Genomic DNA, 72,089 nt, shown 5'->3' on the forward strand with positions numbered 1-72,089 from the left:
GCATAACATCGAGATTAGTAATTAAAAGCTGAGATTGAAATATATCTTGATGAATGGCTCAGATTTATTAAATGGACGGTTGAGATTTTGTTTGGACAGATAGATGCTTGGAACCCAATTTTTTTGCGTGATATTAGTAGTCCTGATATGCACTGTGTAACATAAAATATACAACTTTTCAAATATACAAATTTTCTTGTCTACTCAGCTTTACATTTCTCAAAAAATAAAACAGGTCCTGCCTTCTTTTCAAAACAAAGAGAGAGAGAGAGAGAGAGAGAACGAGGAGAGGGAGAGACAGAGAAGAGCAATGGAGAGTTCATGTCTTCTGGCTATTCTTCTAGTCTTTCTAGTGCCGGTGACAAAAGCTCAAGTGCCAGGTGCAGGATCTGAAATCTATATTGTTACATAATCTTTTTTTTTTTTTTTGGCACATCTTATATTTCCAAAAAAGAAAGTCTCAATTAAGTCTTAACTCTGCACATGTAGTTTCTAGTGCCGATTTCTTAAAAGATTATTGACAAATTAATGACAAAACTAAAATACCTTTTTATCTCATCTTTCCTTCGGTTATCCAATTCCCTTTGCTCTTATGAAGCGCCAATTAACTCATCCTTTCAAAGTTATTCTTTTAGTTTTATTCTGTGCATATAATCTTGACATTTATTTGTTGAATTTTTGCAACTAAATTAAAATGACATTTTGTAGAATTAATCATCTTTTCTTATGAATGATAAAAAGCAGTACATAAATGATAAAAGAACATACATTTGGTGCTCTCCTCTTAATAATTTGGTATTTAATCATGATGATATATAACTACTCTTGGTGTTAGAACCGGGAGGAGAATCAGGAATAACGCTATTTTACTTAATAGAATAACTCTCTCTCTATTCGATTTGGTTCAGAGAAGTCTTACCAATATAACCTTATAAGTAAAATTAATTGCATAAAGGTGAGATAAGAGACATTTCCAACAATCTCCACCTGACTCGAAATCTCACCCAAAAATTAAAGATAAACAAAACAACAACAAAACAAAACACAGAAGTCAAACTAAGAACAAACTGAAATCAACTCAGCACAATAGTTGAACTTTGTAGTAGGAATAGGCTTCGCCATTATGTCAGCAGGGTTGTGAGTTGTAGCAATCTTCTTAATCTCTACTATGCCCCATGAAGTCACCTTCCGAACAAAATGAAACTTGATATCGATGTGCTTACTTCTGTCATGATACATCTGATCCTTTGCCAAGTGAATAACACTTTGACTATCACATAAAACAGTAATAGGACCAGGTTTTGTCGAAATTTCTCCAAACAAGCTTTTAAGCCAAATTGCCTCCTTAACACCTTCGATGACTGCCATGTACTCGGCCTCTGTTGTTTACAAAGCAATAGTGGATTATTGCAAAGTAGCCTTCCAACTAATTGCACATCCATCCAAAGTGAAAACATAAGCTGTAAATGATCTCCTTTTGTCAACATCTCCCATAAAATCAGAATCAACATAACCCATCAGATTTGCATCGGATCTCCCGAACTCCAAATGAAAATTTCCAGTACCTTTCAGGTAGTGAAGAATCTACTTCACTGCCTCCCAATGCACTCTACCGAGACATGACAGGTAGCGACTTACCACATGCATGACAACATGAGCAATATCAGGTCTGATAAAGACCATTAGGTACATAATACTCCTAACAGCACTAGAGTATGGAATTAACTCCTAACATGTAGCTCATCTTCTTCTCAGTTTTTGGACTCAATTGTCTCGACAATCTGAATTTTCCAGCAAGAAGAGTAGATACTGGTTTCGCATCTTTCATCTTAAAGTGATCTAATATTTTTCTCAATAAAGCCCTTTTGTGAAAGATACAATTTCCTATTTGCTCTATCTTTGATGATCTCAATCTAGGATTGCTAATGAGTCGAACCGGCTAGCGAATCGATGAGTTGAGCGGCTCAATATTTCATAACGAATTGGATTCAAAACTGAAAAAAAATCCAAACTCGACTCAGCTCGATTTTGAAAGAAAAAGGTCGGCTCGACTTGACTCAGCTCGACTCATGTAAACATTTGACTTGACTAAGCTCGGCTCACAAGCCGGCTCAAATTTTTGGTACATATATATTTCGGCTCATGTAAACACTCTAAAAATTTGGGTCTAGTCACCAGCGTGACCACGTACGCATAGAAAGAGTTCGTATTGATATTCAACTCACCACTCCACGTACGCATAGAAATGATTAAATAAGTATAAAATTATAATAAATAAAATCCATTGAAACTTTTTTTTTGATGAATTTTTTTTTTTTTGTGTGTGTGATGAAATCTGATTACTGTTTTATGTTTGGTTCTCAAAGCTAATCTAGATACGCTCCTGAGAGTCTGAGACAGTGCATGAATTGGGTACACTGTTGTAAACAGGGGATTCCTCGTTAGCCATTCATTTCCATCCACGTGTCTCATGAGCCAAACAATCTCCACATCTTCCTTCAATCTATCAATCGAAAAAGAATTCCCAGTTCGAATTCTCATTTCATCTGAGCTGAAAAAGATAGATGACTCTAACTTGTGTTATAATTTATATCTGGGTCGACATTTCTAAATCCACAGAGAGAGAAGTTGCCTTATCGACAACTGTTGCACGAAAGTAACATAGATAAATTCACATAAAACAAAAACGACAAAATTAGACGCAGTCACGCTGGTGACTAGGTCCAAATTTTTACAGTGTTTATATGAGCCGAAATATGTATCAAAATTTGAGTCGGTTCGCGAGCTTACGAACCGGACCGAGTTGAGCCAAGTGTTTATATGAGCCGAGTCGAGTCGAGTTAAGAGCCGGATCTTTTTGGTTGTTTTATTGAGCTGAGCCGAGTTTGAGCCGTACCTTAATTATTAGTAGCGCTATCTCCATCTCAAAAATCTTCTTAGTTAGGCCTAGTGTATTTATACTCGGGCGTGTACGGGTACCCCGGGTATACCCGGGACGGGTACGGGTACGTCTCGGGTACGGGTATACTCGGGTACAAGGGTATACGGGTACGGGTATGGCGGGTATAATTTTCAAAAACCATACCCTACCCGTCCTATACCCTTACCCGTGTACCCTTGACAGGTAAGGCGGGTACGGTTATTTTTTTTTTTTTTTTTTTTGCTGTTTTTTTTTCTGGTTTTTTTTGTTTTTGTTTTTTTGTTGGTTTTTTCCTGGTTTTTTCTTGTTTTTTCTGGTTTTTTCTGGTTTTTTTCTGGTTTTTTTGGGGGAAAAAAAATACAAATTTTGAATTTTGAAATGGCATGAACAGTGGTCGGGTATACGGGTACAGATACTCGGGTAGTCGGGTACGGGTTTAGTCGGGTACGGGTATAGTCGGGTAGGATATGGTCGGGTATTGATCAAAAAAATCGGGTCCGGTCCGGTTTTTGCCCTTACCCGCGTACCCGAGTACCCGACCCATACCCGGGCTCAGGCACTGGTACTCCGGACGGCGGGCACGGGCGGGTAGGGTAGGGTATACCTGTTAAGGGTATTGTTAATACTCTAGCTGGGCCCCAACTCCTTCATTTCAAATTGAGAGTTGAATTGTTTTTTCACCTTTTTAATCTCCTCATTCAATGTTGCAATTAACATGTCATCCACATAGAGAAATAGAGGCGTTAGTGCCAGACTTTGTAATTATATCTCGTGTCAAGTGTCTCTTAACTTTACTATTTAATTAATTTTCGCACACTTGATTTATACAAGTTTTCTTGTTTTCTTCAAGAACAATTTACACATGTTAGATATATTTTAATTAAGTAAATATCAAATCATCTAGGATTAAAATCTTAAAAGCACCATGTATATTCACCCCCCAGATGTCTTTAGAGACCAACATTTATTTCGTTAAAAATTAACATGTGGATAGAGAGGAGAAAGGTGTTTTGCATGATGTATCATACATTTGTTACTTATGTATTGTTTATAAGTATAATATGTATCATGTGAACTTTATTAATTTGCATATAGAAAAAAATGTTAGAAAAATATATATATATATTTATGTTTAAAAAATATTATAAAATAAACTTGGCTTTTAATAAGATATTAAAGAAAATCATGATCAGTAAATATCTAGGATTTTTGGATTATTGAACGATTGAACAAAAATAAATGAAATTAGGAAAATTTGACTACCAAATTCAAGTTTTCAGAAAATAAAATATTTTATAGAGTTCTTTTACATTAAAGAAAATTTTGTTCCTATCTAAAATTTTGAGTTTAGATCCGGACCGTTTTTAACACCATCCGACTAAATTGTGATCAGACGATCAATTTTTTATATCAGTGTCGGGTGCGCAATATCCATTTTATTTCGCAGTCTGACTCTTCTCTTTTACACCAAGAATATCCAAGAAAATGAAAATGCTGCTCTTTCATAGGCTGTTGTTTGCTCTCTGCATCTTCCTCCCATGCCAGTGTATTGTGGACCCTGCCTCTACAACGATTGCCATAATCCAAGAGAGTAGCACTGTTTGTGGTATCACTGTTGGTTTGCAAAACAACAATATCCATTGTACAATGTTTCAAGATAATGCTTCCGTTCTTAAAGCTCCGACATTATATGTTGAGATTTATGTATGTTTATCGCATTAGTAGAACTATAGGATTATATTGGTAAGAAATGAATTATAGAGAAATTTAAAGTTACGGATGTAATTTGTAACGCCTATATAAGTTCAAGTGAACAAAGGAATCAATACAATTTTATTTTCTGATTTTCAATTTGGTATCCGAACCCTTTTTCTATTTTCTTTCTTTTTTTCCCGATTTACTGTAGAGCGCTACAGTACCGCGACTTCTAAGGTAGAGAGGAGCTCCACCCCTCCGCCTGAGCTCCGCCCCGGCACCAGGAGGGTCGCCTGGCCAGCCTGAGCTCCGCCCAGCTCTTGCTCTGCTCCGCTGGGATGATCTGACCTAGATCCGCCACTGCTGATCGGACCGTCGAATTCAACAGTAGAATTCAGACAGCCAGGTTGTATAAATTTGTTGATTAGAAATTGAAAATCAAACTATTTAACTATTTAATATTCATAAAAAATCTTTATATAAATTTCGAACCTTGGAACCATGGATCCTATGCAGTATATTTTTTTCTATTGAACTCTGAAACCGAGAGATAATAATCATTAATTAATTAAAAATCTATTAAGTTATATTATAAGTAGTTCTTAAATTCAATTAATTCTTAAGCGTGGATTTTTACTCCTTGTATTATGGCATCAATATATATATATATATATATTTTGGATAAAGCCCTTAGGCGCTTACTTTTCACAGCATTTTACAAATAGGGATTACATGAGCTCTGAATAGAAAAGTTTAAAAGTAGAGCATACCCCTATACAAATCTATTTTGCTTCTATTATTCCTAGAGCTCCCTGTTATCGAACAGTGGCAAAGTGAAACCCGTATAGGCGAAATTTCCAGTAGTACGAGCTAAATTTGCCAGTTCTCCTCTCTTGGGACATATTCACAGCTGAACCCGGGGTTACTGTTCATGATTAGCGAGATACGTACCAGTAACTGGTACGCATGCCAGTCCAATGCTTGAACGGTACGGAGCCTGTTTATTATGGCATCACTTGATGCATGATTTAATAGTTTTTTGTGTCTCTATTTGTTACAAAATTTATAATTACCAATGTATGTTCATGCGCTTTGTAGTGGGTCGGATTAGTTGTTTGAAATAAAATTATACTTGACAGCCACTGTCAAAGTTTAACAAAAAAAGACAATATTGAAACAAAATGATTACTAAAATAAATCTTGAATTTTTGTGTTAAAAATTGAGAAAATAAATAAACAAGCATTAACTAATGACATTCCCTATACAGAAAACAGGAAAACACAATCATTTTATTTCGACAACATAAAAGTAATTAGTATAAGGCTCTATTTTCTTGAACAAAAACCTACAGGAAATACGTAAATAAATTCTGGACAATATAATCAATCCAATGTTCAAGTGATGTTCGTTTCAAACGAAAGATGGTCTTTCTTCAAAAATTCATATAACGAATCATGACAGTTCAAGCAAAAATTCATCTCTAATTAATTAACAAATTCTGATTGCCAAACACTGATGACGACATTCATAAATGTACAAATGCGAAATGGATCAAAATAGCACCTTAAATATGCTTGTTGCATAATTGGCTACACAACAAATGAAGAAGAAACCCATGACAAAGCAATACTACATCTCAGCCGTACGATCATCTTAACTTACGAATCTCATTAATTTCAGACCTCCAGTAATTTGGAGGGTCCGGATCCCCTAAAGTAACCCATTTTTTTGGTTTTGGATCAAAACTGTCCGATTTGAATCCATCGCTCGAGATCGTCTGAGGATTTGGATCCATTGCTCGGGATGTGTGCGCCCCACTTTGGAATGAATTGTTGCAAATTCGAATCGAACAATCCTGATTGAAAAACAAAAAATTGTGTTACTTCAAGGGATCTAAATTCTTGTTTGGAGGGGGGCAGCCGGGCAGGAGGCCTCCGTGTGGAATTCGGATCCCCTAAAGTAACTGAAATTTTAGTTTATATCAGGAATATGCTTTGGCATAAATGTTAAAATGAATTCGTGCATTCTGCTTCCAGTCCGATGTCCGGATTCTGATCGGATGGTATGGATCTAAACTCAAAATTTTAATTACTTAGAGCATCTACATCCCTGAAACTATTAGAGTTTCTAATCTGACGTGGCAGTTTCTAATCCAGTTTCAGGGATGTCGAAGAGGTTTTTATTTAGAAACTATGTAGAAAAGTTTCTTATTAAGAAACTGTTTATAAATTCTATGTTGGCCAAATGATTAGCTCAAATTGTTTCTCATTTTTAATTTGTTGCTGACGTAGATTAATAGAAACTCTAAAATGAGTTTCAGGGATGTGAGAGTTAAAAACTTTAAAGACCATAATTTCTAAAAAGTAGTTAACAGTTATTTAGAAATCTTTTTGAGTTTTATGGATGTAGATGCTCTTAGGAATCAAGACCCCTCCGTTTGTGGGAAACTGCCATTAGGGCATCTAATTTTTGAGTTTCTATTAAGCAACATTATCAATAAATTAAAAAGAAGAAATCATTTGAGCCAATAATTTGACCAGCATAGAGTTTATAAATAATTTCTTAATAAGAAACTTTACTGCATAGTTTCAAAATAAAACACTCTTCTACGTTTTTAAAGCTGAATTAGAAACTACAATATCAAATTCAAAACTCTAATAATATCATGCTCTTATCGGAAATTCCAATAGCATCACTAAACGTACATGTTGTTTCGGAAATTCTAGTAAATGTTTAGCCATTAATACAAAATCGAACGCCAATGAATGTACATACAAAGTCATAATACAAACTCATAAGGAATCATCAAAATTGAGTTGTCGGATCATTGATTTGAATGGTTGGGATTAAATCATGTCATTCAGTTACTAACACGCGTCATTCTTATCGGCGCAATGCTTGACTACTGGTATATCGTATATGGACCATTCCATGTGCAATACTGCAATAGATAGTTTAATTTCTTTCAGTACATGCTCATATATATAGCACGTTATTTCTGAATTTTTTAACAACATAATTGAATTTCTTATCTGTTTTGTCATACCGTTTACGTTGTTGCTTGTTTCAAATAAAATCATTGTTATATTATATGATATACGACACCTTTTCGGATTATTTTGGGCTTTAATGTATTTCCTAAAATAGAAGTGAGTATATCATGTGAATAAAGTTTAGGGCTTATGTAAACATATTAGTTGATAATACTATTTTAAATTGTGGTCGCTTGGGCCGTATATACTTGTGCCGTGCAAGAATCGTATGCATAAAATATATAACATTAATATTTCAAAATTTTCAGTTTATGAAACATATAAAAAGTTCTTTACAAACGGATTTATGGTCAGCTTCTAATCATTTAACTTTGGAACAACGTATATCTTTAGAAACTCCCTTTACATTAGAAGAGATTAAACATGTAGTTTTTGAATGTAATCCCTCTAAAGCATCTGGTCCGGATGGCATGTCTTTTCAATTTTATCAATCTTTTTGGAAAATAATTAAAGATGAATTACTTAGAATATTCACTGTTTTCTATAATTATGAGTTAGATGTATCCAAATTTAATCTAGCTAGTATTTGTTTAATTCCCAAAAAAAAAATAATGCAATTACTGTATGAAATTTTAGGCCTATTAGTTTAACTAATTGTAGTTATAAGATCATTACTAAGTTACTAGCTAATAGATTAGCTTTAGTTATGGATTCTATTATTGATCCATCTCATACCGCATACATTAAAGGAAGGTTCATCCTTGATAATATAGTTAGTGCACATAAAGTTTTGCATCAAGTTAAGATTAAAAAACAGAAGAGGGTTTTGTTTAAATTAGATTTTGAGAACGCTTTTGATCATGTTAATTGGAATTTTCTTTTAGAAGTAATGCATGCTAGGGGCTTTGGACAAAGATTTATTACATGGATCCGATTAACTTTAGAAGGAAGTAGAACATGTGTTAATTTAAATAGTACTTTAGGTCAATATTTTTCTTGTAAGAGGGGGGTTCGACAAGGTGACCCACTCTCTCCTTTTCTTTTTATTCTAGTTACTGATGTACTTAACAAAATTTTACATATTAAAGCTAATAAGTTACTGATGTACTTTAGAGCTAGATTGAGAGGATATGTTGATGGGTTAGGTGATTTTCGTAATATAGGCAATATTATGAATCTATATTTTGCAGATGATACTTTACTTTTTCTTAAAGCTGATAAGGATATTTTATTGCATATTAAATGACTTCTTCTTGCCTTTGAAAATGTTTCCGACTTAAAATAAATTATGACAAAAGTGACATGTTCCCTCTCAATTTGTCTGATTTTGAATGTGAGGAATTTGCTACTGTTTTAGGATGTAAAGTAGCTTCTTTACTGCTTACCTATCTAGGGGTACCCATTAATAATAAAACATTAACTGATATAGATTGACAACTTTTAATCGATAAGATTGACAAAAGACTTCAAAGTTGGAAGGGATCTTTACTCTCTTTAGGAGGTAGAGTCACCCTCCTAAACTCCGTGTTATCTGCAATCCCTTTATATTGGATGTCCATGTATATATCACCCACTAAAATTAGGAAAAAGATAGATAAAATTAGACGCAAATTTCTTTGGCATGGTGAAAATTCTACAAGGAAAAAAATATCATTTGGTAGCTTGGAGGAAAGTTTGCAAAAGTAAAGATCAAGGTGGTTTGGGTGTATTGGATTTAAAGTTAATGAATCAGTCTCTTTTAGCTAAATGGTGGATTAGATTTCTAGATAATTCTGTTCATGGTACATGGAAATCAATTCTTTGAAGTATGGATGTAGAACCAGCCCTTCAATGTGCTCTCCATTCTGGAGATCAATTTTAAAAGACCATGTGATGATTAACTTAGGTTTAAATAAAGAAATAGGTAATGGTAAGTCTACGGCTTTCTGGTTAGATAGATGGTACAATGAACATGCTCTCCAGCATCAGTATCCAAATTTGTTTTCAATTGTTACCAATAGATTTGTGTTTGTGGCTGAGGCTTTTGCTACTTCTTATTTGCAACTTAGTTTTAGAAGACAATTATCTGGTATATATATGAATGAATGGTTAGCTTTACAAAATAGATTCTTTCACTTTACTCTATTTGACCAATTATAAGATATGATTATATGGAGATGGTCCACCGATGATAACTTCACTATTAATTCCTTTTATAAATGGTTACAATATGGGGGCATGCCTAATTCTGAATATAACACTATATGGAAATCTCATTTTCCATTAAAAATTAAAATATTTTTGTGACTTGTGTGAAAAGACAATATTTTGACTAAGATTAACTTAGTAAATAAAGGTTGGTAAGGAGATATGAAATGTATGTTTTGTGATCAAATAGAGAGTACAAAGAATCTTTTTGTTCTGTTCTTTCATTAGCTTAATCTGGAACCGGATAACAGATCATAATAACTTTAGTTATGATTGTCACACTTTGGAGGATTTATGGATGATTGATGCTTCTATTCCTTTAATAGATAGATTATTAATTGAATTATTACGAGGTGCTGTTCTATGGACTATTTGGTTAGAATGCAATAGATTATGTTTTAATGTTCCCCTTATTCTATTAAGGTTATTGGTACTAAGATTATAGTTTTGACTCAATTTTGGTGTAAATCTAGAGAAGATGATTCATTCTCTAAATTAAATCTTATATTATCTTTTGATGTTAAGAATCTTCCATATCTCCTTCTGCTGGAAGAGGACAGAAGCTCAGACACGACCCAAACTTTGGACCTCCTGGTGTAGGGTTCTGGGGATGACAACCCTCCATATCTAATGTTTGGCGTCGAGGAAGAGGATGAAGACTTATTATATTTGTAGTACTTAGTTTTATGCATGTTATGATGTTTTTGTGTTTTTCTAGGATTGTTGCCTTCTTGTGTTGTGGATATGGTAGGATGTTTTGGTTTTTTCATTTGTTTCTGCTTATGTTTTGAATGGTTGTAAAGACTTGACATATTTGATTTTGGTACCAATTTTAGGTACTAGTTCAAATATGCTATGGATCTTGATTTCAATGAAATCGATGGTAAATATCACTATTTTTCAAAAAAAAAAAATGAAACATATAATGATGATATAACATGTAGTATTTACTAAATGTAAAGTTATGCTAGCATTTTATTATATTTATTATTATTTTATTAAAATTCCAGAGGGAAGTGATGGGAGAGCTGCCCTGAGCCAATTGGCACGTGCACAGTGTATATACCATGTGTTTCATGTCGATATGTACATGCACACATGAAGTTGAGAGTTGCGGGAGAAGAGAAGGGAAAGAGATGGGGAAGGGCATAATTGACATTTTATAAATTTAAAATGAGATTTAATAGAAAAGATAATAAAATGGGTAAATTTGTGAGTTTTTGAAGTTTAGATGGGTAAATATGATATTATGAAGTTTAGAGAGATAAATACGTAATTTTAAAGTTTTTGAGGGGTATACATGAAATTCGCCCTTTTTTAATGTCTTGGGAAACCCAAGCACTAATCATCGTTCAGAGCTGATACTGTGTTGGCATTCTTTCTTCCATTTGTCACTTCATGAATTTTTTTGTATTTTTGTCGCCCAACTGCAGCTACATACAAGATCGAATGCTGCTTCCACTTTGCTTCCTTTTCCGCCACCAGTTTAAAGATTTGCTCTTTAATTTCGATCCACTTGGTTACAACGTCGTAGCCTTATGTAGGTTTAAAATCAACAAACACAAACAACCTATGCGTCCTGGATATATTGCTTATATTGCTTATAATTGTACCGGCAATTTTTTTCTTGCATATATTGCTTATATTTTTTTTAGACATGATTAACAAAAGGGATGAAATATCAACTATGCACATTCAATTTTATTACATCCAATGCAATAGGAAGGTTATATTAATAACTTCCATCTATTTAGTTCGCAAATTAATAACCAATTTACAATATCGGTTGAACTTTTATGATTGCTATTTTGTCTTGTTATCTTTTCTTCTTGTTTTATTTTGTTCTATATTTTAATGTCTTGGAAACCAAGGTGTATTCAGTGTTGTAAATAACGGTATGTAGTCTTTGGACAGACTGGGTATCGCCAAGCGATTAATCGGGAATAATCGGTCATAATTAGAAATAATAAGCCAATTTGTCTGAAAAATTCACGACGGTTTAATCACCGCAACGACTGAACAGCGATTAATAGACCTAAACGGACGATTTTTACAACACTGGTGTATTCCGTGCAGATATCACATATAGAAGACGCAACAATTGGGTTTATTTCAGAACTGACTTCTCTGTATATGGCCTGCTAGGCCCGGCCCAAACTAAGCGTATGATTTGTGTTTGCCTATGGGCCTTAAGATTATCAAACAAACAAACAAACAATAGACATGTCGCTGGTCCCTATCATTTTTAAATCACTCCAAAAGATTTTTGCCGAATTTTTTAATAATAGAAAATAAATTATTTAAATATCGAGATTCAATACCGTTTGCATTTTTTTTTTAAAACTAAGAAGAACGGAGTGACAGAACCCGTCCCTGCGGACGGACCAACTGAACCCGTCCGGTTAACAAACAATTAAACAATTAACCAAACTAACCAACTAAACTAAAACCAAACTAACCGAAAAAAAAAAAAAAAAAAACTGGACGGGGAAGTCCAACCCGTCCGAGAGAATTGAAAAACGACAAAGGCACGGTGCGCGAAAAAAGAAAAAAAAAAGAAGCTGGACGGGGAAGTCCAACCCGTCCCAGAGAATTGAAAAACGACAATTTCTTTTGCTTGTCTTGTCCACAAAACCAATTTTTTTTTACCTCAGTAACCACCACATATTAATTGCAATTTGGACCCCCAAAAGAACTGAAATCAGTTTATTTATCCTTTTCAAAGCTCAGATCTATTTAACAATAGCTTTTTTACCTACTTGGCTACCAATTGCTTCAACATCTACAGCCTGGAGGTGAGATGGCAATTCTTTAACAATATCTACATCATTCTTCAAATACTCCAAGAAATACTCTTCCTGATAAATCTCACCAAACTGGCTGGGAGGAAAAAAATAGAAATTCAAATTTTAGTGTAAAACAAAGCAACAAGAAAGTCTCTCATGCTAAGTTGTCTTAGGTTTAATTTAAGAAAGAATTTCCCCCTTTTTACACTTGACTAAAAGGTTTGCTACTTACCTCATGAAAAATGCTTTTTGCATGTATTACTGGAAATTCACAAGAAGAAAACTGACCTAGCATCTTTCCACACGCTACTATAGAGAAACTTCGGCAGAACTAGAGTTGCATTCAGAAGAGATGCAGCTGCAACCGCATTGCATACCTGTTAAGAAAAGATTTGACATTACAAATAAGGGAAAAAGATGGGAAAAAGTGAGAAAAAATAATAGATCAATTTTGTGTGAAGGACTCACAGCAACTCTTTGTTGATTCAAACCACCATTTGCACTGACCAATATGTACCCATTATGCTTCTTTCCTTGTTCTGTTACCATGACTAGCAATATTTGTTTTGTCGGCACAAGGTATCCATTCAGGTGTCTGACCAGCAGACTCTTCCAACAATAGGAACTGTCCATCTGCAGTATTATTCTGTTCATAAAGAAAGATACGCAGTTTGTACAGATATGAGGGAGAAGGGGTTTTCTCTAAGTCCATAGTGACTCTGTAAATGAAATATTGGTTTATTAATTATCAATACAATATCGAGCATGATTGGTTCTATACCAAAATCAAAGAGCGCAATTATAGGTAGAAGCCCAATGGGAATGGCCTATATCCCCACCATATGGTATGATTGGTTCATAAATGCTGATAGGAACCATCTTATGAAACAGTAATGTAACGTCGTATGTTGTCAAATTAAGGCTACCTACCTTTGTAAGAGACGATGAAGAAGCCAAAGCTGGACGGGCGGTGCGTGTTTGGCTTTTTCTAATTCTCTGGACGAGTTGGACTTCCCCGTCCAGCTTTTTTTTTTTTTTTTTTTTTCGGTTAGTTCAGTTGGTGCTTAATTGTTTGTTAATCGGACGGGTTCAATTGGTCCGTCCGCAGGGACGGGTTCTGCAACCCCGTTCTTCTTAGTTTTAAAAAAAAAATGCAAACGGTATTGAATCTCGATATTTTAATAATTTATTTTCTGTTATTAAAAAATTCGGAAGATTTTTGCTCCAAAACTTTCCAAAACTTTTGCCTCCATATCTATTATATTATATTATATAATCTTGATCAGTCTATTCTATAGTACGTAAGAGTTACATGCGGCCCTAAATAATAGGATTTTTTTTTAGAGGAGAGTTCAAATGTCTTTATTTTTTGTGCCTTTATTATGTATTTATTTTTAAAACTTAAATAACTCAAAGATTAAAACTTAAACATTAAAATAAAACCATTAGATGTGATTTATATTATTTTCTCTATGTGCTCTTAAAAATTTATCACATCTTAATTTTGCTTTTATATGAATCAATAAGTTAAAAAATCAACGTCTAGAAATTATCTACATTAGTATACATTTTTACAAGCTCAAGATAACAACCAAAACAAAGTTGAAATGCCATAATTTTTTACATGTGCATAGATAAAATGATGTAGTTCATATCCAATGGTTTTATTTTGTATTTTAAGATTTAAATTTTGAGTTATTAAAGTTTTTAAAAATGAAGGCATGAGGGAGGCACAAAAAATAGAGTCATTTGAATCACTGGTACTACCTAGCCTTAGGTAGGTTTGAAATCAACAAATACCTCAGTTGGAACAAGCTCTGCAACCTGGATATATGTGAAATTGTATCTGAAGTTTTGTTTCCTGTGAAGATTGCTTATGAATTTCTTTTTAGACATAGTTAAGAAAATGTATGACATATCAACCATGTAAAAATTAAATTTTATTTTATGTTTTATATGATTTCTTATAAGTATGACTCAGATTTCAATGCAATATGAAGGTTATTGATAACTTCTTTTTTACTCCATTCACAAATTAATAACCTATTTAAAAATACTGATATAACTTTTGTGATTGCTATTTTGTCTTGTTATAATTTCTTCTTGTTTTATTTTTGTTATTTTTTTTAATTTCTTGGGAAACCCAAGCACTAATCATCATTCAGAGCTGATACTGTGTTGGCATTCTTTCTTCCATTTGTCACTGCATGAATTTTTTTGTAATTTTGTCGCCCAACTGCAGCTACATACAAGATCGAATGCTGCTTCCATTGTTCTTCCTTTTACGCCACCAGTTTAAAGATTTGCTCTTTAATTTCGATCCACTTGGTTACAACGTCCTAGCCTTATCCCTTATGTAGGTTTAACATCAACAAACACGAACAAGCTCTGGCCTGGATATCTGTGAATTGTACCTGCAATTTTTTTTCCTGTATATATTGCTTATATTTTTTTTTAGACATAATTAAAAAAAGGGATGAAATATCAACTATGCACATTCAATTTTATTACATCCAATGCAATAGGAAGGTTATATTAATAACTTCCATCTATTTAGTTCGCAAATTAATAACCAATTTACAATATCGGTTGAACTTTTATGATTGCTATTTTGTCTTGTTATCTTTTCTTCTTGTTTTATTTTGTTCTATATTTTAATGTCTTGGGAAACCAAGGTGTATTCAGTGTTGTAAATAACGGTATGCGGTCTTCGGATAGACTGGGTATCGTCAAGCGATTAATTGGAAATAATCGGGAATAATTGATCATAATTAGACCGATTTATTTGAAAAATTCATAACGATTTAGTCACCGCAACGACTAAACAGCGCCTAAACGGACGATTTTTACAACACTGGTGTATTCCGTGCAGATATCACATATAGAAGACGCAACAATTGGGTTTATTTCAGAACTGACTTCTCTGTATATGGCCTGCTAGGCCCGGCCCAAACTAAGCGTATCATTTGTGTTTGCCTATGGGCCTTAAGATTATCAAACAAACAAACAAACAATAGACATGTCGCTGGTCCCTATCATTTTTAAATCACTCCAAAAGATTTTTGCTCCAAAACTTTTGCCTCCATATCTATTATATTATATTATATTATATGAGTAAAGCTAGCGTGTGACATGCTCACCAAAAAAGTTTGGTGAGCATAACTCCAAAAGTATATCGGATCGATGTTAAATGTCAAATCCAAACCATTGAAATCCATGTACTTCATGAGTGATGCATATACATGCAAAATTTTGAAAGTTTCAAGTTTATTTGCTACACGGTCAAGTGGTCAAAGAAATGAACATTTTATTATAAGTTATTTTATATATTCAATTTTTATTATTTCTTTGACCACTTGACCGTGTAGCAAATAAACTTGAAACTTTCAAAATTTTGCATGTATATGCATCACTCATGAAGTACATGGATTTCAACGGTTTGGATTTGGCATTTGACGTCGATCCGATATACTTTTGGAGTTATGCTCACCAAACTTTCTTGGTGAGCATGTCACACGCTAGCTTTACTCATATTATATAATCTTGATCAGTCTATTCCAGGGGTGATTAATGAGCGAGCATGAGCGAGTTAGGGTATGCTCGTGCTCGCTCATTTAATAAATGAGCGAGTTTAAGCGAGCGAATAAATGAGCGAGTCGGAAATGAGCGAGTTTTAAATGAGCGAGTTATGAGCGGCTCACGAGTTATGAGTACTAAAATTTAATAAATTGTCATAATTCAATTAAATAGAATAATAACAAAAAATCAACGGTATTACAAAAATAGAATAATAACAACATAAACTAACAATAGCATCAACAAAAACTAAAGCAGCACTAATAAAAATCCAATAGAAATCCAAAATATTAATTAACAACAGCACACTAATAAAAATCCAAAAACAGAAAATAGAATAATAACAAATAATGAATGTATAAACTATGAGGCATCTGTTTAAAAAAATAAATAAATGTATAAACTATGAATATTTGGGATTGAATGTGGCGGCGAGATTAGATGTGGCAAATCTTAAATGAGCGAGTTGGGGCATGCTCATGCTCGCTCATTTAATAAATGAGCGAGTTTAAGTGAGCATTTAGTGAGCGAGTTATGAGCGGCTCACGAGTTATGAGCAATTTACTCACCCCTAGTCTATTCTATAGTACGTAAGAGTTACATGCGGTCCTAAACAATAGGATTTTTTTAAGGAGAGTTCAAATGTCTCTATTTTTTGTGTTTTTATCACGTCTTCATTTTTAAAACTTAAATAATTCAAAGATTAAAACTTAAACGTCAAAATAAAACCATTAAATGTGATCTATGTTATTTTCTCTATGTGCTCTTAAAAATTTATCACATTTTGATTTTTTTTTTATGTGAATCAATAAGTTTAAAAATTAACGTCTATAAATTATCTACATTAGTATACATTTTTACAAGCTCAAGATGACAACCAAAATAAAGTTGAAATGCCATAATTTTTTTACACGTGCATAGATAAAATGATGTAGTTCATATCCAATGGTTTTATTTTGAATTTTAAGATTTAAATTTTGAGTTATTAAAGTTTTTAAAAATTGAGGCATGATGGAGACACAAAAAATAGAGTCATTTGAACCCTCCTCTTTTTTTTATTTTTATTTACTTTCCAGATTTTGTCATCTCAAATCTCTCTGTCTTTTTCTTTTTCAGCATTTCGTTTTCTTTGAAAAACTCCAAACTCCAGTTTCTTTTCTTTGCTCTTTTTTTTCTTCTGGAAGTCTCTTTACTCACTCTCTCTCTCACTGTTTTCAGTCTTTCTATTTTTCATTGTCTTTCTCTTCCAGACCATTGTCACTCTCTCATTCTCTCATTGTCTTCCTCTTCCAGACAATTGAAGCGGTGTCTTTTGATTTTACTGTTACCGTTGGATCAACGATTTTTAAAGTGGCTTAATAAATAGTAAAAAATTTCCGAGAAAAATAAAATTTGGTCTCCAAACACATATTAATATGGAGAACAAGATGAACGTACGGTTTGAATCAGTCATTTGGACTTTGAATCAGGTGATTTATAGTCCAATGCACAAAAATGCCTATGCATTACAATGTATGGTATTCTCTTAGTTTATTAACATGCCTTTTTTTTTTTCTAGATGTATTAGTTAAAGGTGAAAATGTATCTATACATAAAGGAATTAGGTTTACTTTACTGTACTTCACTTTTTGTATCTGGATATAAACCTTGTTTTCTTATCAATATATATGTTGCTGGCTTATGCCTTCAACCATAAAAAATAAAATAAAAAGTGAAAATGAAACATTTGAAATATTTAATATCATTTTGTCTAACAAAAATGATACTCTTTGTTTAGTAAACATGGCTTTCATAGATGGATTAGATAAAGTTGAATAATTTTTTTAAAGCAGTCAAATTAGAAAAAAAATCTATTATTTGTCCTACAAAGATATTTTGTTTAATTGAAGAAATCAATATGTACTGTACAATACAAACAAATTATTAATTTCACACTGTTTTTAATTGAAAGATAGTTTATAGAAACAAAGAGAGAGAGAGAGAGGCAATTACTCAGCAGCCCTTGGCCCTCTCCATGTTTTAGGCAAAGATAGTAATGGAGACTATTCATAAAGCATAAGGCAGGTTGTTGAATAAATGATCTTAGAAACAATTTATTATAAGTTGAGGGCTTATATGTAAAATATATAGAATAGTTTAGACAGTTACTATAGCAAAAATAGAGATGGCCTCCAACGATCATATTGACTCTGTAACACACACACATATATAGGCACTGTGTAACATAAAATATACAACTTTTCAAATATACAAATTTTCTTGTCTCCTCAGCTTTACATTTCTCAAAAAATAACACAGGTCCTGCCTTATTTTCAAAACAAAGAGAGAGAGAGAGAGAGAGAGAGAGGAGAGGGAGAGACAGAGAAGAGCAATGGAGAGTTCATGTCTTCTGGCTATTCTTCTAGTCTTTCTAGTGCCGATGACAAAAGCTCAAGTGCCAGGTGCAGGATCTGAAATCTATATTGTTACATAATTTTTTTTTTTTTTTGGCACATCTTATATTTCCAAAAAAGAAAGTCTCAAGTCTTAACTCTGCACATGTAGTTTCTAGTGCCGAATTCTTAAAAGATTATTGACAAATTAATGACAAAACTAAAATACCTTTTTATCTCATCTTTCCTTCGGTTATCCAATTCCCTTTGCTCTTATGAAGCGCCAATTAACTCATCCTTTCAAAGTTATTCTTTTAGTTTTATTCTGTGCATATAATCTTGACATTTATTTGTTGAATTTTTGCAACTAAATTAAAATGACATTTTGTAGAATTAATCATCTTTTCTTATGAATGATAAAAAGCAGTACATAAATGACAAAAGAACATACATTTGGTGCTCTCCTCTTAATAATTTGGTATTTAATCATGATGTTATATTACTACTCTTGGTGTTAGAAAATGGGAGGAGAATCAGGAATACAAAGAGACGCTATTTTACTTAATAGAATAACTCTCTCTCTATTCGATTTGGTTCAGAGAAGTCTTATAGACTAAAATATGGAAACTTACAAATATAAGCTTATAAGTAAAATTAATTGCATAAAGGTGAGATAAGAGACATTTCCAACAATCTCCACCTTCGCTCGAAATCTCACCCAAAAATTAAAGATAAACAAAATAAAACACAGAAGCCAAACTAAGAACAAACTGAAATCAACTCAGCACAATAGTTGAACTTTGCAATCGGAATAGGCTTCGTCATTATGTCAGCAGGGTTGTGAGCTGTAGCAATCTTCTTAATCTCTACTATGCCCCTTGAAGTCACCTGCCGAACAAAATGAAACTTGACATCGATGTGCTTACTTCTGTCATGAATCATGATACATCTGATCCTTTGCCAAGTGAATAGCACTTTGACTATCACATAAAACAATAATAGGACCAGGTTCTGTCGAAATTTCTCCAAACAAGCCTTTAAGCCAAATTGCCTCCTTAACACCTTCGATGACTGCCATGTACTCGGCCTCTGTTGTTTACAAAGCGATAGTGGATTATTGCAAAGTAGCCTTCCAACTAATTGCACATCCATCCAAAGTGAAAACATAAGCTGTAAATGATCTCCTTTTGTCAACATCTCCCATAAAATCAGAATCAACATAACCTATCAGATTTGCATCGGATCTCCCGAACTCCAAATGAAAATTTGCAGTACCTTTTAGGTAGTGAAGAATCTACTTCACTGCCTCCCAATGCACTCTACCGAGACATGACAGGTAGCGACTTACCACATGCATGACAGCATGAGCAATATCAGGTCTGATAAAGACCATTAGGTACATAATACTCCTAACAGCACTAGAGTATGGAATTAACTCCTAACATGTAGCTCATCTTCTTCTTAGTTTTTGGACTCAATTGTCTCGACAATCTGAATTTTCCAGCAAGAAGAGTAGATACTGGTTTCGCATCTTTGATCTTAAAGTGATCTAATATTTTCTCAATAAAGCCCTTTTGTGAAAGATACAATTTCCCATTTGCTCTATCTTTGATGATCTCAATCTAGGATTGCTAATGAGTCGAGCCGGCTAGCGAATCGATGAGTTGAGCGGCTCAATTTCATAACGAATCGGATTCAAAACTGAAAAAAAAATCCAAACTCGACTCAGCTCGATTTTAAAAGAAAAAGGTCGGCTCGGCTTGACTCGGCTCGACTCATGTAAACATTTGACTTGACTAAGCTCGGCTCACAAGCCAGCTCAAATTTTTGGTACATATATATTTCGGCTCATGTAAACACTCTCAAAATTTGGGTCTAGTCACCAGCGTGACCACGTACGCATAGAAAGAGTTCGTATTGATATTCAACTCACCACTCCACGTACGCATAGAAAGGATTAAATAAGTATAAAATTATAATAAATAAAATCCATTGAAACTTTTTTTTTTTTGATGATTTTTTTTTTTTTTTTTTTTGTGATGAAATCTGATTACTGTTTTTTGTTTGGTTCTCAAAGCTAATCTAGATACGCTCCTGAGAGTCCGAGACAGTGCATGAATTGGGTACACTGTTGTAAACAGGGGATTCCTCGTTAGCCATTCATTTCCATCCACGTGTCTCATGAGCCAAACAATCTCCACATCTTCCTTCAATCTATCAATCGAAAAAGAATTCCCAGTTCGAATTCTCACTTCATCTGAGCTGAAAAAGATAGATGACTCTAACTTGTGTTCTAATTTATATCTGGGTCGACATTTCTAAATCCACAGAGAGAGATGTTGCCTTATCGTCAACTGTTGCACGGAAGTAACATAGATAAATTCACATAAAACAAAAACCACAAATTTAGACGCAGACACGCTGGTGACTAGGTCCAAATTTTCACAGTGTTTACATGAGCCGAAATATGTATCAAAAATTTGAGTCGGCTCGTGAGCTCACGAACCTAACCGAGTCGAGTCAATTGTTTACATGAGTCGAGTTAGGAGCCGAATCTTTTTGCTTATCTTATTGAGCTGAGCTGAGCCGAGTTTGAGCCGTACCTTAATCATTAGCAACGCTATCTCCATCTCAAAAATCTTCTTAGCTGGCCCCAACTCCTTCATTTCAAATTGAGAGCTTAATTGTTTTTTCGCCTTCTTAATCTCTTCCTTATTAAATGTTGCAATTAATATGTCATCCACATAGAGGAATAGAGGCGTTAGTGCCGGACTCTGTAATATATCATATCTCGTGTTAAGTATCTCTTAACTCTACTATTTAATTACTTTTCGCGCACTTGATTTATATAAGTTTTCTTGTTTTCTTCAAGAACATATCTTGTGTCAAGTGTCTTTTAATTCCACTATTCACACATGTTAGATATATTTTAATTAAGTAAATATCAAATCATCTAGGATTAAAATCTTAAAATCACCATATATATTCACCCCCCAGGTGTCTTTAGAGAACAACATTTTTATTTCGTTAAAAATTAACATAAAAAGAAAATAAACATGTGGATAGAGAGAAGAAAGGTGTTTTGCATGATCTATCATGCATTTTTTACTTATGTATTGTTTATAAGTATGCATAATTTGTATCATGTGAACTTTATTAATTTGCATATAGAAAAAAATGTTAGAAAATAAATATATCTTTATGTTCTAAAAAATATTATAAATAAACTCGGCTCTAGTAATTGTATACATCTTTTAATCTTATAATAAGATATTAGAGAAAATCATGATCATTAAATATCTATTAGGATTTTTGGATTAGTAAACGAGTGAACAAAAATTAATGAAATTAGGAAAATTTGACTACCAAATTCAAGTTTTCATAAAATAAAATATTTTATAAAGTTTTTCTACATTAAAGAAAATTTTGTTCTTATCTAAAATTTTGAGTTTAGATCCGGACCGTCTTTAACACCATCCGACTAAATTGTGATCAGACGGTCAATTTTTTATATTAGTGTCGGAGGGTGCAATATCCATTTTATTTCGCACTCTGACTCTTCTCTTTTACACCAAGAATATCCAAGAAAATGAAAATGCTGCTATTTCATAGGCTGTTATATTTGCTCTCTACATCTTCCTCCCATGCCAGTGCATTGTGGACCCTGCCTCTACAACGATTGCCATAATCCAAGAGAGCAGCACTGTTTGTGATATCATCGCCGGTTCGCAAAACCATAATATCCATTGTACAATGTTTCAAGATAATGCTTCCGTTCTGAAAGCTTCGACATTATCATCTGACTCCATTGCTGGTGGGCAAAACTCCATTTGTAGTATCAGGTCAGGAGACTCCTCCTCCTTCTGTTGGGAAGGCATCCAACAATGAATCAAGCGGGTCTACAGTGGCCCAATGCTGCTGAGACAGATTTCAGTGGGAGCACGACATGCCGCGGCAATCAACGGAGATGGCATGATGATCCTATGGTGTCGATATGGATGCAATCGGCATTCTCGCAGTTGCTTCAAATTTCCGAGAACGGTTTATGGTGAGTACCATTCCCTCACATCAGGAGACCGTTTTATATGTGCTATATGTTATTTTTTTCTTAACTTTAAAATATAATAAAAGATATCGGATAATTTTCAGAAAATAAATTATAATTAAAATTGAGTTACCCGGATTGTGCAAAACACTGTCCTTAAGCAAATTCCGTCTCTACCGTGCAAGATTTGGAATCACAATCAAGATAATCCGGGATAGTCAACTTTCTTGGGACACGACCGTGGAAGTGACTGATGACAACTCCTTGATATATACCTAGCAATTTACCGAATAATATTATTGTAGTAGTGAATTGGAAATCTAAAGGAATAATATAAATAGGTTAAGATGATACGGAAAGACTCCTGTGAAGATTGCTTATGAATTTCTTTTTAGACATAGTTAAAAGAATGTATGACATGTTAACCATGTAAAAATTAAATTTTTATTTTATGTTTTATATGATTTCTTATGAGGATGACTCAGATTTCAATGCAATATGAAGGTTATTGATAACTTCTTTTTTACTCCATTCACAAATTAATAACCTATTTAAAAATACTGATATAACTTTTGTGATTGCTATTTTGACTTGTTATAATTTCTTCTTGTTTTATTTTTGTTATTTGTTTTAATGTCTTGGGAAACCCAAGCACTAACCATCATTCAGAGCTGATACTGCGTTGGCATTCTTTCTTCCATTTGTCACTGCATGAATTTTTTTTGTATTTTTGTCGCCCAACTGCAGCTACATACAAAGATCGAATGCTGCTTCCACTTTGCTTCCTTTTTCGCCACCAGTTTAAAGATTTGCTCTTTAATTTCGATCCACTTGGTTACAACGTCGTAGCCTTATGTAGGTTTAAAATCAACAAACACAAACAACCTATGCGTCCTGGATATATGTGAATTGTACCTGCAATGTTTTTTTTTCCTGTATATATTGATTATAAATTTTTTAGACATAATTAAAAAAGGTATGAAATATCAACTATGTACATTCAATTTTATTACATCCAATGCAATACGAAGGTAATAACTTCCTTCTATTTAGTTCGCATATTAATAACCAATTTACAATATCGTATGAACTTTTATGATTGTTGTTTTGTCTTGTTATCTTTTATTCTTGTTTTATTTTGATCTATATTTTAATGTTTTGGGAAACCAAGGTGTATTCAGTGTTGTAAATAACGGTATGTGGTCTTCGGAGGGACTGAGTATCGCCAAGCGATTAATCGGAAATAATTGATCATAATTAGACCGATTTGTCTGAAAAATTTATAATGATTTAATCACCACAAATGACTAAACAACGATTAATTGGCCTAAACGGACGTTTTTTACAACACTGGTGTATTCCGTGCAGATATCACATATAGAAGACGCAACAATTGGGTTTATTTCAGAGCTGACTTCTCTGTATATGGCCTGCTAGGCCCGGCCCAAACTAAGCATATCATTTGTGTTTGCCTATGGGCCTTAAGATTACCAAACAAACAAACAATAGACATGTCGCTGGTCCCTATCATTCTTAAATCACTCCAAAAGATTTTTGCTCCATAACTTTTGCCTCCATATGTATTATATTATATTATATAATCTTGATCAGTCTATTCTATAGTCCGTAAGAGTTACATGCGGCCCTAAACAATAGGATTTTTTTTTAGAGGAGAGTTCAAATGTCTTTATTTTTTGTGCTTTTATTATGCATTTATTTTTAAAACTTAAATAACTCAAAGATTAAAACTTAAACATTAAAATAAAACCATTAGATGTGATTTATGTTATTTTCTCTATGTGCTCTTAAAAATTTATCACATCTTAATTTTGCTTTTATATGAATCAATAAGTTAAAAAATCAACGTCTTGAAATTATCTACATTAGTATACATTTTTACAAGCTCAAGATAACAACCAAAACAAAGTTGAAATGCCATAATTTTTTACATGTGCATAGATAAAATGTAGTTCATATCCAATGGTTTTATTTTGTATTTTAAGATTTAAATTTTGAGTTATTAAAGTTTTTAAAAATGGAGGCATGATAGAGGCACAAAAAATGGAGTCATTTGAACCCTCCTCTTTTTTTTTATTTACTTTCTAGATTTTGTCATCTCAAATCTCTCTCAGTCTTTTTATTTTTCAGCATTTTTCGTTTTCTTTGAAAAACTCCAAACTCCAGTTTCTTTTCTTTGCCCTTTTTTTTTTCTAGAAGTCTCTTTACTCACTTTCTCTCTCATTGTTTTCAGTCTTTCTATTTTTCATTATCTCTCTCTTCCAGACCATTGTCACTCTCTCATTCTCTCACTGTTTTTCTCTTCCAGACAATTGAAGCGGTGCATTTTGATTTTACTGTTATCGCTGGATCAACGATTTTTAAGTGGCTTAATAAATAGTAAAAAATTTCTGAAAAAAAATAAAATTTGGTCTCCAAACACATATTAATATGGAGAACAAGATGAACTGTTTGGATCGGTCATTTGGACTTTGAATCTCATGATTTATAGTAGAATGCACAAAAATGACTAGCATTGCAATGTATGGTATAATCTTAGTTTATTAACATGGTTTTTTTTATTTTTTTTGTAGACGTATTAGTTAAAGGTGAAAATGTATCTGTACATAAAGGAATTAGTATTACTTTACTGTACTTCACTTTTTGTATCTGGATATAAACCTTGTTTTCTTATCAATATATCTGTTGTTGGCTTATGCCTTCCACCATAAAAAATAAAATAAAAAGTGAAAATGAAACATTTGAAATATTTAATATCATTTTGTCTAACAAAAATGATACTCTTTGTTTAGTAAACATGGCTTTCATAGATGGATTAGATAAAGTTGAATAATTTTTTTTTTAAAGCAGTCAAATTAGGAAAAAAAAATATATTATTTGTCCTACAAAGATATTTTGTTTAATTGAAGAAATCAATATGCACTGTACAATACAAACAAATTATTAATTTCACACTGTTTTTAATTGAAAGATAGTTTATAGAAACAAAGAGAGAGAGAGGCAATCACTCAGCAGCCCTTGGCCCTCTCCATGTTTTAGGCAAAGATAGTAATGGAGAATTCTATGCATAAAGCATAAGGCAGGTTGTTAAATAAATGATCTTAGAAACAATTTATTATAAGTTGAGGGCTTATATGTAAAATGTATAGAATAATTTAGACAGTTACTGTAGCAAAAATAGAGATAGCCTCCAACGGTCATATTGACTCTGTAACATATATATATATATATATATATATATATATAGGCACTGTGTAACATAAAATATACAACTTTTCAAATATACAAATTTTCTTGTCACTCAGCTTTACATTTCTCAAAAAATAACACAGGTCCTGCCTTATTTTCAAAACAAAGAGAGAGAGAGAGAAAGATCGAGGAGAGGGAGAGACAGATCAGAAGAGCAATGGAGAGTTCATGTCTTCTGGCTATTCTTCTAGTCTTTCTAGTGCCGGTGACAAAAGCTCAAGTGCCTGGTGCAGGATCTGAAATCTATATTGTTGCATAATTTTTTTTTTTTGGCACATCTTTTATTTCCAAAAAAGAAAGTCTTAAGTCTTTAACTCTGCACATGTAGTTTCTAGTGCCGATTTCTTAAAAGATTATTGACAAATTAATGACAAAACTAAAATACCTTTTTATCTCATCTTTCCTTCGGTTATCCAATTCCCTTTGTTCTTATGAAGCGCCAATTAACTCATCCTTTCAAAGTTATTCTTTTAGTTTTATTCTGTGCATATAATCTTGACATTTATTAATTTGTTGAATTTTTGCAACTAAATTAAAATGATATTTTGTAGAATTAATCATCTTTTCTTATGAATGATAAAAAGCAGTACATAAATGATAAAAGAACATACATTTGGTGCTCTCCTCTTAATAATTTGGTATTTAATCATGATGTTATATCAATGGTTTAAATAGCGTTTATCGCGAAATAGCGTACGGGTTAAAAAAATCGCGCTATGCTCAAATAGCGGCGCTATAGCGCGGAATAGCGCGCTATAGCGGCGCTATTTGGGCATAGCGCCATAGCTTTTTTGGTCGGAAAACGCTATAGCGCGCTATTTAAAACACTGTGTTATATTACTACTCTTGGTGTTAGAAAATGGGAGGAGAATCAGGAATACAAAGAGACGTTATTTTACTTAATAGAATAACTCTCTCTTTATTTGATTTGGTTCAGAGAAGTCTTATAGACTAAAATATAGAAACTTACAAATATAAGCTTATAAGTAAAATTAATTGCATAAAGGTGAGATAAGAGACATTTCCAACAATCTCCACCTGGCTCGAAATCTCACCCAAAAATTAAAGATAAACAAAACAACAACAAAACAAAACACAGAAGCCAAACTAAGAACAAACTGAAATCAACTCAGCACAATAGTTGAACTTTGTAGTAGGAATAGGCTTCGTCATTATGTCAGCAGGGTTGTGAGTTGTAGCAATCTTCTTAATCTCTACTATGCCCCATGAAGTCACCTTCCGAACAAAATGAAACTTGATATCGATGTGCTTACTTCTGTCATGATACATCTGATCCTTTGCCAAGTGAATATCACTTTGACTATCACATAAAACAGTAATAGGACCAGGTTTTGCCGAAATTTCTCCAAACAAGCCTTCAAGCCAAATTGCCTCCTTAACACCTTCGATGACTGCCATGTACTCGGCCTCTGTTGTTTACAAAACAATAGTGGATTATTGCAAAGTAGCCTTCCAACTAATTGCACATCCATCCAAAGTGAAAACATAAGCTGTAAATGATCTCCTTTTATCAACATCTCCCATAAAATCAGAATCAACATGACCCATCAGATTTGCATTGGATCTCCCGAACTCCAAATGAAAATTTGCAGTACCTTTCAGGTAGCGAAGAATCTACTTCACTGCCTCCCAATGCACTCTACCGAGACATGACAGGTAGCGACTTACCACATGCATGACAGCATGAGCAATATCAGGTCTGATAAAGACCATCAGGTACATAATATTCCTAACAGCACTAGAGTATGGAATTAACTCCTGACATGTAGCTCATCTTCTTCTCAGTTTTTGGACTCAATTGTCTTGACAATCTGAATTTTCCAGCAAGAAGAGTAGATACTGGTTTCGCATCTTTCATCTTAAAGTGATCTAATATTTTCTCAATAAAGCCCTTTTGTGAAAGATACAATTTCCCATTTGCTCTATCTTTGATGATCTCAATCTAGGATTGCTAATGAGTCAAACCGGCTAGCGAATCGATGAGTTGAGCGGCTCAATATTTCATAACGAATCGGATTCAAAACTGAAAAAAAATCCAAACTCGATTCAGCTCGATTTTGAAAGAAAAAGGTCGACTCGGCTTAACTCGGCTCGACTCATGTAAACATTTGACTTGACTAAGCTCAGCTCACAAGCCGGCTCAAATTTTTGGTACATATATATTTCGGCTCATGTAAACACTCTCAAAATTTGGGTCTAGTCACCAGCGTGACCACGTACGCATAGAAAGAGTTCGTATTGATATTCAACTCACCACTCCACGTACGCATAGAAATGATTAAATAAGTATAAAATTATAATAAATAAAATCCATTGAAACTTTTTTTTTGATGAATTTTTTTTTTTTTGTGTGTGATGAAATCTGATTACTGTTTTGTTTGGTTCTCAAAGCTAATCTAGATACGCTCCTGAGAGTATGAGACAGTGCATGAATTGGGTACACTGTTGTAAACAGGGGATTACTCGTTAGCCATTCATTTCCATCCACGTGTCTCATGAGCCAAACAATCTCCACATCTTCCTTCAATCTATCAATCGAAAAAGAATTCCCAGTTCGAATTCTCACTTCATCTGAGCTGAAAAAGATAGATGACTCTAACTTGTGTTCTAATTTATATCTGCTGGGTCGACATTTCTAAATCCACAGAGAGAGATGTTGCCTTATCGTCATCTGTTGCACGGAAGTAACATAGATAAATTCACATAAAACAAAAACCACAAATTTAGACGCAGACACGCTGGTGACTAGGTCCAAATTTTTACAGTGTTTACATGAGCCAAAATATGGATCAAAAATTTGAGTCGGCTCGTGAGCTCACGAATCTAGCTGAGTCGAGTCAATTGTTTACATGAGTTGAGTTAAGAGCCGAATCTTTTTGCTTATCTTATTTAGTTGAGCCGAGTTTGAGCCGTACCTTAATCATTAGCAACGCTATCTCCATCTCAAAAATCTTCTTAGCTGGCCCCAACTCCATTTCAAATTGAGAGCTTAATTGTTTTTTCACCTTCTTAATCTCTTCCTTATTCAATGTTGCAATTAATATATCATCCACATAGAGGAATAGAGGCGTTAGTGCTAGACTCTGTAATCATATCTCGTGTTAAGTATCTCTTAACTCTACTATTTAATTACTTTTCGCACACTTGATTTATATAAGTTTTCTTGTTTTCTTCAAGAACATATATCTTGTGTCAAGTGTCTTTTAATTCTACTATTTACACATGTTAGATATATTTTAATTAAGTAAATATCAAATCATCTAGGATTAAAATCTTAAAATCACCATATATATTCACCCCCCAGGTGTCTTTAGAGAACAACATTTTTATTTCGTTAAAAATTAACATAAAAATAAAATAAACATGTGGATAGAGAGAAGAAAGGTGTTTTGCATGATCTATCATGCATTTGTTACTTATGTATTGTTTATAAGTATGCATAATTTGTATCATGTGAACTTTATTAATTTGCATATAGAAAAAATATTAGAAAATAAATATATCTTTATGTTCTAAAAAATATTATAAATAAACTTGGCTCTAGTAATTGTATACATCTTTTAATCTTATAATAAGATATTAGAGAAAATCATGATCATTAAATATCTATTAGGATTTTTGGATTATTAAACGAGTGAACAAAAATTAATGAAATTAGGAAAATTTGACTACCAAATTCAAGTTTTCATAAAAAAAAAATATTTTATAAAGTTCTTCTACATTAAAGAAAATTTTCTTCTTATCTAAAATTTTGAGTTTAGATCCGGACCGTCTTTAACACCATCCGACTAAATTGTGATCAGACGGTCAATTTTTTATATTAGTGTCGGGGGGTGCAATATCCATTTTATTTCGCACTCTGACTCTTCTCTTTTACACCAAGAATATCCAAGAAAATGAAAATGCTGCTCTTTCATAGGCTGTTATTTGCTCTCTACATCTTCCTCCCATGCCAGTGCATTGTGGACCCTGCCTCTACAACGATTGCCATAATCCAAGAGAGCAGCACTATTTGTGATATCACCGTCGGTTCGCAAAACCATAATATCCATTGTACAATGTTTCAAGATAATGCTTCCGTTCTGAAAGCTTCGACATTATCATCTGACTCCATTGCTGGTGGGCAAAACTCCATTTGTAGTATCAGGTCAGGAGACTCCTCCTTCTTCTGTTGGGAAGGCATCCAACAATGAATCAAGCGGGTCTACAGTGGCCCAATGCTGCTGAGACAGATTTCAGTGGGAGCACGACATGTCGCGGCAATCAACGGAGATGGCATGATGATCCTATGATGGCGATATGGATGCAATCGGCATTCTCGCAGTTGCTTCAAATTTCCGAGAACGGTTTATGGCGAGTACCATTCCCTCACATCAGGAGACCGTTTTACATGTGCTATATGTTATTTTTTCTTAACTTTAAAATATAATAAAAAATATCAGATAATTTTCAGAAAATAAATTATAATTAAAATTGAGTTACCCGGATTGTGCAAAGCACTGTCCTTAAGCAAATTCCGTCTCTACCGTGCAAGATTTGGAATCGCAATTAAGATAATCTGGGATAGTCAACTTTCTAGGGACACGACCGTGGAAGTGACAGATGACAACTCCTTGATACCCAGCAATTTACCGAATAATATTATTGTAGTAGTGAATTGGAAATCTAAAGGAATAATATAAATAGGTTAAGATGATACGGAAAGACTCCTGTGAAGATTGCTTATGAATTTCTTTTTAGACATAGTTAAAAGAATGTATGACATGTTAACCATGTAAAAATTAAATTTTTATTTTATGTTTTATATGATTTCTTATAAGTATGACTCAGATTTCAATGCAATAGGAAGGTTATTGATAACTTCTTTTTTACTCCATTCACAAATTAATAACCTATTTAAAAATACTGATATAACTTTTGTGATTGCTATTTTGACTTGTTATAATTTCTTCTTGTTTTATTTTTGTTATTTGTTTTAATGTCTTGGGAAACCCAAGCACTAACCATCATTCAGAGCTGATACTTAACACGATATACAATATCTTTTAATTTCGATCCACTTGGTTACAACGTCCTAGCCTTATATAGGTTTAAAATCAACAAACACAAACAACCTATGCGTCCTGGATATATGTGAATTGTACCTGCAATGTTTTTTTTCCTGAATATATTGATTATAAATTTTTTAGACATAATTAAAAAAGGTATGAAATATCAACTATGTACATTCAATTTTATTACATCCAATGCAATACGAAGGTAATAACACTACACCATTTTCTATTTCGGGTAACCAAAAAATTGGTTGTAATAGACATAAATTGGTTGCAATAAAATAATTTTACAACAAAGAAAATTGGTTGCCAGTGGTTGCAATATCTCTTGTTGCAATATATTCACAACCAATTGCTTGGTTGTAATAATTTTTTTTTATTGCAACCATAATTTAGTTGCAAGAACAACGTAGCAATAAGGTATTGCAACAAAATAAATGGTTGCTATTGTGTATGTAATACAACCGAAAAATGGTAGTAATAAGGTAGCGTATTGCAACAAAATCTATGGTTGCAATTTGTTAAATAAATGCAACCAAATTTTTGTTGTGAGAAATGTGTAGCAATATTTTGTTGCAACTAACTAAATAAATAGTTGCTATTGTGTATTTAACGCAACCGAAAAATGATAGCAATAATTTAATATATCAGAACAAAATTAATTGTTGCAACTCGTTAAATTGAGATGCAAACGCAATTTATTTCGGTCAATATTTTGTTGCAATTAGTCATTCAAAAATCAAATAGCAGATTTTTGATATTAATAAATGCTCTCAAATTTATAATATTAATTCTAATTCTAATACAAAATAAAAATACAATATTCAAAGAAAGGCTTTCATAAACAATAATAATTTACATTGATCAATAGCAAAAAAAATCAACTACAATTTACATGTTTTGATATTTTACTTCCCATGTGTAGTTGCTAAGTTAGTGGTACAGGAATTTCAACTTTGGATGAAGTACTGTACTGGTGTAGTGAGAAGAGAAGGTATAGGTTAGTTGGCTTGAAAATAAGGAGGGAGGTTGGGTAGTAAACTAGATGTTGTCACTTATGCTGTTGTAAGATTGTAAACATTGGTAGCCTCTACCAATATTTTCAAAAAAAAAAAAAAAAGATATTTTACTTCCCATAAAATCAAAGAATTTTTACAGCTTGGACTAATATTTACAAACCCTTCCTCTGTTATCTTGTACGTTTGATGAAAAATCACCTCCTACATTGGATCATGTGTCTTGGTTATATTTTACTTTTGTAATCCCTTTCAAAACATGATAAACTGCATAAAAAAAACATAATGAAGAACACATCAGATGTTTAAATGAGGTTTTGGGAAAAAAAAATTCAAGAAAATTACAAAATTGATTTCAAGAGAAATAACAAAATTAGTAAAAGAGTAATGAGAAAGACGTACTGTGCTTCTCCAACCTTTAATGTGAATTCTCCCTGAAAATAAATAACTAAATAAATAAATAGAGAATCAGAGAAATGGACAAAAAGACCCTTCTTTCTTCGTTCAAGTAAACTTCAAAGTATAGAAAATTTTCTCGAATTACCTCTGTGCAGATAATATGATAAATCAAGCTCCTTTGGACTGCCTCCCTAAGTAATTTCCAAACATAAAAAGAGCAGATAACATGATAAATGAACAAACTAAATTATGATAAAAAAATATTATCGTCTTTTCACTACTGAATTGCCTCTAGTGGTACGCCTGAATGTGTGCCTCCTAGCGCCGGAGAGCATGGAGACAATTTAGAGAAAACTTTCAAATACGACAAAATCGTTGTAGATTGAGAAAGACATCTGGTATAGATGTCTGCAAGCGGAGGGAATTATGGAGACAATTTAGATGGACTTTCCCAATATATCACCCAAATTTACCGTCTTTCCCTAAATCAAAAAAATTGGAAAGATATCCTGGATGCCAGCTACAATATTTCTTTAAAAATTATTCGCATTGATTTAAACTTCAAATCTATTAAGAACTTCATAACTATGAGTTATATAATAAATATATTATTTCTATTCAACAATATAATTTAATTTACAATTTGCTATTTACTAAGTAATTTAAATATTTATCCAAAACATAAAATTCATAATTATTGTTGTATTATCAAGTATATATACTCGAAGTGTCAAGTTATTTGAGAATCTAATTAGCAAGTTTTGTATTATAAACAACATGTAATATACTTTTTAATTATCAATAAGGAAAACAAAAAAAACAAAAAGAACCAATAGCATGAAACCATGCGCACTTCTTAAATTAATTTGATTTGGAAAAATATTGTTCGTATTGTAAAAATATATTTTCGACAAATAATTTTTAAGTATATTCTAAATATTTTTCTAAAACTTTTTTCTATCGTCCATTCTCTATAAAACTAATAGCATCGTCCTCATATCAACCATAACATTTTTATAGATCTAGAAACATGTAATGAATTTAAATTTCAGCCACATCAATAGTTTAAACTTAAAATTTAACATTATAATACAATTTATATAATAAATGTATTATATAAGTTGTGCAGTATTTCATTTCTTGGCCAACATCGAATAGACTTAGTTTATATATATTTTGTTGTTCACTGAGTAATTTAAACATTTAAAAAAATCCTCAAAAATTCATGATTATTTTTTGTATTATCAACTAAAGTCAGAGTGCTAAATTATTTGAGAATTTAATTTATTTATTGTTGTATTATCAACAATACTTAAATTTTCGAATTATTTTTATTTTGCCAAACATCTTATATTTTGTTGGTCAACAACTACACTCAAAGGGTCGAATTATTGAAAATTTAATTAACAAGTTATGTATACGAACAACTTACTAGTATTGTGTTTGTGCATTGCAATGAAAATATTATAAAAGAACAACAAAAAAATTATACAAAATGATAAATTTTCATAAAAAAATTAGACCAAATAACATTTCTTAAATAACTCTATAAAATTAATAGCATTATTTTCATATTAATCATAACATTTTATGGATCTATAGCTAGAAACGCTTAATGAATTTAAATTTAGCCACATTAGTTAAACTTAAAATTTACATAACATTTTCTAAATCTATTTTTTATATTTTAATAATTGTAATATTAAAACTTAGGTTTCACTAGGAAACTCTACAAAATCTATTAATTTATGCACATGTAAAAAATTACGAAAAGTGATATTTTGAACTATTGATTTATAAATAAAGAATGTCGAAAAGTGATATTTTTAATAGACATATATGAACTATGTCAAAAAAAATTAATTTATATATATATATATAGAGAGAGAGAGAGAGAGAGAGAGAGAGAGAGGGGGGGGTTCCAATACCTCATCATACCTCATATTTTATATTTTCGTTTTCAAAGTCCAAATTGTCGATCCGAACCGTTCAACAAAATATTTATACTAAAGTATGCATGGAGATGAAATTTTATATTTTTTGGAATTTTTTTGCTATTTTTTAAGATAGGTACAAAATCACTATTTTTGAACCGTTCCAAACAGCGATTTTCTACCCATTTTAAAAAATAGTAAAAAAATTTCAAAAATTATAAAATTTCATCCATAACCATATTTTAGTATGGATATTATGTTGAACGGTTCGGATCAACAATTTAGACTTTGAATATGGAGAAAATGAAGATATAAAATATGACGTCTGATGAGGTATAAAAAAAATGAGGCATTGGAAGTTTGGAACCCTCCTCATATACATATATATTTCAAAAAAATATTACTTATAACAATCATTAAACATTTGAATATATATGTTAAGCATAGTATACCAAAATGAATTAAATTTTATCTAAAAAGAACAAAATTTGTAAGGTATCATTAAATAATTTTTATATATATGAGACCAAAATCATTGACTGATTTTGGAGATAAAATATAACATTGACTGAATTGGAGACAAAATATTACATTGACTGATTTAAGTCTATGAAATCTATGCATGAATGGGGAAAAGATCTAATTAGACCATATTGGCTAATTTTGGAGACAAAATATTACATTTATTAGAATTTTTGGGTCAACATTTTTTAGATAGGTAGGAAATCTCAATATTTGGGTGATTTAGATTGGTTGAATTTTTGCCTATCTAAAAATAGAGTAAAATTCTACAAAATGTAAAATTTTCTCCAAGTATATTTATACAAAGATCACATTGTACAGTTCGAATAAATTATTTAAACTTTGTAAACGGATATATTAATCAACGGTACAGACCGTTATGCCCTTTGCAAATTACTGTAGCCTCACTCTAATAAATGCATTATATCTATAAAAATAACAAGACTTAATTCATAATTTCTTATTCACTAATAAGTGATTTAAATATTCTTGTTCAAAAATCTAAAATTCATGATTGTTATTGTATTATCAAGTATACTCATAGTGTCGAGTTAATTGAGAATTTAACTAGCAAGTTATGTAAATATATTTCAAACAATTTGTACTATAGTTATTAATTATGATATTTGTTTTTATCAGTGTACTGTGAACATGTAAATAACCAATTTACAATATCGTTTGAACTTTTATGATTGTTGTTTTGTCTTGTTATCTTTTATTCTTGTTTTATTTTGATCTATATTTTAATGTTTTGGGAAACCAAGGTGTATTCCGTGCATATATCACACATAAAAGAAGCAGCAATTGGGTTTATTCCAGAACTGACATCTCTGTATATGGCCTGCTAGGCCCGGCCCAAACTAAGCATATTTGTGTTTGCCTATGGGCCTTAAGATTATAAAACAAACAAATAAACAAAAGACATGTCGATGGTCCCCAACAGCCTAGGACTGGCAAAAAAGCTCGTGGCTTGTGGCCCTCTTGGTATTCGTCCGTGACTCGATTGGTAACAGCTCGTTTGTTAGTGGATCGACTTAAAATTAGCTCGCTCGCTACATACTCGAGCCAAAATTAATGAGTTTGAGTTTGTCCTGGCTCGGCACGAGCCAGCTCGATCGTTAACGAGCTATTTAATATACATAGCTTAATAGTTTAATCGGATCCGTTCACTTCAGATTGAGGATATTATGGTCTATGGATGTTATAACCAATGTTATAGCAATTGCACTTTGGACTGTGTTTAAGTTGATTGGTAATTTTGTATGGAATATGTGTGAATTTATTATAAGCAATTAAGTTAATTTGTATGAATTTGTTTGATTTGGTATGCATGAATTTATTTTGTGAATATGTTTGTATGAATTTAGGATTTTGATATATTTGTATGTATGAATTTAGCTGTAAAGTTAATTTATAGTAGTTGATTTGCTTAATTATAATTGAATTAAGAGTATTCCTCAGTAATTAGTTATATAAATATTATTTTGTTTTAGCCATAATTGATAAGATGTGTTATGAAAATTTAAGATATAGCAGGAAAAAAAATATACAAATTTATAAATCTGCCAAGCTAGTAACGAGCTAGCTCGACTCGCTCGGACAAGCCACGAGTCAGTCTTGAGCAATAATTTTAGCTCGGAACCTAAAATCCAAATTCGGTTGCTCAGCTTAATACACCAACAAACCGAGTACGAATGTGACCTAGCTCGCTCTTTAACATCTCGTTGCCACCCCTAGTCCCTATCATCTTTAAATCACTCCAAAAGATATTTGCTCCAAAACTTTTCAAAACTTTTGCCTCCATATCTATTATATTATATAATCTTTGATCAGTCTATTCTTTTTTTTTTTTTTTTTTGAGAATAGCTCTTAGACACGCACACACACTCCCATACCTCAATCCTGCTCCACTGCAGAATCGAGCTCCTGCTCTTCAGTGGGAGAGCCAATGCCTTAATTGGCTGTACTAGACAGCGTTGACGATCAGTCTATTCTATAGTAAGAATTACATGCGGTCCTAAACAATAGGATTTTTTTTATTTTACTTTCCAGATTTTGTCATCTCAAATCTCTGTCTTTTGATTTTTCAGCATTTTGTTTTATTTGAAAAACTTCAAACTCCAATTTCTTTTCTCCGTTCTCTTTGTTATTTTTTCTGGAAGTCTCTTTACTCTCTCTCTCTCTCTCTCTCTCTCATTGTTTTCAGTCATTCTTTCTATTTTGTAATGTCTTTCTCTTCCACCCCATTGTCACTCTCTCATTCTCTCACTGTCTTTCTCTTCCAAACGGCGATTTCCCCTTTCCTTTCTCTTGCAGGCGACTGCCCTTAGTTTCTTCATTTTACTCTCTTTTTAATCAAATGATTTTACTTTTACCTTCTTCTTTTCTTGCACTTATTTAGTTAGATTTGCGTGTTTGTTTGTGGGGAGTAGCAATGTCAAGAGTAGAACTAGGATTGTATTAAGTTCATTATGTTCTTTTGTGAACTCAATCTTAAAATTTATTGGATTGGTTCTAAATGACAAATCTAAATCGTTCAAATCCATCTATTTTACGAGTGATGTGTATTAATGTAAATTTTTTAATTTTTGAAGTAATATAGTATAAAGTCAAGCAGTTAAAATTAGAAGTTCATAAATTAATTTTCATACATTCATTTTTTTGAATATTTTTACCACTTGATTTTTTTTTACAAAATTAATTAAAAATTAAAAAAATTTGTATGTAGACACATTACTCATAAATTAGGTGGATTTCAATAATTTAAATTCGTCGTTTAAAATCAATCCGATAGATTTTAGAATAAATTTGATGAACTTAAGAACACGCCAGGTCTACTCCAATCTCAAAGTAAACGAGTACAGATTTCTATTGCGCGTTGCTTCTTATGTGGGGTCCGCTTAGCAGACGCTATATCATTTCATCTAAACATGACCCACACGCAAATTGCCAATGCCAACGGTTAGATAAAAGTAATGATATAGTGATATGCTCTGATTTTGATTAATGATTATTACCTAAGAAACCTCTCGCTGTCTCAGCTGTGACTGCAAAATCCAACGGGGCCCACATGCTTAATCTAGAATGCTAATTATTTGATCTGCTATTAGTGAATCTAGAATTCTTTAATTTAACCAGATCATGGATCAAAAGAAGATTTAAGAAAACATTAGGGTTAAAATTCAAAAGTATATTAAGCACCTTTTTTCCCTTTTCACGGTGGAATAAATTAAGAAAAGTTAGAAATGCCAGGAACTTGTCAGTTAATTTGCTCAGAACAACATTAATTTTATTTCCCTATTTACATATTTATATCTATCTCTTCTTAATTATTTGGGAGGCCAGGAATTAAAGATCATCGAGAATCTTAATATATATACTGATCGAAAAATGTTTATGAAGCAGTCATATTTAATTACTTTGTGGTTTAGAAAACATTTAAATTAATTAGTACTCATCAAGCACCGATTGACACATTTATTAATCATATTTTGCATAAATATATACTCAAATTATAATATTTCTTATAAAAGTTTCATTATACAACCGAATAATTATTTTCCGTACATATACTTTTTTTCACGTCCGTTACATGTGAACTCATAAAGATAGATCCGCACTTCTAATTATTAAATTTCATCACGTGCGAGAATTTTAGATGCGTACGTGAGTTCTCTTTTAATATAGACACATGAATTTTGTATTTGTGGACGTCACGTGCAATATATTGATACACATGTTATTATGCAAATTGAAAACCAATCACTGCCACTGTAAATACTTGGGTTGTTCTTCATTATTTAGTAATATTTTCATTTAATAGTTTTTTTAAGAAAAGAAGAATAGACACGACAACGGGAAAATAATTAAATCAAAAACCTATGTTTTGCAGTGGCCACATTAATTTGACTTGTTATCTGACTGTTTATCATGCCAGCTAGGTGGTAATAATTTATTTTTTATTTTTCCATTGACAAGCAGGTAATTAAACATTTTTTATATAGATTAGTATCAGTAGCTTGAAATTAACATATATAAAAGCTGTGAGAATTCTAGAATACGTGTAATAGAATTGGTGATTATTACCATGATACCTATATATCTAATTATTTAAAACGGTGATAAATCATTATTTGAACAGTTAAATACCAATAATACCCCAGCTAGGCACGATCAGAGCGTGACGCCACCTGCCAATTCATCATTTACAAGCATCAATCCAAGCCCCCAGAAATTTTTAAAGAATGAAAAAGGCCTTGCGTTCATAGTTTGGGGCTACTTAAAGATTATAAATAGCCCCTCAATTAAACCCACCACTGTAGGTCCCACCCCACAATTTTTAGTAACAATTGAATATCATCTGTAAGGCCACCATGCCAGAGAAAGGTTAGTAATTAAATCCTTTGACCTTCTCACTTTTTGGAAGATGCTACACACACACACATACACATCAATAGTACTATAGCTATTTATCATATTCACCTTTCTTTTTACTGAGGTATATTTATCATATTAATCTTTAAACTGTTGTTTATTGATCTGATATATGTTTTAATTCCTTCTTCAGAGAATTGGCATGATACATAATATTGTCACTTTGTCAGCAGATATATATATATATATGTGTGTGTATAAACTGTGTTTAATTCTTTATTATCAGGTTTTAAGGGTAGCATAGAGAAAGCCAAGACGCTGTGGTTGGAGAACTACTACATCATGCAGGAAAACGAGAGGTTGAGGAAGAAGGCGAACAAGCTCAAAGAAGAGAACGAAGCTCTGTTAGCTCAGATCAAACAGAAACAACAGGCCACCTCCAGTGGATCAAACCCAAACAGTACCAGTGCCAATGCTGTTGCACCAAACCCTAACTCTCAACTGACTCTTCATGATCTCAGTGGAGCTCAGGCAAAGGCCAAGAACGGTGCAATTAGCTCCTAATCAATTAAAACCCAACAATTGGGTGCTTGTATGGAAGTTGGATCAGTTGAAACTTGAAAGTAAATTAAGAGAAACTGTGTGTGGTAAGTGGTAACTTTGTGTGATCGTTATTTACTTAATTAATTAATAAAGGCATGGTGTGAAATAATGCGCCAATAATATTTCTCTTTTAGTTGTGGAGTGAAAAAGTGTGATGAATTCAATTAATGTTATGTTGTAAGCAATAAAATAGTTTATCTTTGTGTTTGAGTCGAGTAAATGGCTGCTTTAAGCTTCTCTCTTTCTCTCTCTTTTTTTGGGGGCCGGTTTGATGATACCATAAAAACATAAAGAGGAGCATGTGGTGCACACAAGGGTTATGCAGTTGCGTTAAGAAAAATAAAACTAATCGAAGCAGTTTCTTTAAGAACAGCAAAAACAATAATTTTGGTGTTCTTTTATTGAATATGACTGATCACAAATTATAGAGAAAAGTAGCATGCATTGGATACATGGATGCTTAGCGTGAACTTTATATGAGTACGGTACATGATCATAAATTATGAATTTTGTTTTTCTTTTATTTATTTATTTTGGGTTAGATGATGCCATAAAATCAGGGCTGTCAATGGGTACGGTACGGGTCGGGTGGAGGCATTTCGTACCCACATATACCATATAAAATCCCCCCCCCCCCCCCCCCCCCCCCCCCCACACACACACAGAGTAAAACACAAATCATGTTGGTTGATTTTGATTAACAAAGTACACATTATAAAAGATAACCCCTGTTAGTACATTTCATTTTGTAAGAAAAATTAATAATTCATAAATTATAAAAAGTAATATAAGTTAAAAAAAAACTCCAAGTAGAAGAAGGGTTTAGGTTTTTTTTTTTTATGGCTGAGAGAGAGAAACAACCTTTTATAAGCAAAAGACTAGAAAATAGGTGACCCCAATAATAATCCACCGGGCATGTGAGCTTTTGAACTGGTGATCCGCTGAATTATTCAAAATTTTGCCATATAAACTGTTGAATTATTAAGCAGTTGTGGTATAAATTGAGATTTCAGAAATCGATAATACATGTTTATTTTTACTATTTTTAAATGCTTTAAATAAAAGAGAATTTATCATTATAATCCAGAAGGCGCACTTTTTGGGCCTTTTGTTTTTTCATATTTATTTACATTAGATCTAGTTCGATGATTTTAAGTTTTAATTTATGGTTTACTTTTAATTTTTTTTTTAAATAAAATGTCCATTAATATGTATTATTATTTAATTGGATATATCATTTTCATAAATTATATAATATTTTATTTTTGTTTACTATTGTAATTTACAATTTAATTTATATGGCTTTCTGATTAGTTTTTCTTGCTGCATTTTTATTATACTAGTAAATTATATTTGTGAAATATTTATCTTATAGATATTATAAATAATTTAATTGGTTTATACTTTTTACATCTTTATATTGTTTTAAGCACACAAATAATTAAATTAATATTTTGTTTTTGTTTCTTTTTCTACACTTTGTGAAAACTCATCATTATCTGTATAGTTTTGAATGCTTAATTACATTATATTAGTGGATTATTTGAGTGTAATCTTTTTATTAACATAATTTTCCCTCAAATTATTTTTGTACAATTTATTTATCTGTAATTTGAATACGAGACAAGTTGTTTTCAAAATCCAACTTTTTGATCTAATTTGACCAATTTGTATTTATTCATTTGATTCTGAAAACTATACAGATTGAGCTTAGGCAGTTCAATGGATCTATGCATAATACCATGTTTGAGACTCAGTACTTCATGTTCATGGCTGCTAGAGTAAACTTTGGGGCACTGAGTAATGCTTCAATAAGGTATTTTATGTACTTGTTTATTAATAAGTGCCCGCTAGAGTGCAATTTAATTGGTCTTAATGTTTAGTGTTTAGTTTGTTCTATGTAGGTACTTTAATTAAATTGGACCTTACCTACCACAATTTATTTTCTTTTGAAAATCTCGTAAAATATATTCATTTGATTTATACAGATTTTTGGTTGGTAATCACCATCCAACCTAAAAGAAAAGGTGAAATTTTCATTTAAACCCAGAGAACTTCAAATATGTTTGTATGCACCTATAAAAATATAAAGATTTCACATACATTTATTGGCAAATTGAAGATTTTGCCCTTTTTAGTACAACCGATGGCTTAATCATTCATTTCAGTTATAGTGTGCGAGCTCATATATATGATCTTTTCTTTTTCATGACTAATCCCCAAACTTACCCTCTTGTTATTTCAATTTTTTTATTTCCAATTCAAAACAGAGATCTATCTGGGAAGAATTTAACTGGAAATATTCCTCAGGAACTGACAAGCTTAACAGGCTTGGTTGAACTGTAAGACAAGCATTTCTTCTACATTTCATTTCTGTTTTCTCTAATTTAAATATGTATTTTTTTTTCATCTTTATCGTTTGTATTAGCTAAAAAAAAATTCCTTTTATCTTTTAAATTTTTTGTTTGTTTGTTTTAGGAAACTGCATTTTGTCCTTTTTATTTTTCAAAATATTTTGATTTGTCTTCCTTTATAAAAGGAAGCGTCTAATTGTCCACAGTCTTTTGTTCACCATTTGTTCACAGATTTGACTTGCGCGAATACTGTAAAATTACTTCTACATGCTGTATAATTATACAATATATCACATAAAATATATCAGTTAATCACAAAACATCCAGCAACTATTTGAAGTGGTCCCATAATAGTTAGAAAAAGATTGCAACGAGAAAAGAAATGTACTTTCGGAAATTGCAGTTATAGAAAGTTATTGACAGTTAGAGTTAGTTATTAGCGGTTATTGGCAGTTAGAGTTAGTTATTTGCGTCTACACTGGGTTGAATCTTGTATACTGTAAAATTAAATCTTGTATACAGTAAAATTGAATCTTGTATACTGTAAAATTGAATCTTGTATACAGTAAAATTTTCAATTGAATCTTGTATACTGTAAAATTTTCAAATAATACTGTAAATTTTCAATTGAATCTTGTATACTATAAAATTTCTAAATCTAAACCATAAAATAATAGCATGTATACTGTAAGATAAAATGTAAAAAATGTTATATTTCAGCTTAAACTACAACCTGCAAAAATCATGTATACTGTAAAATTTTAAAATATAAACCATAAAATAATACCATGTATACTGTAAAATTTCTAAATCTATACATACATTCATCATCTGTCCAACAAAAATCTGTTCACCACACAAAAAATATGTTCACCACAAACAAAATCTGTTCACTGGGTTGAATTTTGCATACAGTAAAATTGAATCTTGTATACTGTAAAACTACAAAGTGAATACTGTAAAATATCCCGATTATGCTCTAGACCGTTCTTGTTATATTCCGAAATTTTAAAACGCGATTAATTGCTACATTGATCTTTGCACTAAATAAAAAAAAAACTCTAACTAAATTAATGATCGATCCGATTAATCTAATTATTTAAAACGAAACTAAAATTTTGAAATATAAATGAATTATGAAATTATGTACTTTAAAATTTAGAGATTTAAAAATAAAATAAAATATAACACTATAAAGAAAATCATAGTTGTTCGGTAAACTAGTAAATCGAAAATTCGTTACAATCGTGAAACTTAAGAAAGAAAATAAACCAAATTAAATTGATTCATGTAAAATAAATATATGTATATACTAATTAATATTAAATAATTTGGATTCTAAAATCAAATTATAAACACTTGAAAATATTCATACGACATTATGCAAATATATTACGAAAGCTCGATTCAAATTTATAAAGGAAACGTAATTTTTAGATCAAACGATCAAGTTATATAACTTCCAAAAATTTAGAACCCTTTGATCTTGACCTAGCACGAATCCTGAAACCATCTTATCCTTTGATTTTTGAATGTAATTGAAAATGAGAAATTAACCCCATTTAATCCAATTTTCGGGTCCACTCTTAAAAGAAATTCACACCCTCTGAGATATCTCATTCTGCGTGACTTTTGGAAAATCTTAATCCGTTTAAATACGTTTAACACAAATCTTAAAGCCGACCCTCTCTATTTTATTTTCTTTCTCTCCTACCGTTCCCCTTCTTCTCCTTTCCACGTGAGATAGAGGCAGGCGCCTCTCCTCTCCTTGTTTCACTGCAACCCTAACCCACCCCTCTCGATTCTTCCTCTGACTCTTCGACCCCACTCCGTACTCCCTCTCTCCTTTTCCTTACCTCCTGGAGAAGAACTCCGAGTTTGAGTACCCCCGATTTCTCTCTTCTCCGTACGAGCCCGTCTCGTCGGCTGTCAGTGAAACCCACGCCCCCTTGCGACTTTGGTTGCCTTGTTCCATTCCTTGGCAGAAGGTTGGTAATTCCCACCCCTATATCTTGTTGATTGAGGCTTGTGTGGTTCTCTCTCCTTTTGCCTTACTCATGTGTTGAGAACTCTCTCCCCCCCTCTATTCTCTTTGCTTCCATTTTTCCTTGTCTGCTCGGTTCTGTGAGTGCAAAATTCAGTGGATTGTGTCGATTGTTGCAATCTTGACGGTGATGCTGTTGGCTTCTTTCGTTGATATCTTTGGACGGCCGAAGGGCAAGCGAGGCTTGGAACCGGCCGTTTTTGCCATCCCCCTCTTGTACTAGCTCAATTCGGGTAAATTTCGATTTATCTTGTTCATTTGATTGTGTATGATGTCAGGTTTTTGCAACGGACAGGAATGAATTTGGGGGTTACCGTTGGGAAGAACAATTTAAATGAAGAAGGAACTCAGGGCAGCCGGGTCAGGAAGTTCGGGCAAGGGTCTTTTATTGACGATGACTCTGCGAGTGGACCCTTGTCAGTTGATAGCAAAAAGGGGGCAGTGTTGGTCTCTGAGTCTGACAATATGGGTCCAATACCTGCAACAGAGACGATTGGAGAGGAGGGAGAACTGGAGGGGAACCAATAGACAAAGGCACTGACATTTCCAGAGTTGTTATAACGATTCATCCACCTCCGCTGAAGTTTGTTATTCCACGTCAGTTTCTTTTGCTGACGTGTTCAGCCTAGAATAAATCTAATGTTTTATGCATCCATTTTAATTACTTTCTTTTACATTTTAGATCGCCTTTATAAGGCTAATACTCCTGTGGGGAGGGATTATGCAAAAAATGTACTGAACTTCACGAATTGCTGTTTGCTCTTCGTTGTTGGAAATAATATCATTTCTTCATTTCTATACAAAATTACCTCAAAATTAGTTAACAGGATCAAACTTTATTGATTCTACCTGCTTCGACTATCTAAGATCGTTGCAGTTCTGGTATCAGAGCCAGGTTGGCCACATCTGGGGAGTGTCAGCTATAGAAGACGATGCCGCCAAAACAGCGTACTAACGAACCACCCGAAAAGATCTCGTTAGATCTGATAGCCTTGAACGATCGATTGACACAGTACACTAGAGATATTCAGATATCTCAGCAAAACCGCGATGATCAGATTCAAGCTCAGTTCCAAGATCAAGCAAATCAGCTAAATGGGTTGCGTACCGAGTTCAGAGAGTTAACGGGTATGATCAGATCACTGGTATTGGATAGGAGTAGTGATAATGGGCAGCACAGCAATCAGGCACACCGAACTGATCGGTTCTTTCGTGTTAACGAGAAGGAGGGACCTGATCCACATCCTGACGATGAAGGTGAGGGGCATAGTGACAATAGAAGGCAGAATCGAACTGTAGAGAATGGTCAGATGACAAGAGGTTTCATGCCACACATCGATTTGCCTGTTTTTGATGGGAGCAAAGCAAGTGAGTGGTTAGAACAAAGTAATTTCTATTTTAATTACTACCAGACAGCAGAAGTGTACAAGGTGGGTATGGCAACCAGACATTTCACAGGAGATGCTGAGGAATGGTATGAGTGTTATCGGGTTGAGTTTCCAAACTCGAATTGGCAGGCATTAGTGAATGCTGTTTTTGAGCGATTCAAGAGGAGGAGTCATTTGAATCCTGTGGTGCAGTTTAAAAAGGTACAACAAACTCATTCAGTAGATGAATTCATAAGGGAATTTCAAAGGGCTAAATCTAGATTGCTCATTGAAACGGGGATAAGAAACGAATACTTCTTTGTATGGAGTTTCGTTTGTGGATTGAAAGAGGAAATACAGAATTCCATGAACTTGTTTAAGCCTTAAACACTGAATGAAGCTTTCAACTTGGCCTTGGAATTAGAGGTGGCCATAAGCCCTCCTGAAAAGAAGTACACTTTCTTAAAACCTCAGACTCAGTCAAACTTCCGACCTCAAATCAGTGCACCTAATAAACCTATCAAGGCTATTGAAGGAAATTACAGAAAACCCCCTGAAACTTACACCAATTACAAACCTCCTATTAAAAACCAGAATTCTATGACCTTAGACCAGAAAAGGGCTCTAGGCTTGTGTTTTAAGTGTAATGAGAAGTGGGGGCAAGGGCACAAATGTAATAAAGGGATTCATACTCTAGAAGGAGAAGAAGAAGAAGAAGAGGAAGAAGAGAGGGAATTCGAAGGAGAAGGGCAAATAGTGAAATATGGAAATCCTGAAAATGTAGAGGAAGAAGAAGAGATTGCAACATTGAGCAGTGACAGTAAAGCTGGAGGGGGAAGGACTCCCAAGTATAAAGGGCAAATTGGGAACATTTCAGTATGCATATTGGTGGACACAGGTGCTACTCATTCCTTTATACATCCCATGGTTGTTGATGAGCTGAAACTGGACACAAGCACTACCACTACCCTACTGGTAAGAAGTGCTACTGGAGAGAAGTTGGTTACTAACAGTTTGTGCAAGAATGTTGATTTTACCATACAGGGTCATCCTTTTTGTGCTGACTTCAGAATTCTGGAGGTTCAAGGTTATGAGTTGATTCTAGGGGTCGATTGGATTGCCAGTCTAGGTGATATTAGAATGAATCTGATGAAAGGGCATTTTGTTGTGGAGTATGAGGGTAAAAAGGTGAATCTCCTGGCAGGTAACAAGGGTGCAGATGTAAAAATTTGTGAGGGAGTTATAAATGTGGAGAAGGAGAATAAGAGTGGTAACCAAGTGTTTCTAGCTCACATATTCAGAATTGAGGAAGGAGAAGAAGACAAAACCTTGCAAGTGAACCCAAAAATCAACACATTATTGAACCAGTTTCATGAAGTCTTTGCTGAACCAAAACAACTCCCTCCAACAAGGCCAGTGGACCACAAAATTACCCTTCTTCCTAACACCAAATCTGTCAACCAAAGACCTTACAGACTTTCATACCACCAAAAGGGAGAGGTTGAGAAAATTGTGCAGGACCTGCTGCAAAATTCTTTCATCCAACCTAGCATCAGTTCTTACTCTTCACCCATACTCCTAGTCAAGAAGAAGGATAACAGCTGGAGGATGTGCGTAGACTACAGAAAACTCAATGAGAACACCATTAAAAATAAATTCCCCATTCCAATCATTGAAGATCTACTTGATGAGTTGCATGGTGCTGATTATTTCTCAAAATTAGATTTGAGATCTGGTTACCATCAAATTAGAATGGATGAAAATGATATTCATAAAACAGCTTTTCAAACTCATGAGGGGTTATATGAGTTTACAGTTATGCTCTTTGGGCTAACTAATGCTCCAGCCACATTTCAAGCTTTAATGAATAGCATTTTCAAACCATTTCTCAGAAAGTTTGTGTTAGTTTTCTTTGATGATATCTTGGTGTATAGCAAAGATTTAGATACTCACATTCACCATTTGCAAATTGTCTTACAAACATTGAAGGATCAGCAATTGTTTGTTAAGAGAAATAAATGTGAGTTTGGGGTACACAAAATTGAATATTTGGGTCACATCATTTCCAAAGAGGGGGTAGCAACTGATCCAAACAAAATTGCCACTATGGTTAGTTAGCCAATTCCAAAAAATATCAAAGGGCTGAGAGGTTTTTTGGGATTGACTGGCTACTATAGAAAATTCATTCAAGGTTATGGAATTATTTCTAAACCTTTGACAAACCTTTTGAAAAAGAATGCTTTTAAATGGGACAATGCAGCACAACAAGCTTTTGAACAATTGAAAACAGCTATGGTACAAGCACCTGTTCTCAAGCTTCCAGATTTCACTCTACCATTTGTGGTAGAAACTGATGCAAGCCAAGATGGTATTGGTGCTGTCCTCATGCAGTCCAATAGACCAGTAGCTTTCCTGAGTAAGAAGTTAGGGGTAAAAAGTCAAGCCTTATCCACTTATGAGAAAGAACTATTGGCCCTATTCACAGCTGTACAGAAATGGAGGCATTACGTGATGGGAGGAGAATTTATCATCAAAACTGACCAAATTGCCCTCAAGTACCTGTTGGAACAAAGGGTTAATACTCCAATGCAACACAAAGGTTTGAGTAAGTTGCTGGGTCTAAATTACAGAATTGAGTACAAGAAGGGTGTTGAAAATAAGGTTGCTGATGCTCTTTCAAGGAGAGAAGGAGATGGAGAGGTTGTGGTGTCACCAGGAGAGGTAAAGGTAGTTAGTGTACTAATACCTAGGTGGGTGGAGGAATTGAATGAGAGTTATGAGGGAGATGAATGGATACAAGAGGTGAGAACAAAGCTGAAGAATAGTAGTTCTATGGAGGCAACATTCCCTTACACTGAGTTTCAAGGACTGATAAGATATAAAGGCAGGATTTGTGTGGGTTCTGGTGAGAATTGGAGGCATAAAATTTTGCAAGAATTGCATGGTTCTAGTTTGGGTGGCTATTCAGGAATTACGACTACTTATCAAAGGGCAAAAAGGTCATTCTATTGGCCCTTGATGAAGGAGACAGTGCATACCCATGTACAGCAATGCCATAACTGTCAGGTCAACAAGGGGGAGCATGTGCCAAATCCTGGACTCATTCAACCACTACCTATACCAAGGGAAGCATGGTGCAGCATAGGTATGGACTTTATTATTGGTCTACCTAAGTCCAAGGGTTATGAAGTCATACTAGTTGTTGTGGATAGGCTTACCAAGTACTCACATTTTATACCCATTAAGCATCCATACACAGCTGCAAGTGTGGCTCAGGAGTTCATGGAACAAGTGTACAGGTTGCATGGTTTGCCTACTGATATTGTATCAGATAGGGATCCTGCATTTACCAGCAAGTTTTGGGGAGAATTGATGGGAAAGTTGAGGGTTAAACTGAATATGAGTACTGCCTATCATCCTCAATCGGATGGCCAGACTGAAAAGGTGAACCAATGCCTGGAACAGTACCTGAGAGGGATGGTTTTTGATAAACAGTCAAAGTGGAAGGATTACTTGGCATTGGCTGAGTGGTGGTACAACTCAAATTGGCATAGTGCTATTAAAAGTACTCCTTTTGAGGCTATATGGGTATTCCCCTCCCCAGTTAGCTCTAGGCAGTATACCCAAAAGTCAGGTAGAGGCCGTAAACATTGTCATGAGAGACAGGCAATCAGCACTGTCATTGCTGAAAAACAACTTGAAAAAAGCTCAAGACAGAATGAGGAAGGTTGAGAATCGACACAGGAGTGAAAGAACCTTTGCTGTAGGAGACTGGGTTTATCTGAAATTACAACCTTACCGCCAAATTACAGTAAGTGGCATGAAGAACCAGAAACTCAGTTCAAGGTTCTATGGACCCTTTGAGGTAATTCAGAAGTTTGGGGAATCGACATATAAACTAAACCTACCACCAAATTCACAAATTCACCCTGTGTTTCATGTCTCACAGCTCAAAAAGAAATTGGGTGAAAGACAGATACCTTCACCTTCTTTACCCATACTCGGTCCTCACACTAAGGACAAGCTTGAACCTTTGTCGATCCTAGCAAGGCGCATAGTGAAGAAGAGGAATGCTGCACAAGTGCAATTGCTGATCCACTGGCGTAATCAGACTCAGGAGGATGCCACTTGGGAGGATTATGAGTGGATTGATCACAAATTTCCTAATTTTATTCATGAGGACATGAATATTCTGAAGGGAGAGGGAGTGCAACGGACAGGAATGAATTTGGGGGTTACCGTTGGGAAGAACAATTTAAATGAAGAAGGAACTCAGGGCAGCCGGGTCAGGAAGTTCGGGCAAGGGTCTTTTATTGACGATGACTCTGCGAGTGGACCCTTGTCAGTTGATAGCAAAAAGGGGGCAGTGTTGGTCTCTGAGTCTGACAATATGGGTCCAATACCTACAACAGAGACGATTGGAGAGGAGGGAGAACTGGAGGGGAACCAATAGACAAAGGCACTGACATTTCCAGAGTTGTTATAACGATTCATCCACCTCCGCTGAAGTTTGTTATTCCACGTCAGTTTCTTTTGCTGACGTGTTCAGCCTAGAATAAATCTAATGTTTTATGCATCCATTTTAATTACTTTCTTTTACATTTTAGATCGCCTTTATAAGGCTAATACTCCTGTGGAGAGGGATTATGCACAAAATGTACTGAACTTCACGAATTGTTGTTTGCTCTTCGTTGTTGGAAATAATATCATTTCTTCATTTCTATACAAAATTACCTCAAAATTAGTTAACAGGATCAAACTTTATTGATTCTACCTGCTTCGACTATCTAAGATCGTTGCAGTTTTGAGTAGATAAATAGGCTTGCTGGGTTGTTGTTTTTCCCGGGGGCGACTCGATTGAAATGTTTCTTTGATGATTGATCGAGGCTAGTTGTGCCTTTCCGATTATGTGATGCACCGGTACAGCATTTGCTGTGCTGATCCTGTTATTTTCTTTCCCCCTTCCCGCCTCTGCCTCGTATCTGGAATTTCTAACCTGCTGTGTTTGTTGACCTCTATCTGATCCCTTTTGCTACTGCCTCTCTCGGTTGCCCTTGTTGGTTAGCTATATGATGCTAATTACCCAAATTAGTGAATTGTTGTGATGGTTTTATGTGTGACCGAATTCCCTGTTGAGTGTTGCTGTGACTTAGCTGTCTAGCCTGTCTTGTATGTTTACCATAATATTGAACTGACAGGGGCCCATAAATAAATTAATTAAGATGAAGGGTTGAATTGCAAAGTATATGCTCTTGTGTGAAATTATGTTGATTAAGGGCCAATATGAAAAAGATGTGAATTTGTATGGAATTGTGGCCGTGACTTTGCTGTTGGGCTATACTTGAATTAAATTAAAATGGTTGATTGTTTTGGGCCTTAGTGAAATGGGCTTGAAAATAAAATAGTTTAAATGATTGGGCCTTTGAATTGGTTTGATTAATGACATGATATGTATATGGTGCATATTTGGGTCCAATCCTAGAATGTAAAAGAAATTGAAATTTGACTTTGACATTTGTATTAAATTATGGTATTTGGTTTAAAAGCCAAGATGCGTAATTGTCGGATAAGAAGCGATTTTAAAAGTTTAAGTTTTATAATGAATCGAATTAAAATCGGATGCTTACGTAAACTTAAACTAGCTCGGGAAATGATTATACCGTCCAGGGTCTTGATGCCTCGATGATAGCTCATAACATAATTTGAGCAGATACTAAAATAATCCGATTGGACACCTGTATGATCCCGAAACAAACCAAATTAAAACACCCAACACATTTAAATAAATTAAAAGTTTAAATGAAATAAGTTTTAAATGTTTTATAATATTTAAGTATTTTTAAAACATAAACAATGAAATATTAATTTATGCGTAGATTCGAAATGACGAAAAACATAAAATTTGAATAGTAATAAAATAACGAATTGCGCGATTTAAGTAGAAATAATTCAAAACACATAACTTAGTTAAAGGTTTCACTTTAAAATTTTATAATCAAATTACGCATTTAAAATATAAAATAACTATACTAAACTAAAATACAAAATTTAGTTATAATTATACAAATACACATTTTAATTAAAATAGTAGACTTAGGAATTTTAAATCATAAATTAGCTTTCGAAACCGCGTATCGAACGACTAAAATTAATTGTAGTTCATTTAAAATAAATCAAAGTAGATAGAAAATTAGAATAAAATAATTAAGTAAAACACGTTTAATTTACCGTCACCCGCGAATAATTATTTTTGCGAATATTTCAACATTGGAAAATTTATAAGCACTATATCTTCAAATTAGATTATTAAAACTATAAATTAGTTTAGATTAAAATTTGGTTAATTAAGATCAAAGTGAATGATCAATATCTTATGGAATTATAAATTAAGATTTATGCTAAGTGCGATGGCATGAATTGGTAAATTTTATAAAATCGAAATAATCGACAATACTCCTAAAAACACATTAGTTGGGACGAGGGTTAGAATAATTTAACGTATAATCTAATTGGTTGTAATTACGTAATTTTAGATCAGCAGATCCCGTACGAGTCTGATCCGTGGGCTGATCCGGCTGACCTGCAGTTTGGAGCATACGCGGATCCCATGGATTTCGCTGACGGTTAGCTACAGAGACTACAGAGATTCACCACTCTTTGGTACTGGACTCCGAATTGATTACTATCTGATATTGTATTTTTAACTTTGGGTTTATTTTGCATGTTGGCATATTAGAACAATCACATCATGGCATTAATTAAAAGTGTTTTATGACTATTAGATATTGAGATAGGTTTACACTTGTGCATATTTAATTGCATTCATAATTGTACGAAATTTATATAAATAAAAGTGCTTTGACCGTAGAGGATCCCTAAGGGGATAATTCTGGGTCACATACTGGGCGATTCGTCGCTCACCCACAAGTTGTTTCGTGGGTTTTAGGTACAGGTTCTGGTGGTCCGCAGCAGGAGATGTCAGGAGTTGTCCCCGAGGACCACACCACTTGACCTAGTTAGGATTAGGTTTTTGATTAGGTTTACGAGTCCCGTATTTCCTGTGTTATATATACGGGCTCGATAGATCATGTATTCCCTTCTATAGATGGTGTTATTTGGATCCGAGATGGATCGAATTATATGTTATGTATGTGTATGTTTATTTATTTGCTATGTGACTGATGCTTGATATTGATATTATTATGCTTCCGCTGCTGTTTGATTTATTATTTATGATTAGCCTTGTGTGCTTAATGATTAATTAAGCACGAGGCGAGGTTGATCACACCTTAATCCAGAATTCCTGGTTTGGGGTGTGACAGTTCTTCTCTGAGCAAGTTAATGTCGTTGTCAAGGGCCCCTTCGTCCCTCTCTTCCTCTTGCTCCATTGTCGACCAAGTTAGCATCAATTCTTCATTGATTCTTCATATTCGATCTTGCAATGGTGTTTTAGAGGCAAAAGTAAAGGTCGATGTGATGATTTGATGATCGGAAGAGAGATTTCGGAAAGAGCAGAAAGTATGTTTCTGTCGAGATCAGATCTGGATGCAAAAGAAACGGGGCAAAGGATAAAACCCAGTGGACAGAAACCTTTTCTCTTTATAAAATCTGCTTTGATGTACTTTTTAGTTTTCAGCTCACTGGAATTAAACTTATAATGCAGGTACCTTAATGGCAATTCACTTATTGGTTCAATACCTGACTTTAATGGATGCCCGAATTTACAAATTATGTAAGAAAACAGATATTTCTAACTTTGTTTTCAAATAAGACGATAAGTTAAAGCATCCTATATAGATTGATATATGCATATATTTTGTTCTTTTGCAGTCACCTTGAAAATAATGGGCTTACTGATCATCATTGGCCAACCTCCCAAATCTAAAGGAATTGTAAGTTGTGTTTCTAATTAGCAACTTCAACTTATGTATCTTCAGCACTCTTCGATAGCTTCTATTATATTCCAATAGAAGCAAGTTATGTATATCCTCACTCAATACCCCTTTTTTTCCGAGAAAAAGAACAATCTGAAAAAAATTTAAGCAGTTGAAATGTTTTGTCCAATGAATATTTTGTCAAAAGGGGAAAAAGAAAGAAAAGGACTTTGCTACTAAAGTAAAAGGGAAAAAATGTTTTGAGAACTAGTTTTTGATGTAGTGACAAAGGCAATCCCCTCTGTGTAGAAGGTCACAGGTTCGAAACCCAGATGGAGAAATCTTTTGTAGATATTAAATTGTTGAGTGTCTTGATCTCCAACCTTTACCCAAAAAATAAATTCACATTTTTGTTCAAAATACTAACAGTTCGGATTATGCATTATCATGTCCGAACGGTTGATCCAAGTTGCTAAATTTGACATGCTCATGTAAATATCAAAATTTTGATCTTATTCAAAATAATAACGAAATTTTATGGGAAACAAAGTTTTACTATTTATTTAAAAAGCGTTTTCATATATAATACATAAACATTTGCAGGTATGTACAGCACAACAAATTGTCTGGAGCAATACCAAAGGGACTTCTTAGGAAAAATGTTGTTTTGAAGTATGTATTTTCCATTTTTATTACATGTTTATTTATTGCTAATTTATATATATATATATATATATATATATATATATATATATTTTTTTTTTTTTGCTTATTTTCTTTTACCAAAAGCACACTACAGCAGAACAGCTTTTCTGCGACCGGTATCAACGGCCGGTGCTGACGCCGGTCGCAGATAGTCGATTTTTTCCCAAAAAAAAAGAAAAGGAAAATTCAGAGGCGACCAGCACTTTTTCAGCGACCATATCTGCGACCGTGTGTTTCGCCGGTCGCTGAAAGTATCTTTTTTCGCTAAAAAAAAATAAGGCGCCAGTGACGCCCCAAAACCCTTATTCACGCGCCCAAATTAACCCTTCTTCTCCGTCAGCGACGCCCCAAAACCCTTATTCGCGCGCCCAAACCTCCTTCTCCTTTCTGAAATTGATCGCCAAACCTTTGTTCTGCACCGTCGCGCCACTGGATATCGATCGTCGCCACTAGGAATTTCTCTGCTCCGCGTTTGTTAGCCACAGCCCCACGTTTTTTCTTCCCCGTGCCGTTCTTCCCTAATTCGAATTTATCTGCTCAAATCTCGCTGTTTAGGTTTGATTTTCTCTCAATCGGGCTAGCTATTCTCTGCTCTCTGCTTTTCTCATAGTTAAGTTGGTTTTTTCAATTCGTGGTTAGAGGGAAGAATCGAAGGCTGTGCAAAGACAAACGAGGCGGCAGCTGGCAGGTGAACTAGCAGAGGGAAGGATCGAAGGCTCTGATCAGGTAAATCGATTGCTCAATTTTTTTTTTTTTGGTTATCACGGCATGATTTTTCTTGATTTATGGTTTTATTGTATAAATCTGATAAGAATAGATTTTTCTTGGTTTATGGTTTTTGTTTGTACCAGTTTTCTGGTATTATGGGTTTTTTTTCTGAATTTTTTCTGGTATTACCTGGTATGCTGGTATGACTCAGTCTCTACTGATTTTTTTTTCTTTTTTCTTTTTGGGTGTACATACACCTGATAGAACAGATGCTCAGTCTTTGCTGGTTTCTGACATTTTTTTTTTGTGAAGACCAGACCAGACCAGACCAGTTCTTATAAATGAAATGCATGGTATATATGGTTGTATACAGTTACTTCATCAATATTGTTTATAAACTTAATTTATTTAGGCAATCGCAAATGCATGGTATGGTTCTATATAGTTACTTCTCTGTACCCATGCTTTTGTTCCTTTTATATATGCTCAACCCATAAGCTACAGTAAGGTAGCTAGCTGTTATATATATGTAGCTATGAACTTAATTTTCAGTAAAATTAAGTTGATTATAATAAGTGAATCATTTGATTTTGCAACCATATATATATATAAGTTTAACTTATATTATTTTGATAACAAAGGCTTTGAAAGATGATTTTTGTTTTTATTGAGTAAATTGAACTTTAAATGGCAGCCAATTTTCATATTTATTGAAATGATTAAAAGTAGTATTTGCTATAAAATGGCACCTCCTCTCTGTTTCGGTTTGATGTGAGAATGCTAAAGTAATTATTAAAGTAGTCTTTTGCTTAGTCCTTTTGTTTGTTAATATCTCATAGGAAAAGAAGGTGTTGTTGGAAGAAGAAGGATCACCGCGCCCTTCCCTTCCCGATCTCAACGACTAGATTGAGGTATTGATCTGCGCCTCTCCTCTCCTCCTTGACTATTATTTTCATCTATGCCCTCTATTACTATATATGTATAGTCAAATATTTATATAGGAATAGTAAAGTTAGAATATATATAATAAGTTGGCTAAGATCCCTTCTTGACCTCCTGTGACAGATCAGCCAGTGCAGGCTGATCAAAAGTCCAAATCCAAAATCCACCTACACAGTTAGATAGAGGACAGAAAAACAAGTGGTTTAGAGCCGAAGTTTTCTCCATTTGGATTTTTGTGCTATTTTCTAACTATTTTCAAAGTTAGACTTTTCAAAAATAAAACAGCATACTATACAAAAATAAAACAGCATACTAGACATATGAATCACGTGGCTTCATATAAGATGTGAATATGAATCACGTGGCTTCCATTTTGATCAGTTTCATCCGGATATACCTTTGACGGATGCATGGAGTGTATTTAGAAAGATAGCTGATGTACGGCTTCAGGATATGCTGAATAAATGCAAAGCGGCAGCAAAAAAGTCGTACGGAGAGTCCATGCTCGAGTGGAAGGAGCGTGGGGCTGCTCCTCGCCCCTACGACGCCTGGATCCAGCCAGCGTACTGGCCCGGACTCGTCGATCATTGGTGCAGTGACGCTTTTGCTAGTCGGAGCCAGCGTAATGCAGAAAATAGGGCCAGTGCTGAAGGTGCAGGGGCTTCGACGGGCTCTGTGAACATGCTTGTTCACAAACAGCGCTTCGTAAGTTGTTTTCCATTAAATTAATTTATTTTCATTCGAATTGATTCTAATCGATCTAACTTTAATAATCTTTTTTTAAATGAAATGATTTTTCAAATTCTTAACAGGAGCAAACACAAGGGCGCGAACCCAGATGGTCGGATGAGTTGTTCCAGCCTACTCATACGAGAAAGCTGACGGGGGAATACATTAATGTTAAGGCTAAAAACGCACAGGTAATAATACTTTTGAATCGTTTAGATTACACCAATTGGTTCCAGTTGTACATAACATTATTCTTATATTTTACAAAATTTGCAGCTAAAATATGAGAAAGCTATGACGGAGAAGTATGGAGCGGATCGAGGCACATGGCCTGCATACGACGCCGACCTCTGGTACTCTACGGGTGTTGATGATCAGAATTCCCACGGCGATAACTATGGTCTTGGTGCTCTAGGTAAAATAAAAATTCTTTGAAATTTTAAATTTATTATTTGTTTTGTCAGATAATACTAATTGTCTTACTTTTAATGTTTCAGGGAAGTCAAGAGGCATGTATCGCCCTGGTGGGTCTAGCAGTGCTCGATCGCACTCGTCACAGTCATATTCTTCTATGCCTCCATCGACGAATCTCACAGAAGAAGATGTTGAGAGGATATCTTCCCGACTACTTGCTAAGATGGAGGCTCAAATCGAGGCTCAGGTGGACGCTCGGTTGGAGGCTCGGTTCAGAGCTTCTTCGGTACGAAAGCCGATATTTAAGTGTATTTTAATTGTGAACTCTAAACCCTAAATCATAATTATCTAAAATACTTTCTTACAATCTCACAGGGAGGTTCGGGCTCACAGCCGGCCTCGATGCCCGCTCAGGATGACGAGGATGATGACAGCGATGACGACGAGGGGCATTGGTCGGATGTTGGCGGTGATGGTACTGCTTAGGATTTATATATTTATATCTTGTTAGATGATACTGTTTATTGTTTGTGCTCCTACTGCTTATGTTATTCGGATATTTACATTTCATTAGATATACAGTTTCCTGATCTTTATATTTATATTTGTTTATGTTATGATGTACGTTGTATGCGATCGTTATGTTGTTTGTGTATCGTGATTTATGTTTGTGTTCTGATTTATGTTATACGTTGGTACGTGTGGTACCAATTAATTAAATGGTGCAAATATAAATAACAAAAAAAAATATCAAAAACCTAAAAGAAAGTATCTGCGACCGGAATATTTTATCAGAGACCGTTTTCTGAACGTTATTTTGGTCGCAGAAATAATATTATGACGTCAGGAAAAAACTTTCAGAGACCGTTTTTAAAACTTTCAGCGACCGGGATTGTCGTCGCAGAAACCTTTTTCTGACGTCATCAAAAAAAACAGCGACGAAAAAAAAAGGTCGCAGAAAATACTATCAGCGACCGGCTGACGTCATTCAGAGACCGTTGACGTCAGCAGATGATTATCTGCGACCATGCTTTCTGCGACCGTACTGTCTGCGACCGGGATAAGCTATCAGCGACCGTATATACTTTCTGCGACCGGCGCCCATACTTTCAGCGACCGGAAATCCGGTCGCTGAAAGTTCTTCCTGCTGTAGTGGCAGGAAAAGGAAATGTGAACCGAATATTGTTAACATATCTACTTCTCATTTATTGCATAGCTTTTTAGGAAATCCAGGTCTCCACCCGAGCAGAGAAGCAAAGAACAATTTTCTCATTATCTTGTCTAAAGTAGGTGCCGTAGTGCTGCTTTTATTTCTTGCAGCATGCTGTTTGTGTTACAAGAAAAAGGGGAGAATAAGTGGTAAATTTTTTAGACAACGTAAAGCTTCTTTTATTGTTTTAGTGCTTACTTCCAGTTTTATGGTTTAATTAACAACAGCTAACTCCCTAAGTCAATCATGATTATAACCGTATTAACTTCCAGTTTTATGGTCCTTCACCGGGTGGCTTAGCGTGTTATTTACTAGTTAATAGTACAATGATAAAGCAAAAACATTATGTAAATATTTTTTTTTATTAATATATTGCCAGCCGGCTACTTGCCAGCTGTCCTTCAAAAAAAAAAGATTATAACCGTATTAGATGCAGACAAAATGGCTTTTTACTTTATATATTCTGAGTTATTTTGACTTCATGTATTCTTAATTAGGGTTCTTTGTCAGATTTAGTGCTATGTGAATGTGAATATTTTTCCTGAAGTTTATATATCTTTACTCTTGAGTTTCTTTAACAGAAATTGTTCTTTCATTTGATTTGTTTCAGGTAAAATGGGACGTTTGCCAATTTTTCAGTTAAATTTACTGAGCAAATTAAAAAGTGAACAAGCACATAGATTTGACTTGTCGGAAATTGAAGATGCAACTAAAAATTTTGAGAAGGTAATAGGAAAGGGTGACTTCGGCTCAGTTCATAAATGAGGTATGTATATGTTGAGATTGCATATATACCAGTTTAACATGCAATTACTGGTTCAATAATGATTTTGGTCACTGGAGGGTTTAGAAATGTACATGAACTGTAACCTTCACACTGGTACTGGATCTGATTGTTATTTAATTTAGTTTAGTAATTATTACTTTATATGTCTAGGTAATGCCAGCACAGGGTCGTTTCTTTTTGTCTGAATTAAACAAACTAGTTTACATGATTAATAGACAACATTACGCAACTCTAATATCTGGCGTGCTCTATCTTACTCTCACTCTTAAGGTAACTATGCTGTCAAGGATACACCATAAGCACCTGGTGAAATTTTTAGGATATAGTCAACGAGATGACAGTAATATACTTGTGTATGAATTCATGCATGAGGAAACCTTAATTAGATGAGCTTCTGCATGGTACGTCACACATTTCACAACATTATTTCATATTTTCATACATAAATAAAAATGTATTATAGATTATCATTATTTTTGTTTTGATAAATATATAATGAAAAATATTGCCAGGACCTCCAGAGAAGAAGATCTCTAGTTGGGTCAAACGAATTGAGATAGCCAAAGACGTGGCTAAAGGTTTGGTTCCCCAATTAATTAAGTTAATACTTCGGTGAAAAATAATTTATAACAAAAAAAAAAAATATTGTTCCCTTTGGCACAATATGCATTTTAAGAGAAATTTTCTTTGACATAGTGGTTAAGAATATACTCTCTGTGTGGATGATCTCTTTTAAATGTTTTAAATTAGAAGGAATGACCTTCATTTTACCTCAAATAACAATATGCACTTGAAGAAATTATGCTTTTATTTTCTAGTTTGACATTTGCATTATTTTGTTTCCTTAATTTAGGTATAGAGTACCTTCACACAGGTTGCTCGCCACAAATAATACACAAAGATTTAAAGAGCAGCAATATATTGTTAGACAAGAACATGAGAGCTAAGCTCATGGCCGACACTAAGTAATGAAGCATTTTGGTGAAGATTTTAAGAATATAGCTGAATGGGTTAGTATATATCTTTTTAACCATTGTCAACTTTTAAAAATTTCCTCCTCATTCTATTCTTTGGACCAATTGTTTCAATAAAACCAAATAACGTACTTTTTTTTGTTGAATTGTAATTCAGAAACTTCCTACAAGCAAGTTTACACATATAGTAATGAAATTCCTCCTTAATTTCCCTTGTTAACCCAAGCGTTTACAAGAAACTACCTTAAAAACCTTGGGTTCGGTACAAAACTATATTGTCAGGTACATACCGTTATGCACTCTGATCATCATAACCTAGGTCCCTTGTATAGTAATAGTAATTGAAATTACAAAAATAAGTTGTGCTAATTGAAAAGCACCTTTTTGTCAGGCAAGAGATTATATACAAAACGGTAACATACACGCCATCATAGATAGGTCTCTAGAACCAACATATGATATATATTCAATATGGAAAATCGCGGAAGTTGCGGTGATGTGTGTAAAACCAAGAGGAATGGAGAGGCCGTCGATTTCGGAAGTCTTGAAGGAGATCCAAGAGGCTATTCTGATAGAGCAAAAGGCAGTGACAAGTGTAGTCGAATCAATAATTGCTATATCTGCAAGAAAATCCTCTGAATCTTCTTGGGATATAAGTGAATGTTAGATAGTGAGACAAGTACATTAAGATTATGAGAATGTCTGATATATAGTATATCTATAAGATTGGATAGTTTGTTTTGTTTGTTTTTCTTTTTTATTTGGGAGATGATTTGGTAATATCTTTGTAATTTTTGGTCATTGTGGAATTTATTAGTGATTTGACATATTGATCACAGAAAGGAGATTGAAGTAAAGTATTAATATTTTTAAGATGTAATTGAGACCCAATCAAGGTATCTTTTCTTTTTTTTTTAAATGTTGGTAGAAGCTACTAATCAATAATACAATAGAAGTAAAAAAGTCTACGCACAACAACCTTTGATCTCTACTTCATACTTCCTTTGCAATGTCTCATCCACAACAACCCCTCGTGAATTCTCTCCATCAGAACTATAGGCGGCATGGCTTTGTCTCTAAATGTCTTCTCATTTCTTTGCTTTCACACGAACCAAACCATGCATGACACTGAACCATACTATCCACTCCCTCTGAGTATGCATACCCACCCTCTGGCCTCTTGCAAAGACTTTTCCCATGTGTGTTCCACCGAGTCTCCTAGTACCATCAGTTGGTAAGCATATCGGGTAGCCATCCAGTTCCAAATTGACCTTGCATATGAGCACTCAAAAAGCAAATGTCTAGCGGTCTTGCGTGCACATGTATTGCACATAACATATGGCAAATCACTGTTAATTCCCTTCTAGCCATTTGATCTGATCATGAGTAAGAATCCTTTTGTTTCAAAGATTTGTACCTTCAAAGGAACCCGTCAGGTCCATACCTTGTCATGCCGCCACCTTATCTTACCCCCTGCCATGACCCAATCAAGATATCAATCAAAGAAAATGTAAACAAACTTTCCTCTTACTTGTTGCAAAATTCTCTGTACAAAGACCGGGTATATTGGAACAAATTGTATCAAACGTTCAAAAAGTACAAGCATAAATAATAGATGAGATCGTACAATTTAATGTGATGTTCAAGCACACTACGAGAATTTTAGACTGTTCATATTTATTTCATCATATGTTTATAATTTAATTAATTAGAAAGTTTACAGTCTGTGATTTTTAAAGTCATTTTAATCTTCAATGTCAATAGGAAGGTTATGTGAGGTAAAATTAGGCTGAAGTTACCAATTGACCTTTAATATATGAACCTTTAAAATCAATATATAGGATATGTTCTTCCATCTACACAAGCACACTGAGGATAATTGCTAAGTGAAGGTCATGTGAGGTAAAATAAGGTTGAAGTTGCTTATAATCTGCGTGAAACAATACAGCCCAATTTATTTATTTTTAAATATCGATCTTGTTTCTTTATGAAATTCAAGACCTTCTTAAAACCTCAACCTTCTAGATCGACATCGACTGTCTAAATCTCACCATTTGTACTTGGAAATGTTCGGCTACGATATATTTTAGGGAATATATATTTTAGATGAGATTCAATGGAAAATTGATCATCAATGGGTTGGAATTCCTATTGAGCTTTTGTTTGCTTTTTGTAGCTAGCTAATTAGGCCATGAGATGAACAATTTAGTGGTTACAAATGATTTGGGAATTTGATAACAAAACTGGTGATTTGAATTACTCGAATTAAAAACATTTGTGATACTTTTTTAAAATTAAATATATTGAAAACTTGAGCTTTAGTTAACAAAATATTAATAAGCATCAAACCCTACATAGATAATTATTTTGAGTAAATTTGAACTTCTAGATTATTAAATGATGAACCAACACATTGTTGCAAAAGTTGACACCGAATAAAACTTTTTCTTGACTTGTATATTTGATGTGTGGGATGATAGACAAATATTAACAAGTGATAAGTGCGTTATAATATTATTGTCATAGAATAATTGAATAAGTAGTAAAGATTTTCATTGGGGCCCGTTTAGCTGACACGCTATCTCAATTAATTTAAACACGCTATCTCTCGATCCTTGCTTTCATCTAATAAACAGTAACCCCCATACGCAAATATATAGCCAACGGTTAGATAGGAGTAATGATATGCTATGATTGTAATTAATGGTTATAATTTTATGAGAAAAATCCTGATCACTATCTCAGCAGTTAATTACAAAATCCAACGGGGCCCACATATATTCCACAAAACCCCCCAGGAAATAATATCCCCCTTAAAAATATCTATATGCTTTATTAAAACCATATCCTGGATCAAAATAATAGTTAAGAAAAATGAGGGTTAAAAAATTCTAAAGTATCTTAGGCAGTATTTTTTTTTCCATATTTACGCATCTATCTCTTCCTATTTGGGAGGCCAGAAAAAGAACAATTGAGAATCAAAATAGATCCTGCGAAGGTTTTCAAAAAAAAAAGAGAATCAAAATAGCTTGATCAAACAATTTTTATGAAGCAATCATATTTAATTTCTTTGTCCAGTTTTTTTCTTGAAACTTGTTCAATTAGAAAGATAACAGATAAAACTTTGTACATAATTAATTGCAACTAGAAAATGTTTACTCCGCTAAAAATTACATATCAAAAATTTATTCTCGAACTAATATAGGATGCCCGTATATTATATATTTCATTATTCATGGTCCAAAAAGAATTACGCAAGAGGATCGAATCCATTACTTTTATGCAATGTGTAAAAAGAAAAAAAATTAAAGGCGATACGTGCTTAATTGCTTTGAATATGTTTTGTGGTTTGGAAAACATGTAAATTAGTACTCATAATGCCTAAGGATTGTCACAATTATTAGCCACATTTTGCATAAATATCTACTTAGATTCAAAATTTTAAGATTTCTTATAAAACTTCTATATAGTTTATATATATATATATATATATATATAGCGCTGAGAATTCTAGAATACATGCATGTAATAGAGAAATCGTTGAATATCGATCATTGCGTATGCATCTTAGAACCAAACTATTTGTGATATCTATCTAAACGGTGATAAATCATGATTTGAACAGTTAGATACCAAAAGTACCCCCAGCTAGGCACGAAGCGTGATGCCACCTGGCACCTGCCATTGCCAACTTCATCATTTGCAAGCATCAATAATCCCAACCCCCTGAATTTAGAGAGAGAGATCTTGCGTTCAGGGTTTGAGCTAATTATTTGAGCCTATAAATAGCCCCTCAGATCGACCCACCCCTGTAGGTCCCATCCCAAACTCAACTTCAAGTAATTTATTGTTTTCTGCAAATATATATCATCTGTGGGCCCACCATGTCGGAGAAAGGTTAGGTGATTAAATTGAAAACCTGGCACTGTTTAATATTTTATGTTAAGTTCATTACTTTGACCATCTTTATTTGTTGGGTGATGCACATGCACTGATGCTACACACTGACACACACACACACACTCGTCAATATATATATAGTTACTCTAACTATTAATCTTTGAAATTTTGTTTAATAATTTGATATATATTCCTTCTTCAGATAATTAACATGATACTTACATATGTGTATTAAACTGTGTTTAATTCTTTAATTGCGATCAGGTTTGGAGGGAAGCATAGAGAAAGCCAAGAAGCTATGGTTGGAGAACTACTGCATCATGCAGGAAAACGAGAGGTTGAGGAAGAAGGCGAACATGCTCAAAGAAGAGAACGAAGCTCTGTTAGCTCAGATCAAACAGAAGCAACAAGCCACCTCCAGTGGATCAAACCCTAACAGTACCAGTGCCAATGCTGTTGCACCAAACCCTAACTCCCTTCATGATCTCAGTAGAGCTCAGGCAAAGGCCAAGAACGGTGCAATTAGCTCCTAATTAAAACCCTACATTTGGGTGCTTGTGTGGAAGTTAGAGTTTGAAACTTGAAAGTAAATTGAGAGAAAATGTGTGGTAAGTGGTAACTTTGTGTGGTTCGTTATTTGCTTAATTAATTAATAAAGGTATGGCCGTTGTGAAATAATGCGCCAATAATAATATCTCTTTTGTGGAGTGAAAAAAGTGTGATGAATTCAATTAATGTTATGGTGTGATTTAATTAGTGTGAAGCAATAAAATAGTTTATCTTTGCGAGTCGAGTATGGGTGCTTTAAGTGTCTCTCTTATTTTTATTTTTTTGGGTTTAATGATGCCATAATTAAAATATACCTAATTAAGAGGAGCATGTGGTGCACATTAGGGTTGTGCAGTTGCGTTAAGAAAACTAAAACGTAGCAGCTTCTTTAACAAACAGCGAAAACAATTAATAATTAATTTTGGTGAATGAAATTCTGTTATTGAATATATATGAATGATTACAAATTATAGAGAAAAGTAGCCTCATGAATTGGATATATACATGCATGGATGCATAGCGGGAGCTTTTATATGTAAAGGAAGGAATTAAACTTCGGGAATTAGAAATTACTTTTATTGAGTACCGCTTAATTAGGTCACTTTGGGTTGCTAGATCTGCTGGTTTGATCATATCAGAGTTGTCGTTACTATAAATAAAATTTGAGAAAGACAAAATGTTAAATCTTCAGTAACATATATATTGATATTCTCATATTCACAAGAAATTTGTATTCGGAGTTTGAACCTATGATCTATTTAAAATGTTGATGTGCATGTCCTTAGAAAATATTTGTTATCTGTAAATTAAGGAAATAAGTACTCAAGATGATGAGTTTCCGCACAAAATTGACAAGAGAAGGGAATATTTAGCCTAAAAATAAAAGATAAATGTGTACCATAATAGGTAAAGAGTTCATATCCTCTAATAAAATAATTTAAAATTTAATTTTCTTAAAATCGGATCAGTTATAAGAATTCCGGCCGATTTAAAATTGCATGCATGGGCCATATAATTAATTAATTAATAGAGATTGGACAGTTTCAAAATTCATGCAAAACAGTTATGTCCCGAATTTTCAGACAAACTCAAAGTTTGAATCACCAGAAAAAAAATATATAAATTTAGTATTTAAATCAAGGTAAAATAGAAGTACAAAGTCTCATCCTACAAGCATCCAAAACCAACAAAGTTTGTCTGAGACATCTATCTTGGCCTGCTCAAGATTTAGTATTTAAATCAAGGCTCAAAATTTCAGCCCATCTAGCTTGGCCTGCTCAAGAAGGCCCATCAAGCCCAGTCCAGTTTTACTTTAAAATTCCATTTCGCACATCTCATTTTTAAATTCGATTAACACATTATTTTTACAACGTACTATACTAAATGAAAAAAAAAAAGAATAAAAAACTTAAAGAATGTCCATTACTTAAATTCTAGTATACTTTAACAATATTAATAATAAAAAAACTTAATTAATATGACATGATATTTTGCCTAAATTAAAGTCCATATATTTTATTAGGTCTTTTAAATATTATCTCTGGGGATGTTAAAAAGTCATATTGTAACTGGACACGTCACGCCACACGTGTCGATTATGTATTAAAATTTGTATGTCATGTGACATATTCATTCTCATGTAGTAATCACCTTCCAAAAAAGAAAAACAAGATACATGAACTAACTTGATCAAGGCACGGCACTTGATCAATATAACATAAAATTTATGTTATTATTTATCTCAAAATAATAATTTAAATTTTGATATAAATTAAATATTTTTGTGAAATATGAATTTTGTTACAACATTATTTCTTTATTTTACCTTTTTTTTCAATTACTCCATTATCTTCGACATTCTTTTCAATATTTTCTTCCTCACAAACTTAAAATTAGAAAAAAGAAACGTTAAACCTGATGAAACAAGACTATATATGACCAAATACGACTAAACGTATATAATATACGATAACCATTTATGTATCATGATTATTTTTCTACAATTTTCATCACAATTTCATGACACAAATTACAAGTCTAATCAACTCAGCGAAGCTAGCTGTTGGGCTGGATCAGATATATATGACTAGCGTTGGCAAGCCCATGCTAACTCGTGCTGCGTCTGTTAATGTTTTAAATTGAAATAAGATGTAAATAAAAGCGTCGAAATTTTCACTTATTCTGCAGATGTTTTCAAATCCCCATACGGAACTTAATTTGCACTAATTAAACAAATTACACATTAATTTGCTTTTGTGTTTGCTGTATTGGCATTTGGCATCCACATGCTGACATGCATGTAGAGTCCCTGACCTGACAGCGCACACCTTTTGAAAGAGCACGGAATAAATAATGCAATTCTTCGGGGTATCTTTGCAAAAGTTGGATCATGGAGAGCAACACCATGGTTTTCTTTTGTCGGTTGTGTGGAGGGCACTGCTACTCTGTATGTTCCCACATTAATCCCACTAGCTCATGTTTGTTCAATTTGATCTCTGATTTTATAATATTTACATCGTTATTGTCATATTAATACAATAAAGGTTCTTATTATTTGATTTTTAAGTAGCAACAATTTATAAATTTCTCAACATAATTTGTTCTTAACTAATCAAAATCTAATTTAAATTAAATTCTAGATGACCATTTCAAGTTTAAATAGTTATTATTATTTCAAATTACAGTGATTTAGAAATCAAAATTGGTGTGTGTGTGTGTGTGTGTGTTTTGTTTATTTATTTGAAAATGACTTGTATTTTTGCCAACACTTGCATTGAGCAGTCAATTTATGAACATATGTAGACCAAATTAATAAAAGAAAATTGAATAGAAGAAGTCCAATTAATTTATCACCGAAATAATTGGATAAATATGAATCCACTAATTAAAGTGCTTATACATTCATAGCGTTAAACCACATTCCCCCAAATTAATTAATAATAATAATAACAACAACAACAACAACAACAACAACAACAACAACAATAATAATAATAATAATAATAATAATAATAATAATAATAATAATAATAATACAAATATAAAAAAAATATTAGGAGATTTGGAAAAACAAAAAATAAAAAGGACGGAAAAAAGAAAGAAGGAAAGAACATGAACTAGCTAGAGATTCAAAAGAGGCCTCCAATGAAATCTTGTCATCCAACTTCTCCCTCTTTTTTAAGCCATCTTCTTAATTATACTTTGTTCCTCCACGTGGCATTTAGTGCATGTAGTAGGCGAAGAAGGAGAGAACGGAGGCACCGACGGCCATACCGAAGGCCGGTGCAGCAGACCAGGCACCGCTTGCCGGTGATGGTGCAGGGGCATCAGAAGCCATGACAGCGGTGGCAGAGGCAGCAGCAAAAAGAACAGCACATGCAACCTTCTTCATCTCCATTAATTTTCTTGCACAAAAAGGTTGAATATGTGTTATGAGATGTGTGTATGGATTTGTTTTTGTTTTTGTTCTTGTTTGCTAATTGCTTGAGTAAATAAGGGAGGTGTAGGGGGGCTTTTATAGATGGTCAGGGGTTATGGAGAGGTTAGTTTCGGATGGTTAGGGTTCGGTAATTGTTAATTGTTTCTAATTTTATAACATATTTTTATGTTTAAGTTTTTGTTCTTTTTGTTTCTTTTTTTATTTAATGGTCATTGGTGGTGACCATGTGTTATAGACTGGAAAGGATCTACGTGCTAGCTTGCATGTGATTAAAAAATGGAATTTAAGTTGGTTTCTTTTTTTTTGCTTTATAAATAACAAATGGTGAGGTGTAAATTTAAGACTAGAACGGGTCAAACGGTGGAACATTTTTTTCAATGGACTTTAATTAATTTGTTGGTCAATGAAAAAACGAACATATTTTTTTTATTTAATTTAATTTTGTAAATTAATGTGAACTTTATTATAATAATTATGTACATAAGTTGGGAACAATTCCAAAACTAAAGTATGTCTAATAATAAAAATTTAGAGAAATTAAAATGCTTAATAATATAACATTTAATTGGGTTATATGGTTGTTGGTATGATGTGTTTGAAATATAAAAGCTCACGTTTTCCCTGTCAATTGTATCATTTTCTGTAAATTATAAATTATCTTGTCAAAAGCAAGTTTACGAGTTGATTCAAAGTTTCAAACCAACGATTTTGTGTTGCCAAGTGCCAATTAATTAATTAATGAGATAATGAGTTACATTTAGGTTAATTCTTTAGAGAAAGATTGAGGTCTGACACATTTTTATGTTTATTATTTTGAGATAAAGATAGAGGTCGCACCTCTAAATTCTATTGATAGAAGACAAAAGGATGTCAAGGATTACAATTAAGGGAAAGAAAGAAAAAGGAAAAATAAAATAAAATACATGAATAAGTTTTTTTTTGTTTGTAAGAAAATACAGTGTTGATTATATGTAATTATACTCGTTCGTGGTGCTGATTAGGTAGCATTTCTAATTAAGTTTAATATTTATAAATATTTCTTTTGTTATAATTTCGAATCTGCAACCTCACATACAATACAATCGAGAAAGACATCATCCAATTAATTAGTATTGTATATTTGAATTAAAGGTTGATTAGGTTACATTTCAATAATTATTTTTAATGCGTAAAGGTAGCTATTTTGTATGCCTAGTTGATATTATAAATATTCGTATTTGACTATTTTCATATGTTTTATGTGCCCATACGAACCCAATAGATCCTAACTAATTAAATAACATGAAAGGCCTCTTAATTAGTATAAAGTATATTGCTTTCTGAAACCTTTTTCAAGGCTATATAGTATATACTATATTAGACTTTACTACAGCTAGCTATTCATATCTTCCAATAATAAGATTAAATGCATGACACGCATTGCCACTAGATAAATAAATAAGTTAATTAAAGTACGGTCTGGTTTGCTTATAAAAAAATGAATAAATAGAAGGAAATATAAACAGCGTGAAACGGGTTGTAGCCAGGAGGTCCTGGACCTACAGAGACAGAGTAGCATCTGCGCCAACCTATCAAACAGGCTTACAAATGGGTTCTATTCCCTGCAATTATAATTTCTGCATTTTCTTGCAATACTCTAAATTTTTTTTTCTTTTTCTTTTTCTTTTTTAGAGAGAGATAGATCCTCCAAATATTGCATGACCCAGTGTTTTAAAATGCGGCCGCATATGCGTATGCGGTCGGCAGCCGTGCTCAGAATGCCCATGCGGTTTTGATTATGCAGCCGCATATGCGGTCATGCGGAATAAAAAAGCGCATATGCGGATTTAGAATGCGGCCATGCGGTCTGAATATGCGGCCATGCAGTCCTTCCATGCGGTTTTGATAATTTGATTGTATTTTAATTAAAATTTATGTGAAAAAAGTCAAAAAACTATTGTTGATATGTCATTATGTGAAAATAAATTCAAATATATAAATATGAATATGTGTGTGTGTGTGAATTTTTATTTTAAAATCCGCATGAAAATCCGCATATGCGGTATGCAGTGGCCTTCCGCATGCATGAACAAAACCGCATTTTAAAACACTGGCATGACCTATGTAGCCTTAGCAATTTTAGAGAAAACCCCATAGATTGTGGGCTCCCAGCATGTCCTGTGATTCCAGTTGCTACATACACAAACTCAGGAATTATGGATGGATTGATTGAAATATATATCTGGTGTGTGGTTCCAACTCCTTGCATTTTATGATATGTCTTTTGAGGTTGTTAGTTTGATATGCATGTATGCACTGTCATTGGAGAATTATTATTATTATTATTTAGTAATATATATATCTTGCCTCAATTAATTAGTTGGTTCTAATCTGGACGGCTTTATATATATTAAGCATGCATGGTCCCTTGAGAGTTAATTAATATTGTATATCTGGATATTACTGATTATCTATGGATTAGCTTTATATAACTAGCACAATATTTGTTGTGACAAATTCTGCATAAGGTTTAATTTGTTATGAAAAAAATATACATTTATAGGATTTCTATTAATTGATTGTTAGAATGTGCAAAACCGAAGCAGTGATTTTGGCTCAAAACACTTAAAGAAAGTGTTCTATCATTTTTTTATTATTATTTTACAATTGAATCTCAATTTTCAAAGTTGAAATGGTCATATCAATCCTTTCAACATGATCTTCAAATTAAATTAAATCTTCTTGGAGACCAAATTTTACAGATTATCTTAAATGGTTAGAAAATCGTTGCTATATATAATATATTGAATGGTTCTGGTTCATAATCTTTAGATCAATAGGGTTCCTACCTAGAGTAGAACTAGCGTGTTCTTAAGCTCACTAAAGTGTTTGGTCAGCTTAACTCCAAAACCCATCAAATATGTTTCAAATGACGAATCCGAACCATTGGAACTCGCCTACCTTACGAGTGATGAGTCTACATGTGAAAATTTTAAACATTTGAATTAATTTAGTATTAAGTCAAGCGATCAAAAAACGTTCAAAAAATGAATGCACTAAAATTAATTTATTAACCTTCTAATTTTGACCGATTGACTTTATACTAAACTAATTCGAATGTTTAAAAATTTCACATGTAGACGCATCACACGTAAGATATGCGGGTTCCAATGGTTCGGATTCGTCATTTGAAATCGATTTGATGGGTTTTAGAATTAAGCTCACCAAACACTTTGCTGAGCTCAAGAACACCCTAGTTCTACTCTCCTACCTATATAAAAAAAAATTGTTATGTATATATTTTCCGAATCAATATCTACAGTGGTAAGTGATCGGAGGGTGAGCATTTTAGAAAAAAAAAATTAAGCTTATTAATTTTCAAAGGAAAAGGGTACATAAAAACATGTAGTTGTCTTAATTATCTGTAGAACTCGGCAACTAATACTTTAGTTGGCATGCTTTTTTTCTTTAATTTCAGCACAAATTAAACATTGTGCACATATATACATCTAAATTAAAACTTTTTTGAGGATATCTAAATTAAAACTTTTTTTAGGATATCTAAATTAAAACTAGATTAATTTTAGTTCCTATGGATTTATTTCTGAGTTCTCACAATGAGAAATTTATATTATTATAATCATCCTATAATTTCAGTGATCTCTAGCTGGCATGTTTGTAACATCACATTTCATTTTGTAACTAGTTGAAGATATATAACACATGCAAGCAACAATAATAATTCAAATAAAAAAACTAATCTTTGCCAAAGCTACCGCTTAGAAGTTGTTTAATTTGTTACAGAGGATTAATTTACATGAATGATTTGTTGTTGTGTGTAATCAATTATTACTTGAAAAGATATAACATAATGCTAGGTGACATGAATTAATCCTTAATTAATGTTGATTGTTTGTTGGAGATCATAGCATAGGCATATCTTTGGAGACTTTTTATGGAAAGAAACATTTTTTAACTTGATAGGATTACTTTGCAATTTGCATCACGTTTGTATGCTGTTACTTTTCCTAGCATGCTTATAAATTTAGTGGTAAATTTACATGTAGATTATTTAATATAGTTCTCATGTTAGTGGAATTAAATTAATAATGCATTCGTTCGATCGATCGGGTCCATAATATAATTTATTTTTGTTGAATAGCCCCTCGAGAATGCATGTGACAATTGGTACAATCCAATCTATTTTTCATTAAAAATATTTATCGATATTGACATAAATTGAAAATAATGGTTGGATACTGATTGATGTGTCTTGAATATATATGACAATCAAATGACAGTCATATTTTGATGTGACGATAATATAACTTAAAAATCGTTTTACATAA

The 72,089-nt window shown here is 33.3% G+C and overlaps 3 protein-coding genes and 1 long non-coding RNA gene across 4 annotated transcripts; 2 read left to right on the forward strand and 2 right to left on the reverse strand.

Moving 5' to 3' along the window:
- Positions 1–12,407: 12,407 nt before the first annotated feature.
- LOC144560820 (O-fucosyltransferase 8-like) lies at positions 12,408–13,535 on the reverse strand. The gene is made up of 4 exons (XM_078310059.1): positions 13,513–13,535; positions 13,051–13,228; positions 12,871–12,959; positions 12,408–12,676 (listed from the first exon to the last, which is right to left on the reverse strand). The coding sequence occupies exons 2-4, from the start codon at positions 13,213–13,215 to the stop codon at positions 12,529–12,531; spliced, it is 402 nt and encodes a 133-aa protein (XP_078166185.1). The 5' UTR covers positions 13,216–13,228; positions 13,513–13,535; the 3' UTR covers positions 12,408–12,528.
- A 28,500-nt stretch (positions 13,536–42,035) lies between these two features.
- LOC144561071 (uncharacterized) lies at positions 42,036–58,236 on the forward strand. The gene is made up of 5 exons (XR_013513573.1): positions 42,036–42,107; positions 53,194–53,262; positions 53,361–53,422; positions 54,008–54,076; positions 58,119–58,236. It is a non-coding gene; the product is annotated as an uncharacterized LOC144561071 (long non-coding RNA).
- Positions 56,194–57,388, forward strand: LOC144560813 (uncharacterized). The gene is made up of 5 exons (XM_078310055.1): positions 56,194–56,464; positions 56,572–56,679; positions 56,765–56,903; positions 56,986–57,188; positions 57,278–57,388. Exons 1-5 carry the CDS (start codon positions 56,213–56,215, stop codon positions 57,386–57,388), a joined length of 813 nt encoding a protein of 270 aa, XP_078166181.1. The 5' UTR covers positions 56,194–56,212.
- A 9,077-nt stretch (positions 58,237–67,313) lies between the features above and the next one.
- On the reverse strand, positions 67,314–67,823 carry AGP23 (arabinogalactan protein 23). Its single transcript, XM_078309791.1, has one exon. It carries the CDS (start codon positions 67,717–67,719, stop codon positions 67,543–67,545), a length of 177 nt encoding a protein of 58 aa, XP_078165917.1. The 5' UTR covers positions 67,720–67,823; the 3' UTR covers positions 67,314–67,542.
- Positions 67,824–72,089: the final 4,266 nt, after the last annotated feature.

Source organism: Carex rostrata, chromosome 10, assembly GCF_964058835.1.
Source record: "Carex rostrata chromosome 10, lpCarRost1.2, whole genome shotgun sequence".
NCBI lineage: Eukaryota > Viridiplantae > Streptophyta > Magnoliopsida > Poales > Cyperaceae > Carex > Carex rostrata.

Bases quoted from the DNA above. Each gene is read 5' to 3' on its own strand.
- LOC144560813 (XM_078310055.1), top strand. From the start codon at position 56,213: ATGCTGAATAAATGCAAAGCGGCAGCAAAAAAGTCGTACGGAGAGTCC. The intron at 56,904-56,985 runs GTAAAATAAAAA...TTAATGTTTCAG, and splicing joins CTATGGTCTTGGTGCTCTAG to GGAAGTCAAGAGGCATGTAT. The intron at 57,189-57,277 runs GTACGAAAGCCG...ACAATCTCACAG, and splicing joins CTCGGTTCAGAGCTTCTTCG to GGAGGTTCGGGCTCACAGCC.
- LOC144560820 (XM_078310059.1), bottom strand. From the start codon at position 13,215: ATGGACAGTTCCTATTGTTGGAAGAGTCTGCTGGTCAGACACCTGAAT. The intron at 12,960-13,050 runs GTGAGTCCTTCA...TTTTCTTAACAG, and splicing joins TGAATCAACAAAGAGTTGCT to GTATGCAATGCGGTTGCAGC. The intron at 12,677-12,870 runs GTCAGTTTTCTT...TTTTCCTCCCAG, and splicing joins AGCGTGTGGAAAGATGCTAG to CCAGTTTGGTGAGATTTATC.
- AGP23 (XM_078309791.1), bottom strand. From the start codon at position 67,719: ATGGAGATGAAGAAGGTTGCATGTGCTGTTCTTTTTGCTGCTGCCTCT.